The sequence below is a fragment of the Mya arenaria genome, chromosome 15 (genome assembly GCF_026914265.1).
Source record: "Mya arenaria isolate MELC-2E11 chromosome 15, ASM2691426v1".
Classification (NCBI taxonomy): Eukaryota; Metazoa; Mollusca; class Bivalvia; order Myida; family Myidae; genus Mya; species Mya arenaria.
In genome coordinates this window covers 30,139,036-30,197,708 of record NC_069136.1, presented here as the reverse complement: position 1 = coordinate 30,197,708, position 58,673 = coordinate 30,139,036, and the positions used below count along the sequence as shown (strand labels likewise).

Below are 58,673 nucleotides of genomic sequence, written 5' to 3'. Positions count from 1 at the left end.
CATTTATTTCATTGCGCTATTTGTTGTAATAGAATAAAAAGTACATAAGTACATATAAAATATGATAATAGAATAAAAAGTACAAAAGTACATATTTTCCTTTCACTCCTAGAACATGTATGTTTCACTTAGTCATTAAGTAAACTTCACCTATAACGTGTCCGGCATCGTAGAGACAGCGCCTCAGTTCATATAATTTGTGACATTGGTGCCTGTGTACGAATAAAAAATTGATATTGGTGCCTTTGGACGAAGGGTAAGTGTGATATTAGTGCCTTTGGACGAAGGGAAAGTGTGAAATTGGTGCCTTTGGACGAAGGGTAAGTGTGATATAAGTGCCTATGGACGAAGGGTAAGTATGATATTGGTGCCTTTGGACGAAGGGTAAGTATAATATTGGTGCCTTTGGACGAAGGGTAAGTATGATATTAGTGCCTTTGGACGAAGGGAAAGTGTGATATTGGTGCCTTTGGACGAAGGGTAAGTGTGATATAAGTGCCTATGGACGAAGGGTAAGTGTAATATTGGTGCCTGTGGAAGATTTGTCAGTATGATATTGGTGCCTGTGATAGAAGGGTTAGTGTGATATTGGTGCCTGTGGATGAATTGTCAGTATGATATTGGTGCATGTGGAAGAATTGTCAGTGTGATATTGGTGCCAGTGGAAGAGTTGTCAGTATGATATTGGTGCCTGTGGAAGAATTGTCAGTGTAATATTAGTGCCTGTAGTCAAAGGGTTAGTATGATATTGGTGCCTGTATACAAAGGGTAAGTGTAATATTGGTGCCTGTGGAAAAAGGGTAAGTGTGATATTGGTGCCTGTGGAAGAAGGGTAAGTGTGGTATTGGTGCCTGTGGACGAAGGGCTAGTGTTATATAAATACCTGTGGATGAAGGGTAGGTGTGATATTGGTGCCTGTATACGAAGGGTAAGTGTGATATTGGTGCCTGTGGAAGAATTTTCAGTGTGATTTTGGTGCCTGTGGACGAAGGGTTATTATGATATTGGTGCCTGTGGAAGAAGGATAAGTGTGATATTGTTGACTGTGGAAGGAGGGTAAGTCTGACATAAGTGCCTGTGTACGAAGGGTAAGTGTGATTTGGTGCCTGTGGAAGTTAGATAAGTGTGATATTGCTGCCTGTTGAAGAAGGGTAAGTGTGACATTGGTTGTTGTGGAAGAAGAGTCAGTGTTATATTGGAGCATGTGGACGAATGATAAGTGTTATATTTGTACCTGTGGACGAAGGTTAAGTGTGATTTGGTTGCCTTTGGGCGAAGGGTAAGTGTGATAATGGTTGCTGTGGAAGAAGGCTCAGTGTGATATTGGTGCCTGTTGAAGAAGGGTAACTGTGATATTGGAGCCTGTGGAAGAAGGTTAAGTGTGTTATTGGTGTATGTGGAAGAATAGTAAGTGTGATATTGTTGCCTGTGGACGAAGGGTTAGTGAAATATTGGTGCCTGTGGAAGAATTGTCAGTGTGATATTGGTGTCTGTGGACGAAGGGGAAGTGTGATATTGGTGTTGTGGACAAAGTGGTGTTTGATATTGATGCCTATGTACGAAATGTAAGTGTGATATTGATGCCTGTGGACGAAGGGTTTGCGTGATAGTAGTTCCTACATGTACTTAGAAAGGGTAGACAGTGATGTGTACGTGAACTATACGGACAACAATGGACAGGAAGTAATAAAATTTCATGGGATAGGCAAACTAATAGTTTTCTTTTATTCCTTTTTTCATTTATTCATTTCGGTTTGACAACTATAAAAAGTATCTCAAATAAGACAAAGGCAAGATCAGTGATCCTTTAGGCAGACGCACACATTGGAGTCACAGTGGACGGTCTCTCCATGTTTACAATGGGTGAGCACACAGTCCGTCTTCTGTTGGCAATCTACAACACAATGTACATACAGTCAGACTTCATAGTCATACGGTGGACGCGTTATCCATGTTTGCAGTAGATTTATTCTCAATTAAAGATCAGAACGGTGCGTGACACGGCGGTAATTGTTGGCATACATAATGCAGATAACAAAAATATGTCGAATTGCATTTCATTACAAAAACACAGATAGAGACCGTCAACAAGTACGACATTAGATTTGTTCAAATGCTGCCTGAGATGTTGGTCTAGAGCGGAAAAACCACAGAAGATGGATATTGAATTGCACGTGTTCTCAAGCAACATGGGTCACACTCAGTAATTTCCCCCTTATCAACTCGCCATAATGATGAATGAACTTTACACAGGTTTTGTTTTCTCCTTTTGCGAATGTAAGGTAGAGGTTGTCTAATTTTACCAGTAAATACAAAATCAATTGCGTTGATATTTGTGATGTCCATTCTATCTACAGGTGATTATAAGATCTCACTATATCGTCTTAATTTTAATGGGAGTTGACTGGTTTGGCAACAAATATATTTTCGCAATTGTGTGTTCATCGGTGGTCCCTGTTTGGAGCTATGGATGTTGTGAGCAATACTGTTTTAACAGATCACTGTGAGGTAGAAAACGAGATCTGAATGGGTTGCGTTACCATATGTCCTACATTCTACATCTATTTATACATGTTGCACATGCCATATCTGAGTTCATCTCAGCTAACAAAGTTAGATCAAAGAGATCAAATTTGCCTAGTGTAGATAACAGGTTTTCATCCGTTTCTGGAGGATTAAATATACCAGATTCTGGCACTCATTTCTGACTATGACACGTATAAATACGTGTTTTGAATCTGTTGACACATTAGATAAAAAAACTTCATCATTTACACGTGCAGATCTTTGATTGCGCTGGTTGACGCTGATTGAAAGCCTTTCCCTCTTGTATACAACTAGCAGGTGAATAAGTCAGATTCACATGTAACTGTCATTTTCTTAAGTTTCAGGTGGTTCTGTTAAAATAATTGTTTTATTATTAACCATCAACGTTGTTGTTTTTTGTATGGGCAAATTGATTTTAAACTAGTGCATAATGGCTAACTGTTATTTCTTTTTTTTAAATTTGTTTGGCAATGCAAAGAAAGACGTTGAAAGTACTTAATTATCTTAATGTAAGTGAATTACATGTACTTCATATTTCATTTGTGTCCATTGGTGACCATTAACTTATTTTTATGAGTTCATGTATATATCAAAACAAAACAAAATCTCATTTGCAAAATGACATTGGAAAATCGTACTCTCCTGGAAAAATCAGTATACCTTGTGAAATGCGTATTGCTGAGGTATTTGTATAGCATTGTTCACACATCTTCAGGAATAATGTATACGTCATGTATTTATCTTTGATAAGAAAACTTAATGGAAGGCACGCGACGAGGATTTTCAGCACTGTAGTACGTGCCAGACAACTTACTTTCTGGAGCGTCAACGCACGTACAGATTTCGTGTTCGCAGCCGACAACCTTTGTGCCATTGCCACACGAGAGTTCGGCCAAACAATTGGTCAAATCATCATGTTGACAGCTTGTCGCATTCACCACCACTGAAAAAATGCGAAACAATGCGCTGGGAAAACTTCTATGATTTACCGGAAATATGGACCGATGCTTAAAACAATATTCGTCTTCGGATCATTGTTTTTGTTCTCGCTTGGTGTACGATAAGTTAATTTTCGAATACCCAAGCTGCACTCTCACAGATAGACCTTTTTAACTTTCTTTTTTTTTGTCTTGGAACGAGCATTTTTTGCGTAAATATCTGCAAACCTATGATATAAGATTGCTGACAAAAAATCAGATCGTTGATTTTTATATTTCAGTTCGAAAAGTAATGTTGTATGGCTAAAACCGTCACTAACGGTTTAAGAAAAATGCATAAAACACTATTTTTTAACTTAAATATAAAAATCTGCGATCTGATTTTTTGTCAGCAGTCTTTTATGACCGGTTTCCATGGATTTTCGCAAAAATTGGCTCCTTCCAAGACAAAAAATAAAGACGTTTTCAAAACGTTTAATCTGTGAGAGTGCAGCTTTGACAGGGATAATGTAATTCATGATTAAGTGTCGGTGTTAGACCTGACAAAAAATATTTATTAAAATGCCTTACTTATTTATTTGAAAATAATGATAAAGTAGTTTGACCTGAGTTCACCCCTTTCATGTCATCAGTCCACATACATGTAGAGCGTTGTCACCCTGACCTAGTTAAAGTATTCATTTTAGTTAAAAAATAGTTAACTTTGTTTAATTGTAAAGACATCTGATATGAACCATTCTGGTAAGAGCATAAAAACTGTGACTGTTTTTATCTCTTTTTGAGGGCAAGAGAATGTCCCTGGTGAGATCAGAACCCATGGAATATTCCGCTAGAACGCGTTCCTGGTGAGGCTTAAACCATTTGAATCTTATACGAAAACGAATCCATGTGGAGCTCGAACTCATAGAATCTTCAATGACGACTAGTCCCTGGTGAGGCTCCAGACATTGGAATCTTCCACGACAACGAGTCCATGTGGGGCTTGAACCCACAGAATATATATGAGGCTCCAATCCATTGAATCTTCCTTATGTCCCTTGAATCACCGGAATATTTCATGACAACGCGTCTTTGGTGAGGCTCGAACCCATGGAGTGTTTCCGATGGCCCTGGTGAGACCAATGAAATCTTCTACGGATCGCGTCCGTGGTGAAGCTAGAACTCATGGAATATTCCTTGCGTCCCTGGTGAGACTCCAAACTGAAGAATCATCCACGAGGACGTCTCTGGTGAGGGTCGAACCAATCGAATCCACTAACTGGTTCAGTGCCCGGCATCGAAGCTAAGAAAAAGCATGACTCCTTCACTAGAGAATCTTTTTTATATGCAATGAATTATTTTTATAATAGGTAATAACATAATGGTTTTACCTATAACGGCCAAAACAACAAAAGCAGAAAAGATGACGACTTTCATGTCTGGAGATTATCTGTCCAATGCTCTAAATAGAAAATCTTGAGGATTGCGTGAGGACTGATAAGAGCTCATGTCAAACTGTCTGGCCAATGGCGGAGTGCTTTTAATTCAACAATAGGCATGTATTTTCAACAAAAGGCATGTATATATATATATATATATCTGATCTATTATATAGTGTCCTTAGAAATGGCAACGTTAATCCCGTTTTCCTCACCAGACGCGTCACACTACAGCATTAGGAACATCACCATAGTTCAAATAAGCCTAAAGATGCACCCTTACACCCAAATACGTTTTACCACTTTTTATACACTTGTTTTGATATATCAAAGATGATGAATATTGTCGAAACAATGGTTTTATTAAAGATACGGAGTTTAATTTGAAAGAAAGATGCAGAAAACACGGTATTTCTACCTTATGAAACGATAGTAGATCACAGTAAATCTTTAAGCACTCACCAATTATTTAATATTTTTGCGTTTTCAGCTATTAAATACACGGATAAGATCTTGTCATCAGTAATTTATATTTTCCTTAAATGCATTATTTATTAAGTAGTTAAAGGTACTGAAAAATATTGTTTGTTATACATGTGTTAGTAAAAATAATTCGCCGGTATTGTTAGCATTATTCCTAGAAGATCCAGAACTGTTTCTACAACAGAACGTTTACTATGGTATTAGCCTATACGATTTATGTATTATGATATTGCTTTTTGCAGACGATATGGTAATAATTGGAAACTCAGTAGAAGACTTACTAAGAAGTTTAGACCATCTTTACGATTATTGCCAAACGTGGGGCTTAGAAGTAAAAATAGCCAAAACTAAGGTTGTAGTATTCCGTAAAAAAGGACCGGTTAGGGCTAATGAAACTTGGGTCTATAGTGGCGTACCACTTGAAGTAGTTGACAACTTTAACTATCTAGGCACAGTATTTAACTACACTGGCACTTTCGTTTTAAATAATTAATATGTAGTCGGTAAAGCTCTAAAGGCTATTAACGTATTAAACAAAATATTAACAAATTTGACGTACCTCCGAAAATTGCACTTCAAGTGTTTGACTCATTTGTAGGTTCGATCCTTAACTATGCGAGTTCTGTCTGGGGGTTCTCAAAATCGAAAAATATAGAAAGGATCCACCTAAAATTTTGCAAATCGCTTCTAGGAGTTAAGCAAAGTACATGTACAGCGGCTGTTTACGGAGAATTAGGGCGTTATCCAATATATATTAACAGATACGTGCTAATTATTAAGTATTGGTTCAAAATACAACAGTCAAATAATATTTTATTAAATTAGTTATACCGTAAATCAGTTGATTTAAGCGAGGAAGGCCTCACAACTTGGGCATCTAACGTTAAATGTGTACTTGAGGAGAATGGATTTTTAGATGTCTGGGTTAATCCGGGGAATTATAATGTCAAACTCTTTGCTCAAGTCTTTAAACAACGTTTAATCGATAGTTTTCTACAAAAGTGGCGTGCTGATATTGCAAACAGTGCGAAACTTAATATTCTATACTGCATCTGCACAGTACGTTTGGTATTGCTGAATATCTTAATTTATTATATAACAAAACTAATAGAAAATACCCCACTCAATTACGTTTATCAGCTCACAGGTTACGTATTAAAACTGGCGGGTACGGACAAAACAGGCTGCCAAGAAATGAAAGATTATGTTTATTATGCCATACACAGGAAATTGAGGATGAATTTCATTTTGTTATAAAATGTAATTGTTTCGATGAGCTACGTTCAATTTTTATTAAAAAGTATTTTTTATGTAAAACCTAGCATGTTTAAATTTACTCAACTAGTAAGTAGTAATAACAAAACAATTATTGTAAATTTATGTAAATTTTGTTACAGGCAAATAATAGAAGAAACCTATTAATTAATCAATGATATTGTTTAAGTCGTAACCGTACAATCACTGTCGTGATCACTAATCATCTGCATTTCCATAATGTATCTAAATATCTAGATAAACAGCTTCTTATATCTATTATTATCAATATTGTCATACGTGAACATTCTCCATATTTCTTGAGCTATCTTGAATTGTAATTGATATTGGCTACCTTGTAACGATGATCACACGCATGAATGTTTTGTTTAATTGTATATATTTGTTTGACGAGAATGCTTTGTTGCATAGGTCGAAATAAATTTCTGTTTTGTTCTGTTCTGTTCTGTCAGTATTGATTTTGAATAAGAGTGTCACTTTAAGAAAATCAATTTAATTCGTATATCTCGCATTGAGACAGGTTTGCTCGGACAAGAAATTGTATGTGTTGGCGGTATAGTAATACTATTTTATAACTTATTCTGAAAAGTACTTTGTTTTATTCATTTTCAGCTCTTTTCAAAATTGACATTTGAAATAAAATTGATGCATTCACAGTTCATCCGGATTAACCTTATTTTTGTCATTTATGGAAAACAGTATTTGATCTAAATGATACTAAAATACAATAATAATATTGTGAATAGTATTTCTAACATGTTTTTTGCAGACCCATGTGTAGAAGGTTAAAGAAGTGATTTTGAGATAAGTTGGTAAACATCAAAACGATCTTATTAAAATTATTAAATATTTTTGGAATGATTCAGGTTTAATAAACAAACGTTTCGTGACCATGTCAGTTTTTAGTGTTTCTGGATGTTTTAGATTAAATGAGGTAGTTTCCTTATAAGATTTCCTGATATATATACCAATGACCAAAACTCTTGTCCGGTCTACAAAAACTACAATATCCAAAAGTCTTGTCCGGTCTAAAAACTACAATATATGTTTTGATTTATATCGCACACTCATAAATTTGGTATCGATGGAAAGAGGAAATTAATATGCATTAAATGAAAAAAGAATTTTGGAATTTGAGCCAGTACTGCCGGTACAGAAATGTGTTCAAAGTTGGCATTGAGGATTTGCAAGGCACAAATGAAACCCATACCGGACACGACTTTTGGCCATCGGTACAGTATTTCAAAAGGATTGTATATAGGAGTTGTTAAGACAATCAAGAACCGACCAATACAAAATGAGAGATGTTCTTGTGATTGCAATAAACAAACAATGGTGTTTGTCCAGTAAATATTTTGCGAAACAATATATATTTGGCTGAACTATCTGAATTTTCTTTTGTCTAAATATGCGTTGCATTCGAAGAAAGGCATAGACTTAGAAAAGGAAAGCACATGTCATACACCAGAGCATAACATTATGAGAATATTGTGTAAAAAAATCCTTTTTTATGACTAGATAGTTCTAAATATCTCCTGCATTCGTTCAGGTCGGGAGGTGTCATACGTGAAAGCTATATTTGAAAGAAGACGGTATCTTTTAATTTATGCAATTGCAATACTCATTTAATATACTTGCGGGGTATACACCACTCATAAACGGTCGTTGTTTTACCTTTCATAATGTCAATCTTACGTCATGTATGTTTTGCCGAAGGTATTGAAAGAAAACATAAATGTTTACATAAACAACGCCATGCCAGCACTTAAGTTAAGGTGCGTGTGTTGATTTGATGATGCGGTAACGGGATAATATATTTTAGTGAATAAAACTTGGCTGGAATTAGCAGGTAGCTGTTGCTGGAATAACGTTTTTTATGCTTTTCGCCTTTGCATAAAATTGGTAAAAGTGTACATACCTTAAAGAGCCATTGTAACTCTCCAAGTAAGCCCTACATATTTTATTTTTAAAAATGAGATTTGACAGGTTATGGCCGTTTGATCATTGTCCGTCGGGCAAATAAAGGGGCGAGTCGGAACTCTTGAACACATAACACCTTTTTTCCTGTCACTTAGTATTCTTATTGTTCCCACATGAGTGATTATAATCCTTTGTACATTTTTGCATTTTTTGTTATTGATATGGGGGGGGGGGGGGGGGGCTTGGTTATAGGGGATTGGCATAACCATGCAACTTCCCTCTGAGTTTTCAATAGTGCCATGAATCCGAAATCTCTTCATAAAGATGGAAAGTAGATTTACTCCTTCCAATAACACGCCCTGTAAACTTTCGCTCCTCCATTGTACAACATTTTACGCTTGACTTGACAATAAAAAATGTATTTTCTTTTAAGCTGCTTATTGCAATGTTTGAGTTTATCCCTAAAAGTGTCTGGTGGATGAATGCCTCGTTTTAAACTTTCTTCATCAATAATATATCAGAGGGAAAAATATCTGTTATGAAAAAAAACAAAAACATTTTCGTTAAAATATATATTTTATATTTTCATCATACATTCATATAAGTGTGTTAACATTCATAATCATTGTTAGTTGGTGAGGAAACGTATAAAATACTGTAGAATTACAATTCGTCCATAAAAGAATAGAAATTTATCATTTCTTTTGTTAGCTAATTATTTCTCGCAGAAAGAAAGGACCCAAGCTTCCGTATTTATATTCCGGTATTTGCGCAGTTTTGCTGAATATCATAACATTTGCGATATATTTGTCATATAAATTCACTCAACACTTTCTGCTTGAAATAACTAATCATTATCAAATAGAAATGAACATTTCAGTTCAAGTAGCAACCTCAAAAATTATAATTATTGTACACACATTAGTTACACTAGTTCAAGAAAATGTGTTAGTAGAGTATTATTAAACATAAAAATGCCAGTGAATATATACACATTTATACAAAATACTCCTCCATGCTGTTTTAAAATACTTATGATGTTATAAATCTCTTCTGATATTATCAAATACTTCTTTTGCAGATATCTGTCAAATACAAGCTTTATATAACAAACAGTGGTAGGACTAACAACTATACATTATATCGATGTTTGTGTATGTGTGTGTGTGCGTGCGTGCGTGCGTGTGTGTGTGTGTTTCAGCCTTTATAAAAAACAAGTTGGTGTTACACTGTACCAAACAAATCTAAAAGCTCGCTATTTAACGTATGTCAATATATCACAAAAATAAATGATGTCCTTTCCAAGCTATGTTTAACAATAATAATATGAATATAAGCAAAAATATGATTTATATCATACAATAGGCAATAACCTTTTTTAACATTCAACACAGAAACACACATATACGTACATGTATGTCGGGTTTCTTGGACTTGTCGTACATATTGATTCTGTTAAAATCTTCCATTGGCAAAATGGCTTAATCGCCGATGCAAAAATATTACGATGGCGTAAAGGTGACATGCGTTTTATCTTCATCTCGTTTAAACATTCTGTTAAAACTACATATGCGGCTGTTCTGAATCAAATGTACCTTACATCAGTCGTTCTTTATCCATGTTTATGCACAGTTCGGAAAAAAAACTCGTTTTAACAATAAACGTACATCGTTTTAACGAGATAAAACATACCACGTATGTCATCTCTATGCCACAGAATAATATGGTCATTTACTACATTTACTTAAATATATACATATTTCTACGACCATCTTTGTCGAACAAGACTGAACAAAACGTTTATTTTTGGAATGACGGGTTGACGTTGGCATAGTGGCGATTATTTTCCCGAGTACCATCATCGTGTCGCAAATCTTCATAGTGGTTTGTTCGCTGAGTTGCCGTCTCCAAATCCTCAAGGTCCCGTGTTCTCATTGGAATATTCGGTGCTGAGAAATATACACGCAGGAAGTTAGAAAATAGAGGATAATTGCTTAAGTATAAGATCACCGAGTGAACACCAAACCCCATATATCAAGTTGGTATTTACGCGGTGATATATATTGAAATCTTAAACCGAAACCAAAGTATTAAATTTATTTCATTGCATGATTTAAATTTATTGACAAAAAATAGTTGTTTTTTAACTGGATATTTTTCAAACATATTAAATTAGAGTAAATATGTAAGCTTCGAGGTCATTACTACACCATGAAAGAATACCTTCTTTATTTGTCTGAATATTCCGCCTGAAAAGGGTAAAACGAAAAATCAATTTATGTACAAAAACAACGGGCATATCGAGCATATGATAAAACGATTATAGCGTATCATGTCCCGTATATAAAAATCGAAGCCTAATGAAACGGACTCCTCCAAACATTGCTTTGTGCTTCTGGTTTAGATCTATCACTTTACCTTTGGTTTAAACATATATCATTTTTGACAGAAGCATACAAAATAAACAATGTGCACCTTACCGTGGTAACACATTGACACAGTGGACCAACCCACTACCACTCGAAGATCCGAGGGATAATAAAGGACTAAAACCACTTTTGATATGCGTGTGGACATAGTAGATCATCCTACTTCCCTTCGCTTTGAAGACGGACACTGTGTATCAAACACACTACCTTTCGCTTTGCAGACGGACACTGTTTATCAAACACACTACCTTTCGCTTTGAAGACGGACACTGTGTATCAAGCGCACTACATTTCGCTTTGCAGACTGTCACTGTGTATCAAGCGCACTACATTTCGCTTTGCAGACGGACACTGTTTATCAACACACTACATTTCGCTTTGCAGACGGACACTGTGTATCAAACACACTACATTTCGCCTTGCAGACGGACACTGCGTATCAAGCGCACTACATTTCGCTTTGCAGACGGACACTGCGTATCAATCGCACTACATTTCGCTTTGCAGACGGACACTGTGTATCAAACACACTATATTTCACTTTGCAGACGGACACTGTGTATCAAACACACTACCTTTCGCCTTGCAGACGGACACTGTGTATCGAACACAAAACCTTTCACTTTGCAGATGGACACTGTGTATAAAACACACTACCTTTCGCTTTTCATGCGGAAACTGTGTATCAAACACACTACCTTTCGCTTTGCAGACGTAGCCTGTATACCAAACATACGACATTTCGCTTTGCAGACGGACACTGTGTATCAAAGACACTACATATTTGCTGTACAGGCGGAAACTGTGTATCAAATATATTGTGTTTCGCTGAACATGCGGAAATTGTAAACGAAACCAACTACCTTTCACTTTGCTGGCGTAAACTGTGGATCAAACCCACTATCGATCGCTGTGGCGGTTCATCACTTTAAAAAACTAGCTGACATGTGCCTCTTTTGACATGTGCCTCTTTTTATAGAATATACGGTTGTGCTTTATAAAAACAAAAATACACCATATCTAATCGGTACACTAAATAAGACTTAGTTTGCCATAACTGATTTCTAAAGTAGGACAACATACCTCCTCAGCTTCCGAAAAACGACAACTGCGCCAATCATCAAGATGACCAAAACCACACTAACATTTGATACTGTTGAAACTATGGTCAACGTCGGTGATACACTTCCCGCTGATTCTGTTCAAAAAGAAATATTATATTTGTGTAAAACATTAAACACAGTCTTGTTTTATGCATGCTTATGCTTCATTGTGTTTATACGAAGTTAAACAGTAATAGCAGCAGTAGCTGCAGTAACAGTAGCTGCAGTAACAGTAGCAGTAGTAGCAGCAGCAGCAGCAATAGTAGTAGTAGTAGTAGTAGTAGTAGTAGTAGTAGTAGTAGTAGTAGTAGTAGTAGTAGTAGTAGTAGTGGTGGTGGTGGTGGTGGTGGTGGTGGTGGTGGTGGTAGAAGTAGTAGGAACAATAGCGTAAGTAACAGTAGAATATCAAGTGACAACATGTTTAGTAGAAGAAACAACAGCGGAAGTAAAAGCAAAACATTATGTGACAACATGTAAAGTAGAAGAAGCAGCAGCCAAGGTAACAGAGACTTGACACTAAATTAATCATACAAAGCTTACCTGGAACACAATTGTCACCGGAGAAACCTTCCCTGCAGCTTGCGCATCGACCAGTTAGCATATCGCAGTCCGAATGGTGCAGCCTAAACTGCATGGTGTTTTACACGTCTTACCATAGAACCCAGACACACATGTCGTGCAATTTTCAGGAGTGGTGCAGCCGTTGCAAGTATCAGGGCATGTTTCTTTGCACAATGCATCTGGGTAGCCAACTAAGCAGTGACATAAGCCAGAGATTTGATCGCAAGCTTTGTTGATACACCCACTACTACATTTATGTTGACAGCCAAGTCCATAGAATCCAGCCTTACACTCTGTGCAGTCATTTTCCGTAATACACGACATACAGTTGTAACTGCAGGTTTATCTACAAGGCCATTGCGGAGTACCCCAATAACCAGGTCTGCAGGCACTGCAGTTATAGGCAGAGTTACTGCATGCCTTGCATCCAGTAAAACACGTAGATGTGCATCTCGTACCATAGAACCCATCTCTACATGTACAATAGCCGGTTGTTTTGTTACATTGATCATTGAGACATCCAGCACCGCACGAGTAGCAGTAATCACCATAGTAGCCATCCCTACATGTACAATATCCCGTTGTTTGGTCACATTTACCATTAAGACATCCAGCACCGCATGTGGATGAGCATCTCGTATTATAGTAGCCATCCCTACATTCACAGTATCCCGTTGTTTGGTCACATTTACCATTAAGACATCCAGCACCGCAAGTGGATGAGCATCTCGTATTATAGTAGCCATCCCTACATGTACAATCTCCAGTTATGCGGTCACATGCACCGGTGAGGCATCCAACACCGCAAGTTGAATAACAACTGGTACCATAGTAGCCATCCCTACATTCACAATATCCCGTTGTTTGGTCACATTTACCATTAAGACATCCAGCACCGCAAGTGGATGAGCATCTCGTATTATAGTAGCCATCCCTACATGTACAATCTCCGGATGTTTGGTCACATACACCATTGAGACATCCAGGATAGCATGTAGATGAGCATCTCGAATTATAGTAGCCCTCCCTACATGTACAATATCCCGTGGTATTGTCACATTTACCATTAAGACATCCAGCACCGCAAGTGGATGAGCATCTTGTATTATAGTAGCCATCCCTACATGTACAATCTCCGGATGTTTGGTCACATACACCACTGAGACATCCAGGATAGCATGTAGATGAGCACCTCGTATTATAGAAACCATCCCTACATGTACAATATCCAGTTGTTTTGTTACACGTATGATTGAGACACCCTGGAAAACACGTAGATGAGCATCTCGTACCATAGTGGCCATCTCTACATCTACAATCTCCCGTTGTGCGGTCACATATACCATTAAGACAGCCAGGATAGCACTTGAATGAGCATCTTGAACCATAGTAGCCATCTCTACATGTACAGTCTCCCGTAGTTTTGTTACACGAATCATTACGACAACCATCGTTGCACTTAGATGAACATCGCATATCATAGTAGCCATCTCTACATGTACAATATCCCGTTGTTTCATCACATTGACCATTGAGACATCCATCGTTGCACTTGGATGAGCATCTCGTATTAAAGTAGCCATCCCTACATGCACAGTCCCCTGTTGTTAGGTCACATACACCATTGAGACATCCAACACTGCACGAAGCTGAACAACCTGGCATATAAAACATATTTATGGTGATGCCCATATACATGGCACGGTGATCTAGTAGTAGTATTTAAAATAATGTAAAGTAAGGCACTGCATGAAAGGAACTATCGCTGGACATTTCTGAGTTATACACTGGCATTTCTATATTTTTACGAGAAGCTTTTCTTGTTCGTTTCATTTTAACTATTTATTACTGGTCACAACTCCGGCTGTTGTACTATTTGTAAGGTATGATGAAAGGAACAATTTTTACAATCTACTCAAAGCAATAATATATCAAAGCGCTGAAAGCGCTGCAAGACTGTCGGTGATGTAACTGACGCAAGCAAACACTACCGCAAAGTTCTTTCAAATGAAACGTGATCAAATGATTTTATACAAATGATGAACACTCTTTAAGGAAGATGAAGAAGGATAAATGTGATTATAATAAGCACAAATATATTGGCCCTACTTAATCATGTATCCAATGGCCTACAAGGTTCTTAATTCAAGTTTCCTAAGTTTTAAACGCTTTAAATTAGTTAAATGCATATTCCTTATGTTAAAATTGCTTCAATTTATGACGTCACTTTTAACAGTTTCAGTAAGCAATTACATTCCTTCATTTCATTAGGGTCTGTTGAAGCCAATGTCTTACAAAATTAATTTTGTGCTTGAGTTACTTTCTTTGATATAAAAGTGAAAACAAATCTGCATGGTGCTGTGGCATCATACCATGAAGAAAAAAACAATATTTTTAAAATATGTTTCTAGTTTGTTTTTTTATTATAAAAGTGTTAATAAATCTGCATGGTGCTGAAGAAAAAAAACTAATGTCTTAAATTTTAAACCTGCAGCATTAATTAGCGCCATGCTGTCAAGAATGTCTGGACAATTGAATGAAATATGCATGGACCGAAATGACAGGTGGTTTTTCATTGACAAAAGATGCCTTAGATGCAGTTTTAAGATTATGCTATTCAAAGTATGAGGGAATGTAGTTGGTAAAGTTTTCAATCATATTCAGATGATGGCTGATATTTGCTGATAAACATGTATCCTCTTAGCAGCAGGGAATAAGTAAATGACATAGTTTTAATGACCAATATTGGAGTTGTGACCTTGACCTCCAAATTCAAAGGGGTCATCTGCTGGTCACCCCAAACCTAAATTTCAAGTTTGAAGGCCATGGGTGCAGACTTTGTCGAGTTGTCACACACGCAAGCTTTTTGCGTTTAATGTCTCTGTGACAAATAAAAAGGGCTCACCTACTGGTCAGGCCAAACCCCAAAGTCAAGTTGTTGAAGGGCCATGGGTGCAGGCTTTGTCCAGTCATTATTAGTACAACCTTTAAGCATTCAAGGTCACTGTGACCTTGTATTTTGACCCAATGACCCCTTAAATCAATAGGATCATCTAATAGTCAGGCTAAGCCTCCATGTTGAGTTTCAGGGCCATAGGTGCAGGCATTGTCAACTTATCAGTCAGACATTCTTTGACACCTTCCTGTTCAAGGTCACTGTGACCTTTGACCATATTACCCCTAAAATCAAAAGGCGTCATCTACTGGTTAAACCAAACTTTCATATCAAGTTTGACAATAGGTCTAGGAATTGTAGAGTTATCAACCAGGAAAAGCTTTGGTCTACTGTCAGACAGACGGACGTAGCAGCCAACATGTGCAAAGCAATATACTCCTCTTCTTTGAAGGGGGCATAATAAATTGAAATTTATTAAATATTTTTGTTTATTATGTTAATTAACTTACACTACATACAACAAGTTCCATTTTGATATTTTCGAAAGCTCATTATTTTATACATGTACATGGGTTTTGATCTGACTATGAACATGAAACTACATAATGATGTTCCCTCCTATCAATTCTAAATTTAAATAACCATGAGGAAAAAAACATGTTTTCACTGCACCATGAATAAATATGTCAAACAAAATAAATGTCAAGTTATTCAAGATTAATTTAACACTGTTCTTTTGATGATTTCCGTGCATTCCTGACTGCAGGTTTTTCCCATTTTTCCACAGAGTTATTTCATATTGGCCTTACAAGGTCAGATCTTGAGTTTGGTCTTCATTGCTGGACACTATCTCTTTATTTCCACAGAAAACACACTGGTGCAAGTTTCACTGCCACAACTGCAAAAAAAGTTATATTATATTCTAACTGAACTCTGCATCAATATTCAATTATATTTTATTGGATTTAGGAAATGTCTTTGTTTTAAAGGGTTCATATAAATTAATGCATTTTTTTTCTCAATTTAATCCATTATCATGCTGGACTCTTTGACATTGATGGTTAAAACAAAGAAGGCATATGATTTGTGTACAGATTAAACATTATTAATTATAAATATGTTCTTTAATAAATAGACAAGTGGCAACAATTTCCCCAGTTAAAAAGTTTACATTTGCATATCTGCAGATTAATCAATTGCATTTCTTTTGCTTTGATCATTTAAGTCAAATGAGTTAGACATGATAACGCATTAAAATAAGAAATATATTTTTGGGCATCAAATTATAGTGTGTGCCTTCAATCTAGAAATAAATTTCTTCTCAACATATGCTAAATTAAAAAAAAATATAAACCAAGATTTTGATTATGACATACCTGCATAATTATTGGTCTCCATAACTGCTCAGAAATGCTCCCTATGGCAAACTAAGTGCTGGTGTATGGCTGGGGAATAGTGCTGCTCCAACCAATAGCGCAATTCTTCCTACAGGTGGACCAGCTCCTCAATATGGTTTCTGTCATGGCAATGATAACAGTATGTAACATGCCCTTTTCTATTTTCCAGAGATTGAATCCTCCAATCTAAATCACAAATTTAAGAACAAATTTATACATATGCAAGTGTAATGTTGTTAAAAACAAACCATTTAGGTGCTACAAAACTATAAGATTTTAGGTGAGAGTTGAGCCAAATCAAAACATTTAGTCATTTAAAGCTGCACTCTGACGGATTTACTGTTTTTACAACTTTTGTATTTTTTGTCTTGGAATGGCCTATTTTTTGCGTAAATATCTGCAAACCAGTGATATAAGACTACTGACAAAATATTACATTGCAGACTTCCATATTTCAGGTCGAAATCTAAGGTTTTATGGCTTAAAGCGTTACTAACGATTTAAGAAAAATGCATAAAAAAATTTGAACTTAAATATAAACATTTTCTGACTAATTTATTGTCAGCAATCTTATATGAATGGTTAACATGCATTTTCGCATAAATTGACCCATTCCAAGACAAAAAAATAAATAAAGTAGTCAAAATGTTCAATCTGTGAGAGTGCTGCACTCTCAGTCATAGATTGAATATTTTGACAACTTCTTTTACTTTTTGGCTTGGAATAAGCTAATGAAAAGCAGTATGAAAACTGATGATATAAGACTGCTGACAAAAGATATGATCATGTTTTTTTTATATTTACATTTGTGACTAATTGTTTTATGGTTAAAAGCATTACTAACGCTTTACTAATAATGAGATTTTTGGCATAGAACACCATCTTTTGATCGTATTAAAATAAGAAATCAGCGTTCCAATATTTTCACTTGTCATTTTTGACTGAATTAATATAAGAAAGCAGCGATCTACTTTTTCCAGTTGTCTGTTATGACCAGTGTTCAGAAATTCGCATAAAATAATTCATTACAATAAAAAAAAGAGTTAGTAAAACAGTCAATCTGTGAGAGTGCAGCTTAAACATTTAAAGTGATATGCATTATCAGCCAAGTGCAGACCTATTCACATCCTGGCTGCACAACCAGTACATTCATCAGCTTTACTGATTCGAATCAGGCACATTAATATTGGTAGACTAGCATTTTACCAATCTGTGCTGGCCAGTAAAGTTCTCATTTAAAAATTAAAATTCAAAATGTATATACCTTAGTTCATTTTTTGCCAACTCTGTTTCAACTGAACTTCCTAAATGAATGAGAAGTTTCAAAATATAATTACAATATCTCAGCAAATACCTGCATTTATGTGTTTCTTGTGCAATCTGTCAGCTTTGGTAGGCTCATGTTTCATTTTGTCCATCTCAATACTAATAATCTTCTAGTCTTGAACCCACGACCATGTGAACACTTGCATGGAGATCTGTTAAACTGAGCTAACCGGGTAACTGATTTTTAGGCAGTTCCCAGCTTGGCTCTAAAATTGACAGGTGCATTATACATTATAAAGAAAATAAATCAAACACTTGAAGCACTAGTCCAAATAATAGTAACTTGACTGATCTTTTTACAAATTTTGAAATGGCATATCTTTTACATACATTTTTTGTTGTACCAAAAGTGGGTAGCTATTCCGAATGGGATTCCGGTCAGATAATTATCTGAAATATGAGTTATGTACACAAAAATAAAATGCGACAAATTATTATGAGTTTGATGAGTGTTTCCTTCATTTCATACTGTCAAAACATAATGATATAAACTGTTATACATGAAGAGCACCTGCAAGGCTGCAGTACATAGATTTACAACAATCGGAGCCTTTTGGCCATGGTCAAGTTGTTAAAATTATATATACAAAAGGTGACTGGTCTATCTCGAAGTTAACCTGAGATGGTCCAGTTGCTATACTAGGTAAAATGGTTGTGTTTAAATCCATTAAATGCTTGTTTTGTGAAAAAAATATTTGCACTTACATGGTTATAACTAACACGTCTATTTTTTAGACTATTGAAGCACATATGTTCTTTTTTGATGGTTGAAACGTTTCAGGTTAAACAACAATTAAAAATGCAAAATAATTTTAGTGGATAATCAACTCTGAATTGAAAGTAACATGAAGATGTTGTAATGAAGGATTTGCCATATTTATATAATGTAAATATATGTATATATTTTTTTTTTAATAGTAAAAAGAGTCCGTCAATGTACAAATATTTAGACTAAGAGATGTGGATCAGCTAGATGTACCTTCTAGTCCAAATAATTGTACGTTGACAGATTTTTGACACAACAAATCCTTCACGTACAAATTGTTTTGTACGACAAGTGGGTAGTTATTCCGATCGGGATTCCGGGGTTAAAGGATATTGCGTCTATAACATTTCATAAAAACAAGAAATATTACCAGATAATGTTATTTTATATAAATTCCGTAACCAAAAAGTGATGAGTTTGATGGTTTTTTCTTCATTTCATTCTGTCAAAACATAACAATATATACATGAAGGGCACCTGCAAGGCTGCAGTTCACAATTTTACAACAATCGGAACATTTCGGCCATCAATTGTAACAACTCGCCATCTTCTGTAAGATTCGAAATAGTCAATTCCTGTTGAATACTGGCCTAGGTGTTCCCATTGTTCGGCCATGGCCGAGTTGTTACGATTGTATTATCTCGAAGCTTGTCGGAGGTTATTACGATTGGGTCAAGTTGTTCCGCTTGGCATAATTGTTGTCTGTGTCAGTCAACTTTCCTTTCAATGGAAAGGTAAAAACTGTGTTTTAATGCATTAAATGCCTTTTTTCGCAAAATAGCTTTGCACTTCCATGGCAAAATATGAATATAAACCTTAATTATCTATTTCAACCATAAAATACTTCATTTAATACAATTTCAATATTTTCCAAACACTCCCGCTTTTTGCACAAACCCGTTTAGACGTTAGGGATTGGAAGAATCCCGTATAACACGTCTATTATTTCAGACTAATGTACATGTACCTTCGTGTCCGAAATCGATCACTTCCTGGCAGCTCATTTCTGGATTGTCTCCATCTAAATTTAACATTTTTAGACGCATACATTGATGCCATTTTTTATTGATGTTGAAGCAATAACACTAAATACAGGTCGGTTATTTTGTAGAGGAACGTGTTCGAAGTAACATTCAATTTCATTTCCGCATAATCGCCGCCATATTGTGTATGACTTTAAAACTACACCCTATAGTACAGAATAACAATAGGCATAACGTTGAAACACTGTGATAGTTATAATCCAAATAACTTACAAATACAATAGCTCGATTGCTGCTGAAATTAAATCATTTGAAACATAAAAGCTATTTAACAAAATATATCATGATATGAACTCTTTAACCGCGTATGATTTATTTCTTAATAGCTTTTATTCATAAAATATGTTCTTTGCCGGGGTTTGCCGGGTCAGTCTTGAATGCCGGGATATGTGTGACGTCACACGGGGTGCAAACATGTGGTGTAGCTTACTATTGGTTGTAGGGTAAAATGACTTCGTATGTAAATGCTATACTTTCATTATTTTTCATTACTTTGTTCAATAAAACTTACCAAATTGCAACGGTACAGCTATACTAAGAGTAACACGCAATGTTTGTCATAAATAAGGCAATAACGCGTTAAATACACACAAGCAAGTACTTGACGCCCCGCATTCACGTAAGTAGTTCTGTTGCTACGCAGGTGGCGTGTATTAATATATTCATGTTCAATATGTCGTGTCAGGCGACTAGTCGCGTTTCTGAAATACCGCTCTCTAAAGAAAAGTGAGCATAGGCTACCAATGGGAGGTAGGTAGGAAGTCCATCTCACCCAGCGCTAACTTTTGTAACATAAAGTGATCGTGACGAGGAATTTCAATGAACTGCATACTTTCGGTGATGTTTTTTGTGTCGTTAATATTCCCAGGCTCTTGTTACATGACACAAACCTTATGTGTGAACAAATTTTCTTCATCGCGAGGCAAATAAGAGGCTTCTGCAATTATTGAATGAGACGAAAATCATGTTCCCTAGATACGGTCAATACGATAGGTGGTGAATGAGTTTTGCGGGAGGATTTCGTGTTCTTACAGTTGTGTATATTCAGCCTTGGGACCGGCCGTCGAGCAGATGAGTTTATATTGTCGTTGAATTATAAACCTAATGGAAACTTGATATTGTTAATCAGCATGAGACTGCATAATCGCTCGATATTTACTATTGTGCACTTGCTTTGTATAGTTGCGAGGACGACACGACACTCATTAAGATACGATGCCAAATTAGCAGTTTTAAACACCATTTAAGGCCACTACTTTTATATAAATTGGTTTACAAAACCGGCGGGTCTAATTTTCCGAAAAGTACAAAAAAAAATAAAAAATGAATTTCACTAATTTTTCAAAATTATTTTCACGACCGTATTGACTTTGGTGCGAAACGAAAGAAAAACGCACAGATAAGAATACGAATGCAGTAGATCTCGACTGGTTTGTTGTTCCGTGGCCGTATTTGCCAATTTATAGTGATAGCATGTGAGCCAGTCAACTGTTATGGCAGCGCCGATTGCAATGGCGGAATTGACGATAGCAGTCATTCTTTGTATGAAATAATTAATTAAAATATGCAGGAGTTGTTAAAATAACAATAGCAATAAACATTGGCAAATTTAACAGCCGACACAAACAATAACTGTCACGTGATTGTTGTTATTCCCCGCCAATTTAGGTCATGAAAATATTGTTGTTTATAGATAAAAATAAAATTGTCAGCGGCTGCCATCGAATTAGTAGACACAAATATCTGTAAATTATGTTTGAGAAAAACATTTTATAACATTTTATGGTTAAATATCAAATAACAGTGCACTAAGTGTGAGTGGTGAAATCGAAAGTAAAATTTGATACCGGTGACCTAATTTCACAAGTTCGGTCGATGGTGTTTATGGATTTAAAATCACAAAATGGTTTGGAAATACTTGTAATTGAGTCAATGTAAAGCTTGTGTTTATTCTAGATTACATGTTTATTCATGTTTGGGTCAATAGTAGAGTAAAAACAATGAAAGAGTTGAACACATGTCTCAATGACATTTTAATACTAATGCCAGGAGTTGTGTGCAAAACATTTAGATAAAACAACACGGAAAACTATTTTGAATAAGTCCATTTCAATTTGTAATGAACTTGATATTTCACTATAAATGAGATTTGTTGTTGTAACCAAGGAATACTCTTTTATAATGAAAAATAAACAAGCATGAAGTATAGATGCCCTGTGAACTCGTGTATAGACAAAATGGCGGAGTTGGGAGAAGATGAAAATATCCGATACATAATTATGGATTTCTCTGTTACTATCATTGGTACATAAATTTAAGTCACATGCTAGATTTATTATTTTGTTATGTGATTTTTATGTACTGATGTGGTAATTTGCTGCAAGATTTGAATTTGAAATGGATTTGGTGAACATCCCATGGTAAATATCCCGGTCCGAAAATATCCGAACTTAGCATGAATCGGGTTACACATAACTAGGACCCACCATGGTAAAGGTTATTAAAACTCAAATCTAGGTCTAGTTTGGTTTTTAGTTTTTCAGGAATTGCTTTCACAATGTTAAAGCTCAAATGTCTTCATAAAATGTTACTTTCTTATTTACAAAATTGGTAATTATTTCACGTTATTGGCATTTTCCAATATTGAAATAACTGAAACAATGTTTAGAAAATATTATGTATTGTTTTAATACAGTGCAATTTTTTGTATTTTAATGCGTAAAATTGCCTTCTCTTTTTTTCAATTTAATATTGTTCAGTTTAGTGTTCTGCATTCACTTTTGCTTAAGCATACCCTTGAAGCTTAACAAATGTCTTGCTGAGTGATATTCAATGTATCTTTGATAAAAAGTGTAGTTTATACATGTAAACATGTTTTATAGTCAATTTCATTGATGTTTTATATGCACAGTATGTAAGATTTAAACTGTGTGTTTAATTAGAACTTTGAAACTTTGAGTGTATTAAAACATGCATTAATAGCAGTTTAAAAATTTAAAATGTCATGTAAATGATATAAATTTTCAATGTTTTTATGTTGTTCTCTGATTTTTACCCTTTAAGAGTATGTTTTGTGACTTTTTTCCTTTTTTTTTTTTTTTTTTTTTCGACCGCCTGGTGGACGTTTTCCCCAAAAATTCTTGTAAACCAAAAAATAAAAAAGGAGTGGCCTAAGGAAGAAAATAAACAACTTGTAACAAATATAGGGAAATACGGTGCACTTTATTGGACGATCTGCATATCATTGGAACCGACCACGCTATTTAATTTGGTCGGGGTAATATCTCAACTTGAAAAGGAATCGCTTCATTTTGTCCTGTGCGTTTAGTCTTTCTAGCTTTTTTTTCCTATCCGTATGTGTGATCGAGTTTCAGCTCTGTCTTCCAAAGTTTGCTTTTTGGTGGAAGGTTCCTTAAATTGCATATACAGGAAATCCTCAAGTAGTTTGATGGGAAAAATACGTATGGTAACGTTTTGATATTTTGAATACATACATGAATCGTCATATGCTCTTGTGAAATTACTTCTCTACCATCTGGTTTGAATTTGAACAGTTTTCGCTTCCCATTAGATTTTGTGCCAACGTGCAGGTCTCATTGATTCCATTACTTTATACCCATGGCTTTAGCGGAAATGCCTAAAGCATTTATGGAATCAGATATAGCAAAAAGGATATTTCCACACCTTCAATGGTGAAGAAAACCAGCATGCCACACTTTCTCGCCTTACCGTTGGAAAGAACTACAATCCTCACACCTTGAAACCCGAAAGCCGACGAAAAGCCTACACATGGTATCATAAAAAATAAATTGACCGTTTTGTTGTTCAAGACTAACTGTTGAAATATTGTCGTTCGGATGTGGACATTTTGCGCAAATGTTGCCTAAACTTTAGAGCGATTTGCGTCGAACTTCTTAAGCGAAAAGAAGACTATGACATTGATCGGTTGAAGAAATGCATCATAAAAGCTTCAGCGTGTTTAGATTGATGTTTCCTGAACTAGAGACGATAGGCATCATACCCGACTACGGTTATTGACCTGAAAAACCAGTCTATTAAAAAAAAGAGGTTCAAAATTCATGTTTAATCTACTCTATGTGGAAAGACGCTGAACATTTATTTAAAAGTTTAAGACTTAATGATGTATTTGCTGTTTTTAAAGATAAAGAAAAATATTCTGAATAGATAACAATTTAAGGCCGCTATGTAACTATATGAATAAAAAACCTTGATTTATCATTGTTTTAAAAAAAAAACGCATTAACAATTGCTTGGACATAGAAAAAATAATTAGGCCGCCAGGCCGCTAGGCCGCCAACTTCACGCCGCTAGGCCGCCAGGCCGCTAACTTCACGCCGCTAGGCCGCTAGGCCGCTAACTTCACGCCGCTAGGCCGCTAGGCCGCTAACTTCACGTACATTTAAGAGGAGCACATTATATTTGGAAGCAACAAATAAAGTATTTCATGATGATACACGACTACAAAACATATGATATTTTACATTAAATTTCAAGACACGTTTAAATGACAATACATTTGCTGTTCTATAATTATTGTTATGGATGAAGCATCGTCTTTCGTTACTGAAATAAATACACTTAGACAAAAACTGAAATATGTCACCAACACGATCAGTATCCAAAATATGGCTTATGGTTGTGTAATGTTCTAAATATTATAACATAATTCACCAATTTTGGCGATATTGTAACAATTTTTTATTTTTTTTAGATTCAAAACTTTCCTTGAAATCTATAATTTACTGATATAGTTGACGTTAGTTTCATTTAAAAAACACAAATCAGTCAGTTTTTGGTTTTAACTTTTAAGTAATCATGTTTAATTTGGGAGTTTACTTGCCGAACATCAAATAAGATATTGATGCCAGTCATAAACTAGGAAAGAGAATGGTAAGGGAAATAAGCTTTCTCCTTCTCAGACCCTTATACAGACAGGGGAAGTTCCGACATTGATCCTGTGATTTTGCTAATATCTTTGCATGTTTTTACATTTGCTACACCAAGAATGTTTGTTTTACTCATAAAAAAGATCGCTTCTCAAAACTAAACAAAACATGATTTTTTTAAATATATTTTATTTTTTACCTTCCCCAACCACTTATACGCGGTTAAAGGCCCTTAACATGCTCTAATATTAAAAAAACTATTGATTGAACCTAGCATATATAAACTAAATCTGTATTATGTCACGCGTATGGTGTTGTTATTAATAAAACCGTACTGTTTTCACGCAATTTATCGTCTGATATTAGGATTAACATGCTTTCAGAAAATTTTCCTTGCGAGATATGTTCGTTGATTTCGTTCGGTAATGAGGAGGCTAAGTTGCAATATTTGATTGGGAAAATACATTTACTTTTCAGGGATAAGAAAGTGCACAAACATTTCTTGAGAATAGCAATATACTTTGTCTACTAATGCTTTACTATTTTAAGAATATATTTTAATTTCAACTAGCATGTAAACATTAGTTAGCAGCAATTCGAATGATGAATTTAATGTTTTTCTGATCGCTAATGATATTTCACTGATTGTATATGTATGTAATATATTGTTTGCTTTTAAAGATAATGTCGATATACATGTTAAGTAGATATCGTTCTTGTTTTTTTTCCCCTCTCTTCATTTTTAATGTTATTGAAAAACCTGTTTAATTCGCTATTTTCACATACATTTATCTTGACAGTGTTGCATTTTTGCTTGATCTCAAATGAATTTTTCTCTCTGTCTTTTGACATAAACATTTTCCTTTCATCTTTCTATGGGCAAACGTATATCTGATCGTATCATTAGTTTATTTCCTCATGCGTATATATATATATAACACGTACAAAAGGCATAACTGTTCTATTGCAATTGCTCAGATAATTATATTTCAATGCTAGTCTCTGATACCTCTTGCTTTTTATTGAATGATGTCCTTGAAAACACATTACAAAACAGGTATGAAATCTGAAACCGGCATGATTGAAATTACACAAATAAAAAGCTCTTAAGCTTTGTATGCGAAGACAAATTTCTTTCCAGAATTCCACAGTTAATGGACTAGAATTGTTAGAATTATTATTAAAACTTATAGGCCAGTTTTAGATGAAATAAGCCAATTTTAGTTTTGGTACTACAGATTTAACAAACATAATTATTTAAGAGCGTTGTAGTGCAAGTGTTTAATTTTCAATCACTGGGCACCTTTACTTCACCCACTACATGTGGTTAAGGCGACTTTCGACCCAAATTGTGTGGCACAAATTTGAACATAAGACTGACGTTGAACAAGCCTTTCAAGGGCTTGCGTGCATCTTATCATTTCAAGCACTGTGTTGTTCCAACCATCCTTTCCAATCATAATATAATCTATCTCTCACCCATGGTGTTACTTGGAAAGGGACAATCCTCTCTGCCCATCGTTTTAGTTTAATCTCTCACGTTTTTTAGTTTCAATCACTTACTCAGCCATTATTTGGTTGTAAGTCGTGTACACACCTTTCCGTCCATATTCTAAGTCACAATCTCATACACAGACAGACTGTTGCTTGGCAACAGGGGAAAACCCCCAGACAATTATCATTTAGAAGAGCTATAATAAGCAACCACCCAATTCGATTTTGTAACGAAACCAACAGCCATTTTTCATTTAATCTTTGATTGGTTTTATTTAGCGAGTTATTTGGGCACACGCACGTGTGCATTTGCGAATATAAAGGCATTCGATAGACATTTTGCTCTAAACACGAAGAAATTTAGCATTTTTTTAGACTTCTAAACGACCTGTCGGTGCCGGTCTGCGCTCGGTTTGCCGACTTAATCGCTAAGAAAACAAACCATAAAAAGTAATTATTACATGCATAAACTCGTAATGTAGTATTTGCATGTTTTTTATTGTATATAAATTTGAAGTGACACACGATTGCTTTATTAGTCCTTGATTTGTCAATTTTCTTTGCTGTACAACGCATGAATGGTAATAAAGGTATATTTGATTCCATAATGATATTAAGTATCATACGGGTAATTTCATGGTTTAATAACCAAAAATATTGCTCTTTAACAAACAAAAACATGAGTTTACAAAATGTTAAGAATACTTAAACAATACGGTACACTATCCATACTTGGCGAAAGACGACAGTTTGTTACATACTGGGTAAGCGCATATATGTTTACATATTTAACATATGTCATAACTATTTTCATACTGTATCGTCCACTTTTGTAAAACACACTTTTGCTATTTCATGGATAAGAACATTAATATATCACCATCTGCCAACTTTATGCTCAATTCAGCTCTGTACAATTCATTAAACAAAAATGAAACAACATACCGTGTATGACCATCAGAATAAACATCCCATTACATCCAATTAAGACATGGTGAACTAATGTTAGAAGGAATTCGTGTTATGCCAAGTTTAAACTTTCAGTCAAATTAAATACGTCCTGTGACTCTTGATCCACGGAAGACACCTAGTCTTCAAACAAACACGGTCCTGAAAAAAATTTGTTCACTTTTGCATTGACAAAGTTTTTTTGTCACTGAACTAGCAAAACGCTGTGCCCGCCTTGCCCGCCTTGCCGACTAAATCGTTTTCAAAATTTAGTAGGTGTCGAGTCTTGATCAGCGTAAATAATCGTTTAAACCCGCCAATTTGCCATAAAAGAAGTATCAGATACTTCCGTAATGGTATTTTTTATGGTTGACAGTATTAAGTTTATAATCGTGTGTAAGGGTACAGGTGCGTGCGTGTGTGTGAGTGAGTGTGAGTATATGTAATACTGTTTGTGTGCGTGCTTGCGTGCGTGTGTGCGATACGTGTGTGTAATATTAAGATGTAATATCTGGACCTCTTCCCAAGTCGTTCCTTTAAAGCTTGATCGTATATACTTTATATTGAGAATAGATTTTAAAGCCAGAATTAATCTATTTTACTTTGTATCTATTTCGCCCCATTTATTGAGTATCTACACCAAACCAAAAGCAGTAACATATTGTCATGTTTATAACTGTCAATTGTATTATTGTAATGTATTGGTATGTTGGGTTTAATTACATCGTTTGGATTTGCTGGTGTTTAATAATTAACATGCCAAAAGTGATCGCATATTATTAAATGTGTATAATTTCGGCCATCATGTCACTAATGCAACTCAAGAATATGGGGGGGGGGGGAGGGTATCAAAGTGTTAACACTTACGAAATATTATAAGAGTGTCCATTCTAACGAAATATTCTTAAATGTTCGTTCAATCATTTGGTGTCCAACTTACATCACGGTGTTGCTACACATTTTTTTTGTACTCATCATCTTCAGAGTAAGGTCAGCCGGCCCCTGCTTATCTCATTGGTGATGCATATATACCAAATAAGGTTACCCAGCAATATATCTAGCGCATTACTTAAAAATTAAGTAAGGATACAATAAGCACATTTTCTTCCGCGCATTGGAAGGGTTTATTAAAAAAAATAGGCGTAAAAAATTCCTTTTAATGGCAACTACAGCATATAAAACTCCGTAATCGCTTTTCGTCAAGTCAGTTTTTCACAACATTGCTTGAATAAGAATACATTTTGTATTTCGATTTAACTAGGCATAACACTTCAAATTTTCCTCATGTCATGTTTGAGATGCAATCTTTCATTCTTAAGATATATATCTCGATATGCAGGGCGTTAAAAGCATTATTCCCATTCAATGTCTAAGATGGGTTTCAATAGCAAACAAAGGAGTGTATGCACTTTTTTGTGGACCAACTATTTGAAAAGCTTTAAAGGATTAAATCAGTGTTCTTAAATATTTAGAATTTGAGACTTCATTGGCCAGGAAGTTGGTTTTTTTTTTTTTAAATTAAACTCGAGTTTCAATTGCACCCACTAAACATAATAGAATATATTCTTAAAATTTTACAGAACATGGAAGTCCTTGCGCAGAATCGTTCTTATTCCGATATTAATATTGATATTTACCTGGATGAAAACTGTTATGTATGAGTTATTTATAATATATGTCATTCTCTGAGTCAGTTTATTAGGACATATATGGTATTGGAAATAACTGAAACTCCTTTTTGGCATTAACGTCTTGATAATTTTATATTTACGATATAACAAAGAAAACATCATAATATAATGGACGGAATTTATTAAAATCTGCAACCAGTCAATCGTATTTTAAATGTAGATCTAATACTCCAATTGTAAATAAGGAAGTGTAGTGGCAAATGAAGATTTTTACCTACAGTATATTTTTGGTAGTTACTTTGACGCGGAAGTTTTAAATTTCAAGTTCTTTATTCTTATATTCATGAAACAATGTCCATTGCAATGCTTATATTATAAATATTAAGAGGCTTTGCAAAGTTAACTTAAAACATATATTACATGTCTATCTCAGCATAAGGAGGAGTACATTGTATTATAAGATGGACTTTGCTAACAATATTTTCACGAATTTACACAACAACGAAAAGAACATAGTACATTCTTGATTTAATTTAATTAAGTTTCTTATGTTTGGCATAACACGAAATAAAACAGTGACGAAGCTGTAAAATCATTTCCATTCGCTGGTCTAACTTGCTCTATATTAGTTTAGTTCAAACAGCGAGGAAGCTAGTGTATGCACTGCTTTGTGGACCAAATTATCAATGATTTGTACGAAAAATCACAAAGTTTTACGAACTTTCATCAAGGTGGCACGTTAATAGTGTTTCCATGTAACCTTGACCTAGATAACTACAAACTTACTAGCCACAATTACTATTCAAGTTTGTAGGTATGAATACAAGGTTTGTATAAGTGGTTTTGGGTAGTATGGTGAGGCTCCGTTCATATTCAAGCAAAACAAATCAAGCACAAAAAAGTATGTAAACAACACAGCCTTTTAATAACAATAGCAATAAGCATTTCAGCATCAGCGACACTAACATAGAACTTCAGCAACAACATTAAGAGCGCACGACCGGACGTTGAAGCGAAAGCCGGTCTGGTCACATGCCGAATTGACGTATACTGGCGACCACGTAGAAATTGAGTAGCCCCCAATAGGCTTTGTAACATAGAGATGAAGAATTGTATTTTCGTCACGGTATGCTATGATTTGGAAAACAGGTTAAGTAAAACCGGTTACGGTATATCTATGAGTATCAGCTAAAAGTAAAGTATTGTAAATGTATTTATATTAACATTTAACAAGCAACATATAACAACATATATGCTGAAATAAGTGCTGCCAAATGCAAATGTGAGTGAGATTCTAGGTACTACAATCTGAGCAGCATCTATCAAGGGTTATATGACAAAAAGGCAGGGTCACAGCCTGCAAATACACGCATTCCAAACAACAAACTACTCGTATTATATATAATGATTTACACTGGGCTCGCGGTAACAACTCTCACAGCCTATAAAGGGATGTGTACTGCCCACCATCGGTATTAAACATTTCGTAGTCTAGAATATTTTGGACACAGGACAAATGCGCGGAGATTGACCTGGTTTTCGTGTTCGTTTAAATAAACCGCATCCGGGTTAAAATGACCATACGGATAATGAAAGCGCCTCCTATGCCCGAGACCTTGTTTTTGGCAAAACTATTCCGTCAACACCTCATTTCGCCATTGCTAGTATATAATTGGAAGAACGGCAATCTGTGAGGTTTGATTTTGTTTTTTTAACCTTGACCCGATTATGTGGAAAGTTGCCACAATCACGTTCACTTTAACTCTTTTTTTTCACTTTCTGTCGTTTCACCAATATTAATGATTCTAATTTGAGTAAAAGTCGTTTTCTTTGTATGAAGATGTTATAAAAAGGAGATTTTCCACAATTGCTACTAGACACAGGCTCCGAAACCCTTTCACCAATATGTACAAGTTCGTTTTCCCAAGTTGAGGCTTTTGGAATCTGCATGATAAGCGTGCTTAATAATCACACCGTCCTTTCGATGGAAATAAACCGAACCGCCTTTGAGAAACAAAAAACAATGCCCGAATGAAATTTATGTGATTTCCCCTAACAAAGTATTCAGGCGTCCTATGGCCACCTTCCGATTGGAGGGGGACCATCAATGTGACAGTACAGCGGACCGTTGAGCCGAACAATAAACGCATCTTTCTGGCATAAATCTTCACCTTTTTTTACATTGTTCGTTGTTGTTATTTTATTTTGATTAATTTTGTTTTGGCAGAATTGTGTAATTGAGTCTACATTAGTTCGAATTGCAAAAATAAAGAAAAAGAAATGAAACGAAATGAGTAAATGACTTTCAACAGCTTGTTATTATCAGACGCTAACGTCTGATTGACATTAGACGGTCGGTATTTCCCATACCATAATAGACCCGATGAAGCCAAGATAATATTTTGCTTTCGTACCTGTTCGGTCTAGATGTGCATATTGCAGGCGCGTTGTTTGGAATCTTTAAGACTTGCCAATATCAGTTTAGAATGTTGTAATTAGGTAATTGTCGGTAGTTTTTTTTGCGGGAAAACTGCAGTGGCGCATCTAAAAATGCGAACTGTATTTATGCTCAAGTATTCAAGTGACAAAGAACAGAAAAACAGAACAGTAGTTAACATATTTAATATATATTTATTCGAGCCTAAAATTTACAAAACTATCTTAATCGACTCTTTGAAATATGAATGTAACGTGTTCCCTGACATAGAGGTGTTTATAAATCAAGGAGTCTCATGCCGTATAACATTTTCAGAAAACTTGGGACTTGCACCCTTTCCAGCGATTCTGGTATCAGCAGGCAAAGGCCATCCTATTGCATAAGATTACTAGAATAAGCGATATTGTTCAGTTAAATTCAAATAAAATGGATCGCTTTTAGATATAATGTCTACATATAACAACTAAATGTCTAAGCGTTTAGATAAATTTTTTTCGATTTCGTGGACTGTTTTTTTTTTATTATAATACCTTCAGCCCCATAATCAATTCATAACTCTGGGCAAAAGAGGGACCGTTCCAAAAAAGTGATTTCTCATTACTTCAGGTGCTTTCAATTTTAGTGTCCGTTAAACAAAAATGCGGCGTTTAAAACGCAGCCGCAGTTAAGGCACGAGCCATAATATAAAGAAATAACCAAGAGGGCCGAGATGGCCCTATACCGCTCACCATATTGGCCAATGGATTATTAAGTTATTGATCGAACCATATACTGGACGCCGCCCGCCCAAACGTTCGCCTGTATTAAAACAATAAGTCTTACAATATTTTAGTTGGATTCGTATACCTTGTCACAAAAGAGCACATTTTTTTACAGCGAAGAAGCTCATAAACTTTGAAGTCGATTTCATCAATGATTTTAAACCATAAATGGAAGGATAAAACGGTTATCGAAGGAACATTTCTGTGAAAATATTTTGATAACGGGCCTATGGTTTCTAAAGAAAAGATTTTCGGAGTTTTCCATATAGATATATATTGTGAAAACTAGCCCTGCGCCCTGGCGGCCATGTTTTTTTATGATTTACAATGGAGTGAAGGAATTTGATATATGGTTTCTTAAAATCAACGAAATAGTTTCTGAAAATAATATTTTCAAAAATTCCATAGACATATAGTGGTAACTAGCCCCGCCCCTGGCAATATGTGCATAATTTCTTTTTTAAGAACTGCTTACTAATTTTATTGAGTTCCGGCGTAAGTACTGTTCTAACGGTGTGTGTAAGCACGAAGTGTGCTTGAAATGCTAGCAGATCTCAAAATTTGCAAAAGTCCGATTCGGGTGAAAATGGCCTGGCACCACAGTTTTTCACAATATTGAAACTAAATGGTTGCCTACCTACAGTAAAAATGTTCTGACACGGTCACACATTCTCAGATGTTCGAAATATGTCCGTTTAATAAAATCAAATAAAACAAAAGTCATTCTCACGCGTGTAAACACGGGGCACAGCTGCACCACGGAAGATTCGACAGCTAATTTTTTCACCTCTGTAAGCGCTGTAGCTTCCGTTTACTGACCGTAAATAAACAGTTTTAAAACACTAAGTGCTAAATGATTTTAAAATCTATTTAACAAGTATTGATAGGTTCCTGAATTAATTCTCATTCGTACTCTCAAAGAGGTTCAGGATTATAACATAACTTGGTGGAACATAAAACACTGAATTTAATTTTTGATTTGGTTTTATACCACTTAAATGACACTATATGTTGTGTTCTATGGTTGTTGTAATCAATGTAGCGTCGTCTAACGGTACTGAAATAATACATGAGAGAAACACCATAAACTCTGTTACTCATATCGTTTTAATCCGTTTCAATATATCATGTGTATAGTAGTATGACATACAATGCTACATTGTTTGATATATTTGTTGTATTAAATATGTTTAAACTAAATAAATTCACTCTGATAAATAATGAAATTCGTCAAAAATATGATTATCACATAGGTGGCAAATGCTGCTTGTTCCTTGTTCTAAATCTTTTTTTGTTATTATTAAATATTCCACATTTAACAATACAATTGATCATATACATACGTAATGTATAACGTATGGTGTTTATTATGTAATGCTTATTTAAGAAGTGAGGGTGGTGTCGATACAGAAAAGAATAGACATTTTTATATTGTTAAACAAACTGATACAAAAAAGAAAATAAAGGACAAAAAAGCAGAGATCAATTTTAAACTAGAAAAAAAATAAAAATCAACAAGTAAATAAAGAGTTTATAAACTACAAAGAGGTAGAAATAAAAAAAAGACTGTACTAGAGGGTGTTGCTTAAATGTTATTTTTCTTTTAATACATGCCATTTTTGCTCGTGGACTTTTAGTTTGTCATTCATGAATCCAATTTCATGTTCGTTTTTGTATCGCAAACCTATGTAGTTTTTGAAAGCTGAAAAAGTTTCAGTAATATCTCTAAGCTTCATAAAGTATATAAAATATTTCAACAACACAATCAAGAAATTAATGAGACGACTAAAATTGGATTTTTTAAAAAAAAAACTTATGATTTTAATATTTAGACTAATTGGGATAGGACAAGAATAGGTTATTAAGATTGTTCCACAAATTTTGTACAATTCTACATTCCCAAAAAAGATGTTCCATTGTCTCTATATATTCTGAACAGAATTGGCATAAACTGGAGTTTGTGAGCTTGCATTGATATAGGTATCTGTTTGTTGGTATAAGCCTATAAATGTATTTGTACTGGAAGGTTCTTATTGTTGTATCAATGGTGCATGTTAAAGGCAATGTAAATATTTTATTCCACATAATTGTCTCGAAATCTGTTCCAAGAATTTGATTCCATTTATCTTCTTTACCATGGTTTGCTTTAAGGGTTTTTATTTGTAATGTATACAGAATTTTATTCGGTTTTTGCTTAGTATATTCAACCTTTTGAACAAGTGAGACTATGTCATGATTTACTATTGATTCTTCTTTTAATTTATGTTTTATTTTACTGGGTATACTAGCCGTAAGCTGGTAATACTTCAGGAAATCAGAATTGCCTATAGTATAAAGATGTTTCATCTCGTCAAATGTATAGAATTCCTTTGATCTGTAATCAAAGATATGTTGGACAAATTTGATGCCTTTTTCATACCATTTGTGATAGTATACACTTTGTTCATTTACCTTTATGTCGGAGTTATTCCATAATATTGTTTTACTTGAACTATTAGTTTCAATATATTTGCTTATTTCAGACCATGATAAGAGTACTTCAGCTAAAAATTTATATTTATGTGCAATGATGTTTATTGTTACTTCGTCGATATTACTTTCGAAAACCAACCTGACTCCAAATTTATGTAAAGCGTCATTATAAAAAGTTTTGTATTGATGTCTATTTGTTTCATCCAGTAGTCTCTTCACCCATGACGCTTTGATAGATTTATTTAACATATAAATATTTGAAACTCTAAGGCCACCATCTTCATCTTTCAAATCGTTCATTAGTACTTTCCTTTTTATCTTGACGGGTTTATTATTCCAAATGAACTTAAAAATTGACTTGTTAATGTCATCAAGGATGTATTTAGGTGGTGAAGGTAGAACTGTCATGGGATAGATAAGTTTTGGAAGCGCTAATGTCTTAACTACTGTAACTTTTCCCATAAGCGTAAGTTTTCTGTGCTGCCAACTCTTGAGACAATTCTTGAAACTTTGTAGCTTTGGAACAAGGTTTGAATCCTATTGCTTTTGCTTTTGTTAAAAACGATTCCAAGTGTTTTGGCATCCTGACTGTCGTTGTGAAATTGATAACTATCTAAGTATGCAATATATGATGATTTTAAACTCCCTACTCGTAAGACTGTAGATTTTGTTGCATTTAATTTTAGGCCAGATATTTTTCCAAAGTTATCTATTGTTTTTATCAAAGTTTCGAAAGATGTTTTGGATCCATCATTAATATATGTAGCATCGTCAGCAAAAAGAGATTGTTTTATTTCATTGTTATAAAGTTGTATCCCTTTAATAAGTTTATTTTTCTGTATTGTATTAGAAAGCAGTTCAATACAAATGATAAATATGGAAGAAGAAAGGGGGCAGCCTTGTCTGACACCTCGCTCGATATGAAATTCTTCAGAGAGAAAACCATTATTTATTATAACACTATTGATGTCATTATAGAAGAGCTTGACCCAATTTATTAGGCTTTGACCAAAATTTCTAAACATTTTAGTATAAATTCGTGGTTTAAAGTATCATAAGCCTTTTCAAAATCGGCAAAAAATAACAACCCAGGCATATTTGTAGTATTGAAATAGTTAATACTTTCATCTATAAGTCGTATGTTTTCACCAATATATCTTCCATACACAAAACCTGTTTGAAAAGGGCTTACAATTTTATTTAAAATTCTTTTCATTCTATTTGAAATGGATTTGGTTGCTATTTTATAGTCTACATTAAGTAAACTTATTGGTCTCCAGTTTGAGATCACTTCTAAATCTCTGCCTTGTTTTGGAATTAAAGAAATTAAACCTTGTTTCATAAGCGGAGATAAATTACATTCTGTAAAACATTGATTTATAAAATTGACAAAGAATATTTTTTAATCGTTCCAAAATATTTTATAAAACTCGGCAGTGAAACCATCAGACCCTGGGCTTTTTTTATTTTTCATCTCTTTTAACGCTTGTCTGCATTCGTATTCTGTTAAAATACCTTCGCAGCTAGCTTTATCTTCTTCATTTAGTTTGACAATTGGTGTTGAGAAAAACTCACTATTGTGATTTAAAACAATATCATCTTTTGTGTATAATTTCTTGTAAAAAGTCCGTTGAGCGTTCAGTATTTCTGAAGGTTTACTAATAATTTTATTTTCAACTTTCAAAGTGTGAATTGTTTTCATTTCTGCATGCCTTTTTTCAAGGTTTGCAAAGTATTTAGAGTTTTTCTCATTATTTTCAACATGTCGAGCTTTTGCTCTCAAAATTATTCCATTTATTCTTTTAGTGAGTATCTCGTCTAGTTCGCCTTTAAGTTTTGAAATTGCTTCTATTATTTGGTTACTTTCACTCTCTGTATGATTTAGCTTTTGCTCTAAATTAGATATATCGTTTATTATGTTTTTCTCTTTTTCGTTTGTTTTTCGCTTTAAATTTGATGAAAAACTTATCGTTGAGTTTCTTATGTTTCCTTTTAATATCTCCCAAAATGTTATGGGGTTTGTTTCCTTATTGATTTCAGCAGTGTTTGTTGTCGTATCCTTTATAAGCTGTTGGTATTCGCTTATTAATAGTATACTATTATTTATTTTAAAATATCATGGACCCTTTTTGTTTTCAGAAAAAAATATTTTTATATATACTAAACAATGATCAGTTTTATATCCGTGGATAATTTTGCTACTGATACATATATTGTGCATGTAATTTGAAACTTAAAAATAGTCCAATCGGCTATGTGTGATAGGTTTAGTATTTGAATGCCAAGTAAATTGTTTTTTATGTTGGTGGTGTTCACGCCAAACATCAAAAAGGTTACAGGAAGTGATCATGTTTAATAGAGTTTGTCTCGATCGCTTATGTAATTCAACATTACCATTTTTCTTATCTAAACTACTATCTAAAAAGGTGTTAAAATCTCCTCCAACGATTATATTTCGATCACTAGATTCATTTATGAAATTTTCTAATGTTTCAAAAAAGAGAGGTTCATCTTGGTTTGGCCCGTATAGGTTAATAATAAGTAATTCTTTGTTTTCTATGGTTAATTCCAAACCTAATATTCTACTTATTTTTATTTCATGAACATTTTTTATTTCTACAAGACAGTTAGGATAAATCAGTATTGCAACACCTTCACTATTTGTAAAATTGCCGCTGAAGTAAAAATCTCCACCCCAATCATCTTTACATTGTCCAAAATTCCTTTTTGAAACATGTGTTTCTTGCAATAGACAAATAGAAAACTTGTTATCTTTTAGCCATGAAAATATTTGATTTCGTTTGATTTTGTTTGACAAACCACGAACATTCAACGAGCAAATTGTTCTATTCATAAGGTAGGTTGAAAATGATATTTAATTCACCCTCTAAAACAGAAATTGTAAAGACAAAAAATAATGCTAGCATTGTATTATTACACAGTTTGGACTGGTATTCAATAATTTGGACTTTGATAAAATTAACATTACCAAAACGATATTTAAGAATTATTCAGCGATTGGAAGGACATTTGCCGTTTGATTATGTTGACTTGAACATATTATCTCTTTAAATTTAAAGTATCTTTATTATGGAAAAACAAAAAGATGCCTTATGAATTACAAAGGAATGAAAAGACTCATTAAACGGAAATATTATGTTTGCTAGAAAAAGTATTTATCATAAAATTTAAACATTACTAAAATGAAAAAGAAGTATGTGTTAGAAAGCATACACAAGCTGACTACCACAAAAAGCTACACATGTTCAGGAATAAGAGTCGTACCTAATTATTTCCTGGAAACAAATATCAGAAAGAGTTCGATCAAATTGCATAATTTACAAATGCTTCAAAAAAAACTATACAAACTCACATGCTTGAGCTATTGGTTGATATCTAAGTATTACTTTTCATGTTTCAAATATCAAGAACAATAAAAGGAAAAAAATGTAGAGACACGTATAAAACGTCATTTGCGAAGCGATTAACTAAAATGCCACACAACAGCTGAGCTAACAACTTTTCATGGATAGCATATATACAATACTTATATGTACCTTTTTGTTTCTGTATCTTGTCAATACATGTATCAAGTATAAGCCATGTCAAAAATAAATTAAGATGCGTATATTTGTTCTTTGTTTTAAAGAACTTATGTACGTGTATAATGATCACAAAAAGATGTAATGCATATTGTTCAAAATCTTATAACAAGGTGCCAGGGGACAAACTCAGGTAGGTTTTGTTTTTTGTTTTCCATACACTTTAGTATACGATGTCGAACAATCGAACTAGTAGTTCTTTTTAAGGTTGAAACCAATCTCAGCTATAACAAATACGCTTTGTTATAGTTAATACAATAATGAAGTTCTTGGTACAAAACAATTTCCATATTTGTTAGAAATGTAACTTAACTTCCGAACACATTTTTGGCAAGTATCAAAACAAACTAATATTCATCCAATTCTGAATACGTACGTGCAGTCGAAAGTTTGATAATGGTTCTGGTGCTTTTCCATTATATATTGAAATTTAACGAAAAATGTCCCGATTGATTTGATACTAATTTTGTTCAGCATTTTTGCCTTAAAGCATTATGTTACCGACTAAGAGGTAAGAGGTGCACAAGTTTATGCATACTGGATCTTTGTATAATACCGAGGTAATTATCTCACTCTTAGTTCAGTATAAAATATGCACACTAAAACAACATGATATTCGTCTTTTAATAAACTACAAATGGTACATATACGTCGCTGAGGGGTGTTGATTGCTGATGGGTTTTTATAGAAGATGATTGTTTCAGTGTAAAATCGTGATATGTTTCACCGAGTGAGCACAATCGTGATAGGTTTCACCGAGTGAGCACAATCGTGATATGTTTCACCGAGTGAGCACAATCGTGATATGTTTCACCGAGTGAGCACAATCGTGATATGTTTCACCGAGTGAGCACAATCGTGATATGTTTCACCGAGAGAGTACAATAAGCTATATTTCACGAGTGGCGTATTAACTTTTGGTGTTCACGAGTTCAATTTTTTAGCCCTCGATCTGTGTATAAGACAAAATTATTGTGCCTATTACAATAAATAAAACAAGAAAACAATTGATGCAAAGCTTAAAGGGCGTCGTGAAATAGTTCATAAGTCAGTATTTTTCAATTGAATAATTAAAAAGAAATAAAAAATAAGTGAATGTTTATTTTTTTGCAAAATCTTTGTTTATAACATGTAAATGTAAAGCATTTAAAATGTGCTTATGCAAGTGGCTCAAACAATGGCAACCATCTCAAACACACACACGCACACACACACGCACACACGCGCGCACGCACACGCACAAACGTACGCACGCACACACGCACACACACACACACATATATATATTTATATGTACATGTATAGTATGTGAAATAAGGACAGTTGGTGAACGCATTTGATGCTTCTAGTCAAATAGGGATACAAATAGTAATAAACAAAAAATAAATGAATTTATATCATCGCCTCCCTGGTAAAGTCGCCTAATGTATTACAACATAGTCAAACATATACAACTGTGCAGAAAGTTAAATGAAGCAGGTACGCAAAACAACTTCATTTGAAAAAATTGACCAAAAATCACACAATGTAGTCCATATCAGATCGTTTTCTTTACACATATAAACAGCACACATAGACAACGTTCAACTTCTTAAAATACAAATTACACAAACAATTAGCAACAAAAGAGCAAATGTAGAAACATTTTTTGAATGAAGACACATTGGGAAAAGTTGAAATAGTTATGAAATGATATGGGAATACATAAAAGCAGTTATAAACTTGGGCAAACTTAATATTAGTTGAGCTGTCACCTCATTAACCATTAGGGTATCACCTAGATGCAATATTATTTATTTGAACCAATCATTTCACTGACTCTTATCACGTGACAAATTCAACTAAATTAAAATGATGTTTGTTGAAATCATTCTCTGAAAAAGTTTCACCTCTCCTCCACCAAGGTATTTTTATTATGCAGTATTATTATTTCATACAAATGGCATTTTCTCATTGTTGTTATATTAATTGCTATGGTAAACCAACTTTGATATGTATCTTATCCATGTACTTACCTCATTATTTTTAATTTTAATGATATACCACCTTCGATTTGTTTTTTATACAAAGTATAGTTCATATTATCTGTATGCACTGGGCGGTTTTAACCACCCAGATATTACCTCTCGGTTTAAAACTACGTAACACGTATATATTAAGTTTATAACACTTCTATGGCATTCTGAATATATATATGTATATATATGACTATGTTGAAGGAATTGCTCTACATGTACTTACTTCATAATTGGAACATAAGTAAGTGAGCATGTTGATACATAAGCATGATGCTATTTTTAAATAGCTTCCGTAAAACAAGATCAAACAACAATAAGATTAACCCTTCAAGAATACACAAGACAAAATTTCGAGAAAAGGGTTGAAGAAACTTTTCAGAATGTCCATAGTTTTTACAGTAACAGAAATAGTTATCATTATCATAATTATATTCATGTAACTACACTCAACATACATTCAACGAGAAACATTAAAAAAACCCATAGATATTACAAAATACAGATTTTATCGATATTCGTAAATAATAATGTTAAGATAGTTGCTTAAGTAATGCCGGTTTGCTGGGTACTCAATCCACGTGAATGATACCGTACATCCCCACACCATCATCCCTTCGCTGTAGTTGTTCATATCGGTCTTTCTGGTCGCCTTCGAGTGTCGTCTCACACACACTAGCATTTGTCTCATTGTTTATTTCTGTGTACATATATATTGTTAAACTATAAAACAATAAATCATTCATTGTAATTACCACTTTCATAAACATGTCATTACAAATATCAAGAAAAGATGACTTAACTAAATATTGCCTATATAATGTGTTTTTATATTTTCTTACCGTTTGGAATTTTCTTTTCCCTTTTCCTGGAAAAAAGTGCATTAGTTAAAACTATGTATTGGAAATATAACAGACGGATTTTGATGCCATATATTTCATTGAACACGCAATGTTAAATGTGAATTATTATATATACACTTTCTCTTGATTGTGAATGATTTATTCTTCCTTACTCGAAACTAAAAGATTGCTGCTTTTCGCGCTAAAACATCCTGCCAAATGAAGACTGTGCAGATTGTTTGTACACAGTTCAAGTGATTACTCAGTTTCATACAAAGGCATTACCACAGATATTTATACTTTTTCGTTTGGAAGTATGTGATAGGTGTTCTAGCTTTTTATTTTAATGTCAAGGAATAACGCAGTAGGATCTGCTTTCATAACTAAGTCGCCTGTCCTCAATTTAATATATGGGTTTAAAAGTGGAATCATAAACATTAGCTGTTTTTATCATAACACTAATTTGTGTATCACTTTAACATAACTATACCTCTTTAGAATCAAGACTATGACTATTGCACCAGCCGTCAAAATAAATATCGACACAACTGCTCCCGATACAGCTGAAATCACCAAGTGTTTTTTGAAGGCGCTTTGACTGTCTTCACTTCCTTTAAAACATAACAAATCATTTTTTGAACAACGTTAACCAAAAAGTGCGTTTGTTACAAATACACCGATGCTACTTGTCTAAGATTATGTATATAAAGAATATGAATCGTGCGAAACAACACAGTAAAAACTTTTTACGAGTCCAATAAAACAGTTTTATCAGTGGAAGAGGTGTCTTTGCTAGATATTCGACAAACCTAACTGGCAAACAGCGTTCTCCAAAAAAACCTTCCAGGCAGTTGTCACAAAGTCCTGTGAGCTTGTCACATTCTGAAAAGGCGCAACCAACCGGACAAGAGTTGTTGCATGTTTTGCCAAAATAGCCTAGAATACAATCACAATATCCTGATTCTGATTCACAGCGTCTATTTTTGCAGCCGTAATTACAAACGTTTATACACGGATTGGCCAAATGTCCCCCAATAACCTGGCTCGCACTCACATTGTCCCGAGAGTACGTCACATGTTCGGTTTTTGCAGCGTTCTATACATCTGTTTGCACATGGATTATCTACAGGTCCCCAATAACCCGGCCTGCAGTCACATTTGTCATGTATTGCATTGCAAGTTTCAATTTTACAACCCTCGTTACACCTATTTATACATGATGGTCCAAAATAACTTTGTTTACATTCACATTGTCCAGATATCGCGTCACACATTTCATATTTGCAATTTACAATGCATCTGTGTGTACATGTAGGCCCCCAAAACCAAGATTGCAGCTGCATTGTCCTGTTAAAGCATCACATGTATCAATTCTGCAACCCTCGCTACACTTGTTCATACACGTAGATTGTAATGGACCCCAATGGTCGGGTTTACAGTCACATTGTCCAGAAAGCACGTCACACGTACCATTTAGACAGCCAGTATTACACCTTTGAGAACAAGATGTTCCCCAATAACCTGGTTTACATTTGACGCAATTTGTTGAGCCTGAAACACTGGCAGTGCACTTTAAATAACATTTTGAGAAACACTTATCACCATAAGCCATCAATGCAATTGCAATGACCAGTGACTTCATCACATTTACTAAGACAGCCTTCACTACACTTGTTCTTACTTGTTCTTCCGGGGGGCCCCAAAACCCTGGTTCGCATTCACAGTGTCCAGATATCCTGTCCCACGTTCCGTTTTGACAACCATCATTACATCTCTTAATGCAGAATGATGATCCCCAATGTCCTGGTTTACATGCACTGCAATTTAAGGAACTCATTGCACAGACAGCACAATCTGAATAACAATGTGAGGAACATTTTTCACCGTAATAACCATCTTTGCACTTGCATATTCCGGTGGGCTGGCACTGACAGTGGCCTGTACTTGCATCACATTTACCATCAACGCAGCCAGACCCACAAACAGACGTGCACCGTGACCCATAGAATCCTTCATTACATTGACAATTTCCAGTAGATTGTACACACATTGCCTGAACAGTTTCCGCACTTCTTGTGACATTTATTACCCCAGTACCCGTCTTTACACTCACAGTGTCCAGTTGTCATGTTGCATGCATTAGCACACCCTTCAAAACATTGATCATAACATTTACGATCTGCTAGGAAGTAGCTGCGACAATATGATGATGGAGTACATGTCTTACAACCGTTGGAGCAGTCTTCACATGTTTTCTGATTAGGAAATGTACCTTCGGGGCAGGATGTGCAGTATCCATTGTCCTTCGTGCATGACCCTGGGCAGGCGGTATTTGCACTACAGCTGTATGTGCACTGTGGCCCCCACCAGCCATTCTTGCATGAGTCGCACTTGGTTGGGTCGGTACATGTGTCGCAGTATTCATGGAGGCATGTCGCACCGGCTATTGATATAAAAATAACTTTGCTTTATAAAATGCAATACAAAAATATGTTAATAAAAATAATATTAAAGACCAAACTATTAGGGTGCTACGGCCAAAAGCCAATAGTCGATGCAGCCGTTCCAATAATACAATGAAAACTACAGGGACATGCTCAATAGTCGAAAAACAAAACTGTTTGGAGGCACAAGGCAGGGTCTCAAATGACAATGAACTAGATACACAGACGTATAAAGACCACATACACAAACAGATCAAACACGCATCAAAAAGGGTTACCGATACCGCCTCGGAGCGGTCGGCGAAACACGAGTTCACTGGAACACAAGTTTACTGGGGGGTTGAACTAGTTTGTATAACCATAACCGTTAACTCTTTCCAAAATTAATCAATAATTACAAAACCAAATAAATGAACCTCATCACTCGCCCTAGCAAGGTGTATGCCAATGTCTTAATATAGTTCAATAATAAAGTATCATTGTACAAACCGGCCAACTTTGATCACCATAGCAGGGGAAACAAGTGGGGCAGCTTTCGATATTTTCATTCAAATTCAAATTTAAATTTTATTTTGTAAAGAAAGGCCTTCGGCCCATAATACAACACATACAATACAAAACATAAAATCTTTAGAATTGTGAGTTCTTAATGACAGTCATTTTTCCTTATCGTTTTGTTTCATAATTACATTTACAAAGAATGCTATATTTTTTAATCGGTCATCGTTTAGACTTTGCATAAGATTTATGAAGTTTTTGGAAGTCTTGCCTACCCGTGTACCATTTATAGATATAAAATTGCCTTTCTTGCCTGAATTTGTTACATTGAAAGAATACATGAAATTCATCTTCTACACAACTGATATCAAAATTAATTTAGCAATATCTACACACTCTATTTTCCCTTTCGATACCCAAATGTCGACCAGTCTCAATAAACAATTTATGGCTAGAACATCGGAATCTCGCTAACGATTTCCTCACATAAAATGGTAGATTAATACATAAATATTTCTCTTATTTAACAAAGTTTTAAAATGCTTATATGTGCCACATCGTGTTGAGTCTTCCACATTTTCGAACCAGTTTTGTCTTTTACAATCAACTAACCTTTGCTCAAATGATATTAAAAAATCGCCAACATTTCCAACTTCCTGACTTAGTCAAACAAAACCAAAACCATATTTGAATAATAAATTCTTTACAGATGTAACCCAATTTTTTCTTCCAATGTCATCATGTCGTTTGAGCATTATATAGCAGTTTCTTGGATAACGATTTATCAAAAGGAAAATACATGCTTCTATGATTATCTAACAGTTTTATGTTTTTAAAACGCTTGGTGGGTTTTTAAAATGATTCATTATAATAGCTAAAAAGTTGCCTAATTGACGAAGAGTTTGTTCATTGTTTTCATTCATAAGAGATTCGAAACTAAGACAAAATACCTACTAAAAGAGTGGCTTCTCTGCCAACTGTCATAAGCATTCCATATACGTGATTGAAAATTAATTATTGACTGATTTATGAAGATATTAAGTGTAATTAATAAACCATGGCAGGGTCTCGTTATTAGTAAGATCATAGTTTTTCAGAAATGTTTATTTTTATTTAAAGCTAGCGGCATAGTGTGTATTACAATGAGAGATTAGAAAAAAATCCATTAAATAAAATATAATCAAATAATTCATTGAAAAATAATATATTTCGTGTTGGCTTGCTTTAGTACCAATTTTGAAGGACTACAATTTACAAATTTTGATAATTTTAATGTAATGTCGGCCTTACACAGAAAATCAAATTAAATTCCGCACTATACTTTCTCATACCGTAAAAATTGACTTCAAAAAGCACTGTCTAGTACAAACTTTCAAAGAATATATGTTATCGTGCTTATTAACAGTTTCTCCATTTTGAATGTTCAAACAGCCAAATTTTACAAACGAACTTGAAAATCGATTATGGAAAACATACATAACACTGTTATATAACTGTTAAAACAATAAGACAAAGTTGTTGTTGTTGGTGGTGGTGCTGCTTTTGTTGCTGCTATTGTTAACAAATAAAAAAATAAAGAATTGTTCAAATCGTTTTAGAATGCATATCAATTTATGTAAGCTTTTCATTTCTGTATTAACAAAGATAATAAAAGAACATACCGTATATGATCAAAAGAATCACACACAAGGAACATTCCACCAGATGTAATGAAGACATAGTGGCTTAATGTATGACACAAGTCCCGTAATGCATTAACATACTTCTGTGATTTGTATCAATAATTTCGTACGAACAACGAAAAACCCCTTGTTGTCCCTAAGTTTCGTTATTGCATTTATCATCGTTTTATCGAACTGAACTAGCGTGAGTTATATTACTGGATATGGCTGGTTTATTTTTAAATATCGATCAGCATGAACAATTCCTTTAAACATTATATGTTACCAAGCGTGAAGTTTCGTATGTAAGTAGTTTTCCCCTCAAAGATTCAAATTTCAATATATACACCCCAACTTTGGATCCTTAAATGAACGGCCTTTCGGCAATTGCGAATATTTTCCGATTAACGAAACATCTTCGGATATGTTCGGATCGCGAATCATCGCGTATATATTCTTATTATTTGTAATGTGTCAGAAAGGCATGCACAACTTTAATCAACATGTTGAAAATTGTAAACTCATGATTTGTTAAATTCATTGTCATCATTGGCGTTTCAGTTTTACTTTAGAACGAGATTTTATTTGTCCGTAGCAAAACAATGTGCAAGTCGGTCGTGTCGTTCTATTTACAGAATGGGTGACCAAAAATTATAGTAATTTTCTTAAAATAAGATAAAATTATTGGTGTAACTATAAGTCACGAATTGCGTGATTGATGTCGATATCGAGGATATGAACCCAGTTCGGACTCCGCACACTTGAACCAGCCCAACTGCGTCCATCTACCGATAATGAAATAAATCATGCAAGTCATACCTTAAATAAATAACACCAAAGATGAACAAGCATACGTTACAACATACACTCAAAAAGCAACTCGGTTTGCCTTTTGAGACACGATTATTCTGCATTTAATTGACGATGTAGAAAAACTACCGGTATTGTATTCTAATAACTTATATAAGTTCAATGTTCCAAATCATATCGTCAGTAAGATGTATTTTCAGTTTGACATTTATACATGTGGCCAAATATAAGATGAACACGCCATTATATTGCTGAAGAAACTAAACCACCTTCAACTATTACTGAAAAATGTCCATCCAGTTATTTTTCGGCAATTATTTCGTATTTAATATAAGTTGAACATGTCGACTAAGGTTGATTTTCAACTTTCTTTCATATAAATGCAGAGTCCTGCAATGCAGGAAACATGACTGGAAAAACAAAGCAAATATGAATCACGTGCACAATGGAAAACGACTTCCTAAATAGTTATAAGACAAAATAACACTATACTTGTTCAAATGTGAATGTATTTTTATATAAAGGGCCATTATTCATTATTAGATATAAAGAGAACGCAAATTTTATATTGCCAATGTATGTATTAAAAATAGTAATACATAAACATCCACGGGTTTACTGGAACAACTGGGCATTTGAAATATATGTAGCCTTATAGTAAAAAATAAAACACAGAGATTTAAAACAAAAACAAAAAAAAAACTGAAGAAAAGAATGTCATCATTGTATTTAAGCAAACTGCTGCATCGCGTCAGTGATCAGTAATCTGTTCGTGTATCCGACTAAGCAATCGCGTCAGTGACTTATAATCCGTCCGCACATCAGAATGGACTCTCTCTTTAGTGAATAACTATCCCTCATTTCATCAGACTCAGCCATTGCGTCGTTGAATAGTAATCCGTTAGTGCATCCGACTGAGCAACCGCATCCATCACTAGTAATCAATCTGCGGCTGTGACTAGTAATCCGTCTGTGCATTCGACTGAGCAACCGCGGCTGTGACTAGTAATCCGTCCGTGCATCCGACTGAGCAACCGCGGCTGTGACTAGTAATCCGTCCGTGCATCCGACTGAGCAACCGCGGCTGTGACTAGTAATCCGTCCGTGCATCCGACTGAGCAACCGCGGCGGTGACTAGTAATCCGGCCGAGCATCTGACTGAGCAACCGCGGCTGTGACTAGTAATCCGGCCGTGCATCCGACTGAGCAACCGCGGCGGTGACTAGTAATCCGTCCGTGCATCCGACTGAGCAACCGCGGCTGTGACTAGTAATCCGTCCGTGCATCCGGCTGAGCAACCGCGGCTGTGACTAGTAATCCGTCCGTGCATCCGGCTGAGCAACCGCGGCTGTGACTAGTAATCCGGCCTAGCATCTGACTGAGCAACCGCGGCTGTGACTAGTAATCCGGCCGTGCATCCGACGGAGCATCCGCGGCTGTGACTAGTAATCCGTCCGTGCATCCGACTGAGCAACCGCGGCTGTGACTTGTAATCCGTCCGTGCATCCGACTGAGCAACCGCGGCTTAGACTAGTAAACCGTCCGTGCATCCGGCTGAGCAACCGTGTTAGGAACTAGTAATTCGTTTGTGAATCCGACTTAGTAACCGCCTCGGTGACTTGTAATTCGTGCTTGCATATGGATGAGCAACCGCGGCAGTGGCTAGTGATCTTTCCGTGCATCTAAATGAGCAACCGTGTTAGGAACTAGTAATTCGTTTGTGAATCCGACTTAGTAACCGCCTCGGTGACTTGTAATCCGTCCGTGCATCCGATACAATACCCAGTCAGTCATAATTCGTTCTTGCATGTGACTGAGCAACCCCGTTAGGGTATAGTAACCCTTCCGTGAATCCGGCTGAGCAATCGCTTTAGTGACTAATAACATGTCTGCGCATCCAACTGAGCCTAAGTGTCAGTCACTAGTAAACCGTCTGCGCATCCGACTTAGCAATTGTGTCAGTGACTATTAATCCGTCTATGTATCCGACGGAGTAATAGAAGATTAAATCACTTTCTTTTGAAAAGGCTGGTTAAATAATTAACTATCAAAGTAATTGTCCGGCGGAATGTTATACAGAAATTAGAATACAACTTGAAACTGTTGTACACATTAGTGCATCCACTAAAATGTCGGCTTCTTATATCATTGTGGATCATATATATGTTTATATGTATTATATATTACAAATCAGTTGAGTTGATTGCAATATGTATCTATAGTTAAGTCAGTATTTCACTTCAGAACCTATGGTGGCTGGAAAACTAGGAAAATCATTACTGTTTTACATTTTGGCAATTACGTCTATATGTGTATGTATATGTGTATGTGCATGTGTATGCGTATGTATATGTATATGTATATGTATATGTGTATGTGTATGTGTATGTGTATGTATATATATATATGTATGTTTATGTGTGTGTGTGTGTGTGCGTGCGTGCGTGCGTGCGTGCGTGTGTATGTGTGTGTACATGTGTGTGTACATGTGTATGCGTATGTATATGTATATGTGTATGTATATGTGTATTAACCAAACGATGAATGAAGCATTCAAATGTACAAAAAGCAATGTGTATAGGCTTAAACACTTGAAAGTAAGGCTGAACCAAGTCATCCGACTTGTGTTTACTTGTGAATCAGAAAGATAATGTGTTGATGGATAATTAAATTCAAACGCGGAAGTGCCTTATTTATATACAGTAGGGAAATAACCGATAAATCCATTAGTTACGTGACATGAAATAATTTGAATTACAAAATCAATCTTGTGTGAATTGCACATGTACATAGAAAATAATATTTGAAAAAGTTATCTTTAAGGTATTTCAACAACAACAAAATTCATTCGACTGTTTAAGCCCAATCCTACTGCACTAAGTGTATCTATCTTAAATTTCCTTCTCTCTATTAGGTTGGATGGGTGCAGCAACCAAAGGACTTATCTACACATTTACTGTCCTTTTTTGGGTGACCGAGTATTTGGAGGGCTCCCCTCATCACTGCCCCTAGTATTTGGAGGGCTCCCCTCGTGACTGCCCCCCGTATTTGAAGGCTCCCCTCGTGACTGCCCCCAGTATTTGGAGGGCTCCCCTCGTGACTGCCCCTAATATTTGGAGAGCTCCCCTCGTGACTGCCCCTAGTATTTGGAGAGCTCCCCTCGTGACTGCCCCTAGTATTTGGAGGTCTCCCCTCGTGACTGCCCCTAGTATTTGGAGGGCTCCCCTCGTGACTGCCCCCAGTATTTGGAGGGCTCCCCTCGTGACTGCCCCTAGTATTTGGAGAGCTCCCCTCGTGACTGCCCCTAGTATTTGGAGGGCTTCACTCGTGACTGCCCCTCGGTTATCGGTAGCGAAATTACTCACTGACCTGTGTCAAAATATAGTTTACAGGGAACACGACTCAAATCAATGTTGACAAGTTTAATAAAGTTGAATCAACATTCAAAAACAGTATATCAGTGGGGAAATTACTCATCGCTTCGTAGACATAGGAAAACGCTTAACAATAGTATTTAATTTTCAAAGAACTTCAATCGTTTATTTTCCCTTTAAAGCTGCACTCTCACAGATTTACCATTTTGACAACTTTTTTATATTTTGTCTAGGAATGAGCAAATTATTGCGTAAATATCTGCAAATCAGTGATAAAGGACTGCTAACAAGAGATCAGATCGCAGATTTTCATAAATCTGTTCTCAAATTAATGTTTTATGGCCTAAACCGTTACTAACGGTTTAAGAAAAATGCATAAAACATCATTTTTTTAACTAAAATACAAAAATCCGCAATCTAATGTTATGTCAGCAGTCTTATATGACTGGTTTACATGAATATTCGCATAAATTGGCTCGTTCCAAGACAAACAATAAATAGTTGTCAAAACGGGTAATCTGTGAGAGTGCAGCTTTAATTTCGTATTTAAAAATTCCTGGAGTTATCCAGGAGACAAACCATTTAAAATAATTTGTTATCTTTTTTTTCTATTACCAGTTATTAAAAAATAAAAACACTCGAAAATGGAAGAAACGTCACTAAGACTTACCGTGCACGGAGGGCCTCAAGCTTGTGACCTTCGGAAAGGTAAATCAATGTCTTGGATAAGTAATACCCTCTAGAAGAGTGTTTTGTTGTTTCGTTTTACTTCTATTAATTTTTTATAGTTTTTTTTGTATACATAAGTTGGATCAGTCCGTTGAAACATGATGTTATATATTTATACATAACATCTGAGCGCTAGCATTCAGCTGTTGTCATCACAGTTAAGGTCATCCCAGCACAACATTGATATCTGTTTACAAAAAGGGAAAAGCATTGCTGGAGCGTCATAACTAAGAAAGTTGGTCAAAATGTTACGGATCAAGGTCATACGAAGACAACATTGATATTTGTTTTCAAAACTTTACACAGGGTACAAATTTCAGAGCTTCAACTTGAAAAATAAGAAAGTATGTCAAAAAGGGATTTGGCCAGCTTAGATCCCAGCGGCATTATTTTAACATACTTGGTAGAGAGCCATTATTCGATGCCACATAACAAATATCATATGTCTTGACTTTGAAGAATTTGAAGGTTTCCACTCATAAGTCTATACAAACTTGTCCACCCATGGGCGCGGCCAGGTTAAACCTCAGGGTCATAATTTAACCAAAATTGATTGAGGACATCCTGATGATACAACATACATTAAAGTCTGGCCCGTGCAATTATAGATAAGAAGATTTTCAAAAGATTTCCCTATATAAGTATATGAGAAACTTGTGACTCCTTGGTCGTGGCCAGTTTTTATCCAAGGGGTATTACTTGAACACACTAGGTAAAAGACTTCTAGAAAATGCAACACATCAAACATCTAAGCTCTAGACCTCATAGTATTTTTTTATATTTATTTAGAGATTTCCCAATAAAACTTTGTAACAACTTTGTGATCACCGGGGCGGGGCAGGTTTTGATCCTAGGGGTACATTTTGAACTTGGCACAAGACCACTAGACAATGTAATACAAAACATATCTTAGCTCTAGGCCTCATTGTTTGTGTTGAGGTCTTTTAATGATTTCCCTATTCGAGTATGTAAGACACTTAACAATGAAACACACACAACATTTAAACTATAGGTCTCATAGTTTTTGTCAAAAAATGTTCTTTTTCTTTTCGGTTGCCATGTCAGAGTTCTGAGTGGAATTCATTTCTTTGAACAATTTTGAAATGGATGTCCAAGTGAAGTTTGATTTTAATTGGCTATGCGGCTTAGGAGGAAATGTAGTTTGTTGACGGACCCACGACGGAGAGACAGCGAACGATGGGAGATATGCCATACCAGCTCAGATGAACTAATCAATAATATTTAAGTTAATGTCAAATCACTGAACCGAAGAGGTTGAACTTTAATATACAAAATCTCATGCGGATAAAAAACAAAGACTTTTTTAGAAAATGCAGATATAAAGTAAAACCATCGGAAATAAATTGATATCCACATCGGAAATTCTTCCGTTATGTGTCTTCGCCCAGCAGCTTTTTGGGCTATCAATTATCAAATCAATTATCAAATAGCTAATGAAATTTGAATATAATATAATGTGAATACTTTTACATTTGTAATTACTTTTATACCTAAACATACAAACATAAATAAAATTCTGAATCAAAATATGGAATGGTTGCCTAGTCGGCGCTGGCAAAACATGGCTCTAACATGGCGCCTGGAATGTCGGGGCGTATCTACTAGTCGTTTATGTAATTTACCATTGACCAAACAAAATCGTACTCCATACGAGGGATGATCTAAAATAAACAGGACTTTTATCATATGAAAATATGGTTTGATAATATACATTAAAATATACATTAACAAGACACAGGGAGTATCCGCTATGACAACTGAAAATAATATGGCAATACTTCATACAGTTCAAAGCTACAGGGGTTCGGAACAGGGGCAACATTTTAATAAAATGTTTTACTATTTGATATTTTAACCAGAGACCGGGTTGGAACCGGTGTCGCCAAAATTGCAGTTTAGTGTTGTATAACTCTGCTACAAAAGTTGAGCCTTAAGATGGTGGTGTAAGTAGTTTATACTCCGGGTCCCGGCGTGAGCACATTGAAGGGTCCCTGAGTGACAGTTCAATCACCGCACAATCTTAGCCTAAAGAGTTGGAATATTTAAGCTTTATACCTATATTGATAATATCACGTGATAACATCGACTAGCCAATCACGCATAAGGAATTAATTCTACTTGGTATGCATACCTTTAATGGAAAAATCCGAAAAAACTGCGAAAATTAAATTAATTGTAAACTATGTGGTACTTCAGTTAGTAAGTTTCAATGCATTGTACACATCGATACCAAGTTTTTGACAATTTTCTTTTTTTTTTCCGCTATTTCATCGTACGGAGTACAGCCCCTTTAACTCGATCTTAAGATTCAAGATAAAAAGTCAATCAAACTATGGTAATAATCGAATGAGATGTATGCACAAAAACAGTCACTCGTGACATAAAAGAGGAGGAAACTTTGAGGCTGCTGTGTTGCGCTTCTCTCACCTGCGGGTCACAAATGAATGTTGATAACTTCCGTGTTGTCAAATTTGGCCCCAGCTATTGAGGCCTATATGCCTTAGTTTTAATTTCATTTTCGGCTTGGAGCATTTCACTTACTTTACATCAGCGTTTGAGTCTTGCATTTTTCTGCGCTTAACATGAACATATCATACTTAACATGAACAAAGGTCGTGAGTTTTAAAGCGCTTTATTTTCGCCTTTCTGGACAAAGTCAGAAATGCCTTAGTTAAAGTCTTCAAAACAAATTAATTAGCATACTTCTTTATTCTAAAATGACCCAAATACCAAGCATTATACAACATGAAGTATATTAGATGCAAACATGTATAGACAGTTTATTATTAACACAAATGTTTTCAAATATTCATATTAATGGTAAATAAAGGCATAACAAGTATAATAACATCATTGTTATACGATGAATAAACGACATATTGCATAAGCGAGTATATGAAGATATGTAGGATATGTTAGGAGCCATCATATTATACAAAAATATACAACGAGTTGGCTACAATATCTAATAATTTAAAAACCACAGAAACATCCGATCGTATAATATGTTTCGAGTGCATACCAAGACGGTTTCAAGTAAGATTTGAAACGATAACACATTACTTTTAACCAAATTTGCTTTCTATTATATTGTGATGTCATCCGGTAAGATGACTGAATTGTTTGTAATATGTTCATGGCGTCATTTAAAGCTACATTCTCACAGATTGAACGTTTTGACAACTTTTTTTTATTTCTTGTCTTGGACCGAGCCAATTTTTACGAAAATCCATGGAAACCAGTTGAATAAGACCAGTTCAAAAATTGATCTTTTATGCATTTTTCTTAAACCGTTAGTATAGGCCATAAAACATTATTTTTTTAACAGAAATATGAAAATCAACGATCTGATTTTTTGTCAGCAATTTTATATATTTGCTTTGCAGATATTTACGCAAAAATTTGCTCTTTCCAAGAAAGAAAAGTTGTAAAATTGGTAAATCTGTGAGAATGCAGCTTTAGGAAATGAACTGCGGGGTTGATGTCATTATCGAGGTATGAACGCAACTAGCTGGTCAAAGTGTGTGGAGTCTGAAGTAATCCAAGTTTCAATCATAACATTACAAGTGGTACATAAAGAGAACACCGGTAACAATAACTATTAACATACACATATGTGGAATTGATGCATTTTGATAATTATATGTAGTAATTCAGTGGTCTGTATATCCCATGTCATTGTCATTACTTGTCGTTAAAATGACAGACATACTCAGTGTGTTGTTTTTTTGGTTTACCAAAGCGTGCTGTTTAAGTTTCTTTTGAAAGACGAACTACCCAATGTTTTGGTCTTCAGGCAGTAATATCAAATACATAGCTCAGGCCACAACAAATTGATCATTTGTTCTACGGATTTTGCAGGAAAAAAGTAGGAGCGAGCGAGCGAGCGAAAAAAATAAATACTTTTTTTTAATTTAAGGCAATTCAGAGGCGAGCGCAAAGCGAAAAATTAAAAAAAAGTTTATTTCTTACCAAATTTAGCATACAATTATGTCAAGAAATTTTAGACTAGTAAGAGTAATTCATCATTTGAGCATTTCCAAATATAATGGGTCAGGTCTAAATTTGAACCTCTTGAAGCACATGATAAAATTGTAGTGACTTTGACATTGCAGAAGATCGAAAAAGTAAATAACACAGAGAACATATCTAAAAAAAGACACTGTGGATTAAATTGCGGGACAACATAATTGAAGCAGTATCAAACAAATCTGCAAATGTGGCATGGTTACAATTGATGGTGCATAAATACAGCTAAAACATTTACAAGTCCTACTATTTTTATCTGTTTGTAACAATTATGAGTGTATGAAAACAGAAATGCATTTTAGTCTTTATAATTTAAAAAAATAACTCACGAAAACATGCTCAATTTTTGTAAGTCGTGTGTCCGTGTATTTTAATATAAGTTTTGCACTCAAAATCCGATTTAGTAATTATTTAATACTAAATTTTGAGTACAAATCAATGAATTACTTAAAACACACATACATTATTATTGCCTTCGACGCTGTGAAACTGTTGTTGATTACTGAAGACTATAATCCATTGACTATATGACACTGATTTTCATTTAAAACGTGTATTTTACATTACGAAAACTGAAAGTAACCTGAAAATTTAAACCGGAAATAAATTACAACAGTGCGTCCTGCAAAATATTCTCGACAAAAAAGACTGTCAACAAAATTTTAATATCGGCTGTTTTGCGGTACCTGATTTTGTCCTGACACGAGGAAATTTTGCTCGCGAAGAATGTAAAGCATGGAAATACCTTCAAAAAAGGCGAAGTCAACGTTGCATGTTTAAATACTAAGTAAAAGAACTTAAGAAAATAGAGGAAATTCAGAAGTAAACAAAAATAAATATGCGCGGCCAAATAGTATCAGGTATGTGCGGGCGCAAAAAAAATTAGTTTTTTTAATATTTTTTTTCGTTTTTTGAATTTTAGGTGTGGCAAATCCGACGAACAAATGATCAATTTGTTGTTGCCTCAACGTTATTCTAATGATTAAGCTTTCATATTCACGGAACTGAAATGGCTTTTATACATACAATATAACACATTATAGCAACAAAGGTTCAGGGAAGTCATTTCTGTTGACCTATGGCCTCACATTCTCGTACTGTCGGTCTAACTGATCGTAGTCTCCTTCACTAGTCTCGGCTTCTCTCTGTGTGCGTTCGAAGTAACTATCCATCTCAATGTTGGGTTCTGAACGCACACGGGAAAATAATTGTAAGTTTAGTATCATTTACTGCCTTGAACATTTTAAATAAGTACTCGCGGAAATAATTGTATTACCTTAAACATTTTAAACAGTAAAGATATACTAGCGAACAAATCTTTAATAGAGCAGTACTTAATCGAATCACGGTTTTCCTATTAAAGCAATAGTGACGTTCATTGTAATTACCTTTTTGATATTTGAAATCCTTATTTCTGCGAATAAAAGACAATTTTCGGGATTCAATAGTAATTCAACTATGAAATGTATGCAGTTAAAATCCATTTTTTTTATATATGAGCATGAAAACGTATTATATGAAAAGAATAGAACTGTTTTTACTTTATTTTCAATTTAGATAAATCCGGCTATTTTACCGACTTTATTGTACTCGAGATGCCAATTTTTTATGGGTTTTAAACTTTCATCAAATTAATCATTATATCATTTCTAAAACTTAAACATTGTTTAATTTTTATTCGGCATATCACCTTTTTCGAATCCATGTCACTGCCACCAAGACTACCCCGACCGTTACAATCAATATTGACACAACCGCTCCTGAAACCGCTGGCACCACGATTGAAACTTGGCTGTCTCCAGTCCCTGAGGATAATAAATGAGATGAGAATGTGACTTAAACTGGATGTCATAGATTGCTTTTAAATTGTGACTTCGTCGAAGTAAAACATGGTTGGACGTATACAAAAAAAAAATATAATCGCATCAAAATAATTTTAAAGAGCTACTATCTTGTGTATTTCTGGTACCAGTAATAACAATGGCATACAATCTGTAATAAATCCAGCAATCTTTCAAAACTACTCTTACCTCATTCGTAGTATCTTGTCATGCTCTTCAATTATATATAATAAGCTTATCACAAAAAGCAGTGACTAGTACAAGATACCTGGCAAACAACGTTCTCCATAAAACCCCTCCAAGCATTCACGCATCGTCCTGTTTCTTTCTCACATTCCGACAGAGCGCATGCAAACGGGCACGCAGAATTGCAAGATTTCCCGTAAAACCCCGGATTGCAGCTTGAGCAATGCGAAAATGACGAGCATGTTGCACATTGTTTAAAACATTCTTTCTCACAGATACCGCCGTAGAATTTGTCTCTACATACACAGTTTCCTGTTTCCTTATCACATGAACCATTGATGCACCCGTTTGCACATTTTTCTTCACACACCTCCCCATAAAAGCCAGATTTGCATTCGGTACAATTCGTTTTATCTAAACAGGTAAAGCAGTTTTCATTGCAGAGATATGAACATGTTGCACCAAAATATCCGGGGTAGCAATTACACTCACCCGTAAGCTTCTGGCATGCCCTATTTTCGCATCCGGAATTACATGTGTATTCACATGTTTCACCAAAGTAACTTGGCTTACAATCGCATTGTCCAGATTCGAAACCACAGGAAGTATTTGTGCAGCCGGAATTACAAACGTTTGTACACGGGTTGGCCAATTGTCCCCAATAACCTGTCTCGCACTCACATTGTCCCGAGAGTACTTCACATGTTCGGTTTTGGCAGCGTTCCATACATGTGTTCGCACATGGATTATCGACATGTCCCCAATAACCCGGCTTGCAGTCACAGTGGCCAGATATTGCATGACAGGTTTCATTATTACAACCCTCGTTGCATCTTTTTGTACATAAAATCCCCAATAGCTCATCTCACATTCACACTGCCCGGATACCACGTCACAAGTTTTATTTTTGCAATTTGCATTACATTTGTTTAAACATGGACTTTCTGAAGATCCCCAATAACCCGGTTCACAGTCACATTGTCCGGAAATCATGTCACACGCTCCTTTTTCGCATTTCGCACTACATCTGTATAAACATGAAATGCCCCAATAACCTTGTTCACATTCAGAATGTCCAGAAAGCACGTCACACGTACCATTAAGACAGCCAGTACTACACTTATGAGAACAAGACGTTCCCCAATAACCTGGTTTACATTCGCTGCAATTGGTATAACTTGAGACACAGGTAGCACATCTTGAATAACACTTTGAGGAGCAATAATCATCATAATAACCATCAATGCAATTGCAATATCCAGTACTTTCATCACATTTACCATCAGCACATCCTTCACTACACTTGTTCTTACATGGAGCTTCTGGAGGCCCCCAATATCCAGGTTTACATTCACATTGTCCGGAAAGCACGTCACACGTCCCATTTAGACAACCAGTATTGCACCTGTTTGAACAGGATGTTCCCCAATATCCTGGTTTACATTTGCATTGTCCAGAAATTCTGTCACACGTTTCATTTTGACAACCATCATAACATGTGTTAGAGCAGTATGCTGATCCCCAACGTCCTGGTTTACATTCACTGCAGTTTCTATAACTGAAGCAGACAGCACAAGCTGAATAACAATGTGAGGAACATCTATCGCCGTAATAACCATCTTTGCACTTGCATATTCCGGTGGGCTGGCACTGACAGTGGCCTGTACTTAAATCACATTTACCATCAACGCAGCCAGACCCACAAGCAGACGTGCATCGGCTTCCGTAGAATCCAGCATTACATTGACAATATCCATTAGATTGTACACATGTCCCTCCTGAACAGTTTCCGCACTTCTTCTGACATTGATTACCCCAGTACCCGTCTTTACAATCACAGTGTCCAGTTGTCATATTGCATGCATTTGA

General features: G+C 35.1%; 1 protein-coding gene and 2 long non-coding RNA genes across 3 annotated transcripts; all 3 read right to left on the bottom strand.

Moving 5' to 3' along the window:
* Window positions 1–9,144: 9,144 nt before the first annotated feature.
* LOC128220674 (multiple epidermal growth factor-like domains protein 10) lies at window positions 9,145–27,729 on the bottom strand. Its single transcript, XM_052929166.1, has 5 exons — window positions 27,449–27,729; window positions 12,654–14,332; window positions 12,094–12,208; window positions 10,805–10,830; window positions 9,145–10,530 (listed from the first exon to the last, which is right to left on the bottom strand). Exons 1-2 carry the CDS (start codon window positions 27,471–27,473, stop codon window positions 13,017–13,019), a joined length of 1,341 nt encoding a protein of 446 aa, XP_052785126.1. The 5' UTR covers window positions 27,474–27,729; the 3' UTR covers window positions 9,145–10,530; window positions 10,805–10,830; window positions 12,094–12,208; window positions 12,654–13,016.
* LOC128220675 (uncharacterized) lies at window positions 15,677–20,059 on the bottom strand. The gene is made up of 3 exons (XR_008258832.1): window positions 18,322–20,059; window positions 16,947–17,153; window positions 15,677–16,468 (listed from the first exon to the last, which is right to left on the bottom strand). It is a non-coding gene; the product is annotated as an uncharacterized LOC128220675 (long non-coding RNA).
* Window positions 27,730–55,668: 27,939 nt separating the features above from the next.
* LOC128219703 (uncharacterized) lies at window positions 55,669–56,576 on the bottom strand. The gene is made up of 3 exons (XR_008258631.1): window positions 56,468–56,576; window positions 56,166–56,191; window positions 55,669–55,963 (listed from the first exon to the last, which is right to left on the bottom strand). It is a non-coding gene; the product is annotated as an uncharacterized LOC128219703 (long non-coding RNA).
* Between the last annotated feature and the right edge of the window lie 2,097 nt (window positions 56,577–58,673).

What these genes read in the sequence shown, in the direction of transcription:
- LOC128220674 (XM_052929166.1), bottom strand. Translation starts at nt 27,473, where the DNA reads ATGTTTATTCTGATGGTCATACACG. An exon ending in TATTCTGATGGTCATACACG is followed by an intron (nt 14,333 to 27,448) that starts GTATGTTGTTTC and finishes TTTATATGCCAG; the next exon opens with GTTGTTCAGCTTCGTGCAGT.